A 52416-nucleotide genomic window follows, 5' to 3' on the forward strand; every position below is an offset into this window, starting at 1 on the left:
CACCGCTCACCGTGCGCGACCGGCGACCCCTCCGCCACCGCCGCCGACACCGTCTATCGTTCGTCGCGTATTACTCATACGTGTACACATAATATACATAGTTTTATTGTATAAATGTATATACAATATGCGTGCTTACGTTCCGCCGCGGCCGCTGCCGTCGTCCCGGTGCAACAGCAAAGCGGCCGCCGCCTGGTACACGCACACGCACACGCACAAGCTAGCGCGCGCACACTGTCGCACCACCGCCGATTGCCGAGTAGTCACTACTCAGTACTCACTACTTGCTAGTCGGCAGTCGCTTAGTCGCAGTCAGTCGCGGACGCGGTCGCGTATAACCGTCGTCTTACGTTCTATCGTTCTGTCGTCGTCGTTGCCGCGCCGTTATTATTTTTACTATTTTATTTTCCTAAATCTTCGACATAACACGAGTATTATTAGTATTATTAGTATTATTCGCCCGAAGAGCGAACGTTCTTTGCCGACACGAGATTTATAAAATTGTTATATGGTTAAAAGATAATCCGATAAATCGCACCTTGTGTTCTTGTCGTCGTGTACCAACGTCTTCCGGTCAACCAACACGTTCCACCGGATAATATTGGGATAACACTTAGAACGCCAGGTAATAATGGACATAATACTCGACATAATATTATATTTCATTGAATTAATGTTAGAATTTCTTATAATACACGAATTATGTGAATCAATTCAAAATTTGTAATCAAGTAAATGACTCTTCGGAATGTCCTGTCCCGTCAAAGACAGCCTGCACGTTATTTACAAAACAATAAAATGTGTTGTGCGTTCCGGGATAATAACAACAATATTTTGCTGTCTGGGCGTCCGCTTTGTGCCTGTGTCCGTCGGAAAAAAAAATGGTATCTGCGACGATACCGCGCAATGGGTCCGGTTTCATGTGCAATAATAACAACAACAATAATAATAATAGTAATAATGCAATAGCTCAGTCGTTTATTGTTATTAAAATACTATTATTATTGTTGTTAATATTTTTCGCCCGTTTTCAGCCATTGTACACGATGGAACTTAGCGGCGTACCTATGCTAGGTGTCGGCTTGTCCTGACCAAGGGGGTGGTGGGAAGGGGGAAGCACAGGAATCGACGGTCGTGGGGTGGTCGGGGAGACGGAGAGGGGGGCCGTAACGGACGTGGCTAACAGAGATGCCGGTTGACGGCCTCTAGCTGCGGATGTTTTGTAACGGTACCGTGCCATTCTTTGTGAACTCTCGTCGTGCCCCGCCACCTCCACCACTGCCGCCGTCACCACCGTTCTTTCCCGTCACCGCAGCCGCAGCCGCTACCACATTACCGCCACCCTTTTCCACGATTTTTCAGACCGTTGACCTTGAACGCGCACTCCGCGCCGCACGGACGCTCGCGCGCGCAACGTCGTTGCCGTCGTCGTCCTTATAAGGGCCACGATAACGTTATTTATTTTCAGTAGTACTCAAAATCGTAATCTCATTGTATACTGCCGATTTCGGAATTCGTCGAACGCGTGTTCTGTTCCCGTTGCCGTCTTATTGTTTGGATTTTTCTTCTCAGAGAAAATGCTTTTCCACCGTCGTGATCCACTAGTATAACTTATTTCACGTCAACCTAGCATGCGGCAAGTTGCGAACACGACACAACACGATTTTATTATGTACGATAAGTCGATGAGTATAATAGATACATAACACGGTACATTTAAGCAATGTATACACACACGGTAGAATAGATACTCCTGAATAGTCGTAAAGTCAACGGCCGATACGCGCCGCCCCACGGTCTCGGTCATCTTTCCTAGGCCACGTAAAACTGCGGTCAAGGTCACTATTGAGCGTCCGACAACGACGACGACAACGACAACAATGATAATGATGATATTATTATTATTATTATTTTAAAAAGAAACCGATTGTTTTTGTTTATTCTTGTTATTATCCGTCAAAAACTACCTACTTATTTCTAAACTATTATAATATACGCCGCATGCATTCGAAGTCATCGCTTCCAATGTTATAATGTAACACCAGTAGTACTGCTACTGCACCCAGCCAGGCCAGGATTAACTAAATGAATCCAAAAAGGCTAGTATTAATGACTCAGTAAAGCGATCGTCAAAACGAGGGACAAGGGTAGTAATTACTACATAATATATACGTTTTGTTTGGGCATATTATTAAAAAAAAAAAAAAATGTATTATATAAAATTGTAGGAACCGACAAATATACACCGTATGCGAAATAATGCATTTAAGGTCACCCAATAATGCCGACTAAATTTCTATTCAAATTAAGATTAGTATTGGATATTAATGTATTATGTATAGGGGCCCAAAACTCTTATTCCGGTCCTGACTTCCTGAGTACACCTTAACGTGATAGCGTATAGCAGCGGTTCTCAACCTTTTTATAGTCACGTACCACCTACACAATTTGAACATTTTTACGTACCACCTGACCATTTTTTGTTTATTAATAATGTATACCTACGTTTATGTTATATGTATAGAATTTTGTTAATAAATTAATTTTTTATAAAGGTAGATTTTCTTCACTTACCACCTATGAGCTTTCCGTGTACCATATTATTAGTGGTACGCGTACCACAGGTTGAGAACCGCTGGCGTATAGCATGATGGACGACGGTCGGTGGATAGCCGTTTTATGTAAACTTTTAAGTTATGACTTGTCTTACAACTTACAAAATGTATGATGTTATGTAGCGTATCTACATTTGGAACTATAATTTCGTATCGGTGCATTTCCAGGGGCATTTCCACATTACCATAAGTGCATAAAAATTATCCGTATTGACCGTATTTGTGGCATAGTTCTCGCGTCGAATAATCAATATGCCTTGTCCTAATGGGTATAATCTCGAAATATAAAATTGTTATAAGTTACAGTTTACCTCTACAATGTCTACATAATAGACGATTCGTAAAAAGGCCTTCTAATAAACCGCGTATACTGCAGTAGTTCTACGGGAGTTCGACACATCTACTGACAACGACGTGTCGTAACCAAAATTCATCTAATGCGATAGTATGATACGTCATGTTTTATATTTAATTATTATCCCTTGGCCCTAACTAGACCATAGACGACATCCACTGAGTGCATGATTATTACTATAATTGCAGTAAAATTGTAGAACATGTATATGACAAAAATATTACTCTGAAAATGTCAGAACTCTGCAGTAATAAAAATGTGTTAAGTACGCGGAATACAGATGTGTCCCCTCCAAATAGTTTTAGTGTATAACAATGTATAACTGTTTAAGGTACTTGTCAATTGGTCACGTGTAACTATCATTTAACCTCAAGACAAGAAGACAACCGTTGCGCATTAGTACAATAACCGGTACCTATATCATTATATTTGATACACATTATTTGTGCATATTTTTCATAGGAATATTTTTATAAATATTACACTTATCATCTATATCCTATACCAAAGTCGATACGGTGGATCAAATGAGTAGTATAATAATTGGCTTTTGTCTGTAAAAAAGATTCACTTGATGTGTGAACATCACTAGCTCGATATGATACTTAATTCCTCAGCGTGACAGTTTTCTGTGTACCACATACGTAAATAAATTTTAATTAACAGTAGCATTGTATAAATATTTATAACAAAAAATAAATGCCTAATTTATTTGTATACTGATGGTCAGGTATAGTGTTTTTTTAGTACCTATATTTAACGTTTTTAAATACTTTTTAGAATAGGTTGGTATTTTGTGAATTTTAATATTAAATATTTTTGTTAATATTTACAAAAAACTACATTAACCATAATAAATACTTGAGTCCCTCGCAATAACCCCATGACCTTTTTGAAACAGTTGTAGTATCTTTTATACCCTCGGAATAATTGCATCATTGAAATCGTATGAATTATATAAATAACTGTATATACCTATATACTTAAAGAATAGAGAGAGAACAGATGGTGCGCGTTAGAGCGTTACGTTCAGTCATGATTTTTATTGTTTTTCATAAATTCAAAATATTTCTATGTATGTATATTATTGCCTATTGTGCCGGACAAGAAAAAAAGGACGCGTCAAAAGCTCGGTCAAAGGCATAAAAATCAAGAGCCATTATAATAATAATAAAATGCGGAATTGTGAGCACAATCGAATCATTTAAAATAATAATAGCAATAATATTATATTTTCTGCCACCATAAGAAGGCCGCTACCTCCACCAGTCAGAGAATAAACCGTAAAAGTAAAATTCTGTTTGACGAAATTACACGCTGTGCGTAAAATAAAAATATACGTTTAAAGCTTATATTGACCTAAAGCTATTATATTATACTCGCCGTCGTTTATTCACTATGTACAATAAGATAAAATATAAAATTATTACGTGCAATGGACGGACAACCGGACAAGCGCATAAGCAAAAAATGTTATAATAAATATTATTATAGGTACAAAAAGACCTTAGAACAAAGACGGATCGATAATACTGTGCTCAACTTTCTCTTTAGGTATCGAACAAAAACACCCGACTATATTATAATTTATAACATTATATGTACCAGTACCAGCTATTCCGTCTTATAATAATACGAGTATCAGCCATTTGTTAAACATTCCTCGATCTCGTTTTGTTTACCTCGAAACACGGTATAAAATTGTACACAATGGCACACGTTTCAACAGGTGTTCAACTTTTGTGTAATTCAACTTTTCATTTATATTATAGATTCGCTACGACAAAATAATGTAATAATACAACATACACACCACATACGCGCTGTATAGAAGGTACTTGTAGGTACTAATGTACTATTATAATATTATGTCTATGTAATATGTATAATATGCACCTCGATAGCTCTATAATATGCAATATTATGCTAGTTTATAATTCTTAACGTTTCTGTAACTATAGTAACGACATCATAATATTTATGTACCTATACCTAAACTAGTTTAAATTAATTCAGTTATTTATCCAAACAGGTTATGCCGTTTATTACTCATTATTGCAATATATGACTCGTCGGTATTGGTTAATGTTTATCTCTTTTTATTTAATACGATTGGATTTCTTGCGTTTTTAAAATGTATATTATTGCCGTGACCCAAAATGTCAATTTAATTAATCTCTATTTTTTTTTCAAATTGTCTCATAGTGGTGCTTTTATTGTATAACTTATTTTAATAGATAACAATAACAGTGATTACTTCAAATTGTTTTGTTAAAACGTATAACTTATATTACATTATAACATTATAAATCAAAATCATAATATTCAAGATAATATTAAGGTATTAATCTTACCTTGAATACCCTTACGTTTGAGGTTTCGTTTCTTCATCGATTTCGGTTTATTTTATCTGTATTCGACATTTTTAAATATGAATCGCATACTGTTAGATAATATACATAAATTTGTTATAGTAATTATTATTTTGTCTCGTAATGTTTTACTTAACCCAATATACCTACCTAAATGATGTTTGCATACTCTTATCTCTTATAGCTATAACCTATACCTAGTGATTACTATTTTTTGTCTGTTATACATATACTTTTCATTCTTTAGAAAATTTATAGTTATCGAATAACTTTTAACATTAAGTAAAGAATATAACTTATAAGTAACAGGGTTTTAAAAACAAATTCATATCATATACAATTAAAATATAGGTAAATGAAAACAAACATTGTATCTTTGAATATTTTCGATGCATATTATAATGTTCTACAATTTATGTTTGTGACTTGTTATATTAGGTCATACACTTTAAAAATTATAATAATCAATATGATATGAATAATCAATAATGTAAATATTTTATTTTAATAATTGGAATTTTAACTAAAGGGCACATATTGCATCGTATGTGTACAGTGTACATATAATATACTGAATACGTTGGTAACAAAATGTTTGTAATATTATATAATAGGTATTATAACGCAGTAAATATTATACATAGAGTGAAGGCATCTTCTTTTTTCAATCAAGTACCAAATACAGTCTGTAAGATACATGAAATAAATATTGATAGTTAAACATTTTTTCGAAATTGTTAATTTACTTTTGATGGCTATATAAAATTATTGTAAATTATACAAAAACAAAAAACTTAATTTCATATTTTATACCAATGATGAAATTATTTTATTTTTTTTATTAAACCATTAAATAATAAATTGCTTAAGTAGATAGATAACTAGGTAAGTATTATTAATAAAAAATTGACAATGATAAATGTAAATTTTTTTTATAATTCTGTGCTGTCATTTTTTCCTAATCTAGCTTTGTATAATATAAGAATTAAAGAATAATAATAATATAATATGTGTTAATAATAGTTTTGATCATTAGCATCTAGAATCAAAATGTTGAACTTAATGTCATTATTAAATTTACTTTGGATAAAAGAATGTTAACGTGTGGAAAACATCTAATCCGTTTCTATATTTCGTTGTACTATATAGGAATGTGAAGCCATACCTGCTTGTTAAGGGATCCATTTTAGAACATGATACGTCAGTTTGGCGGCATGCATTTGTGTTTTACCGATGCTGTTTGTATTTTTACCAACTTAACCAAGTATTATTATTTATTATTTATAAATAATTTATGTGTAATATTTAAGTTCTTATATGATGCTCGTGATCTTGGATCCTAAATACGAACTTTTTTCCCGCCACAGTGGTACCGTAATGTCATGAATGTGTTTTCAGTATTGTTTCGATAAATGTATAATATTATATATATTATGTTAACGAGTTGTTAATTTTATTTTGTACATTTTAAATGATAAGTGCAAAAACAGTTCAAACGTATGTTATGAAATGTTTTGGACTATTTCTTATGGTAAAATAAGATTTTGTATATATCATATGTATATATATATGTTACTCAGTATATATACCGACGGTACACGGTATGAAGCATATAAAGTATAGACTAAAGGCATCAGTTTAAAAAAAAAAAGATTTATACATTTCTATACTATAAGATATAAAAACGAGATATCTAAGATCTTGCATTAGAATAAAAATGACATATGCAAATTCCTTCAATAGTATATATTACCATTAAACACGCGCCAATTATTCTAGTGTTTGGCACCGGTCACTGTGCTCCTCGGTACGTTACTTCATTCTAAAAATCAAAAATAACCCTTGAATTGCCATTAAAACCCATGCCCAGTAAACGACACGATAAACCCGCCATAGTGTGGAAGTAGAAACTTACATTAAATCTAATTTATATGAATTATACTTTTATACGAACTATTAGGTACACGTCTAACTTTTATAATAATTGTGACTCGAAAATCTATATTTATTTTTCATTAATGGTCATGGTAGAATCTTACTAAGTAACTAAGTCTCTAATCGTTTTTTCTTCAAATACTTTCTAAAATTAAAATCACTATAAACTTCAAATGGATTAAGTAGGAAATAATTGCTTGTGGGATTAGAAGCGAATACTTGTTTAATACACCCTTTATCAGATATAAGTATATAACCAGTGGTGGATCCAGGGGGGGGGCGATAGCCCCCCCCCCCCGTTCACTAAAAAACTTCATATCCATATAAAATTTATTGTGTATATTAATTATTAATTTTTGGAAACAGCCTCTATATTTACGTCTATGAAATACTACTGCTCCCCCGTTATTTTTGGCTGGGTCCGCCCCTGGATATAACTATGACACTTTTTTACGCGAGAATTCATAATCGTTGATCAAAAATTTCTACTTAATGTTGAATTCAATAACGGACATACTCGCATTTATAAGTATGATATATTATATATGCATAATATTTCTATAAGAGATAATATTCATTTTAAACCTCGTTTTAAATCGTAGACAGCGAGTATTTGGTAATAATTAATATAATCGATTATATAGATCTATATTCTATACTCTATAGGATTAGTTAGTATAATAGTGAGCCTAGAACTCAAGTACTGCAGTATAGCTATCATGACCGAAATCCTCTGCAGATAAAGAGTATATATATTAATATATTTTTAATAATACGAGTATTCAAGCTACTTGATTGGGCAAGGTGAAGTTCTAATGTAGTTATATGACCAATACGCGAAATTAACACATCATGAATGATAAAATAATATTATGACACAAAAACTTATATTGGTCGCTTTCTCGCTTTAGATTTAAACTATATTGCCTGTGTCAGGTCGACGATTGGACGTTGAAGAGATGACGTTTTCGTTAGGAAACTGTTATACAGAAATATTCAAATAAGTTTACAATAGTAAACTAACATGAAATTAATTAAATTAAATTAACATGAAAAATATTGCACCAACAGTACATTACTTACCGTTTTTTTTTTTTTTTTTTTTTTTAGGGTTAAGGCTTCGACAACTGAGGTCATTAGCCTGGGGGAACTGTAGGGGAAGGTACTGTAGGTTTTAAACACGTGGGTATTTTGGCAGAATTTTGAATGGGCACCCGTAGGTTTCTGCCATGCCCGGTTGGAGGGCGGCGGCCTCTCTCTCCAGACACCGCGAAATGCCCAAAGAGCGATGCCGTCTGTGACCGAGGTTCGAACCGGCGACTGCGTGCATGGCAACAGACGCCTTAGTCCGCTCGGCCACTCCACCCCCTTACCGTCTTTTTATATGCATGCAATTTTGGTATATGTCGTAATATCACATAAAATGTAATATGTTGATAAATAATATAATAGTAATGATAATAATACAACTAATAACGTCGTTTTTGAGGTAACCTACGAGTTGCGTGGTGACAGTTCCATTGTTAACTCGCACATCGGACGTAAAGTCCTGTGGAGGTGGCAACGCACATCTGTCTGTTTAATGCTGGTCGAAATATTTTGCAGAATTGCACTCGATGGTCAAACAATCATCCAACGTGTTCAATAATTTCTGGGAAGATGAAAAAAATTTTTTTTTTTTTATAACCTCCCCGTCCGCTCATGTCGCTGCGTAGGTAAGTGGTGAATGGTGATGATCAGAGCATTTTGTATGCTCACAATTAGCCAATTAGATTTGGGAATATAATGCATTTTGGATTCTTTCTATTAGTATAGATAACTATATTACTTACTATGGAATATAGTGTGATGTTCGATTTGCTACTAATCTGATTCGTGTATTTTTAAAATTTAAATACATATTACACTAAATTAATAAACTCTATTTTTTATTTTTAGATTTTAATGACATTATTTAATTTAAAAAAAGCATTTTTTAGAAATTTTTAAAGGCTTTTAATTTAAATTTGAAAATATATATTATATTTTACCATCAACTTCTAAAATAAATAACCTTGCTGCACACAACTATAATACTTATATGATTATTGCTCCATGCGGACATAAATAAACTGAATCAAATTGAGCATTATAAAATCAATTTACCTCTTATTTTTTTAGTGCATTATTTTAAATCTTTACTATATAAATGAATTTTTTATTGATAATTTTCAAGTTTTGTAGATTTTTTAGTGTATCAAATTCTTAACCCTTAAAATAATTTACCTGTGGCTGTGTTATTAAATACGTACCGTCAAACCTCTTTGGAGCCTGCAACCGACGTCATCATCTGTGTGTTTATTATTTATGTGCATACGAAATATTATTGCTATAATAATACGTCATATTAATGCATGCTTGGTGGTGTAATGTATCTTTGAATGTCGTGACGCATAAATGTTGTTATTACGAAAATCGTGGTAAAAAAGCTGCGTATTGTCCGAGATCGCAGCGTTAAATTATTCTTAGATAATAATATTACAAACTAAATTTAAATTTAACCTACACATGTTTTTTTACTAAAATCCTTTTTTTTTAATCGAATATTTCTGTTTTCTAGTTCCTACCTAAGTATGGCTAATAAGATTTTAATTTAATTTTAAAAAGCCAATTGCTACTGTATTAGGCTTAAAAATTAATTTGTCCAATGCCTGCTTACTCGGTTACTCCTCGCTATCCTTTTTGCTAGGAATTGCTTGAACTTTCATACTAAATCATTGTCTTATTGCACGCACAAATAGACTTAATTATACCTAATTTAAATATATACTTATTTATTAGTATATGCACTACATAAATCTCAGATTCGGTTGGTACTGTACTCGAATTCTGGGTCTAACACTATATGTGGTGTCGGGTGTAATAAACCGACGGGCACGTATCACTATTTTTTTTAGTTATTTTACTAAATAGGTACTTTTTAATTAAATTTGCAATCACCGAACAACTTCCCATTGGTTCCTAGTATCCGCATGTAAAAGATTAACGTCAAATTTGAAAGTTTTTAGGGGATGAAAAAACTTTTCGTGGACTAAGCCCGCGCTGCAATTCATAAAATTATTAAAATTGTACCCTTGATCTCCAAACAAAAATTAAGTAATTAAAATCATAAGGGATAATTTTTGATCCACAGCCTAGTACCTATTTTCTTTAGCGGTCCTCGTTAGGATTTTAGAAAGTCAAATGTTATTTTTGAAAATTACTTGTGGGCCGCATGCACGGAGTACCTATATTAAAATGTGTGATTAATATTGATGTAAAAATAAAAGCTGTCTTCGTTGAGCGTATTTTCCCCTCGGATGTAAAGATTCCTAGTTACATTTTGAATGACAATAATTTATTATAAGTTACAATAGTTTAAAAAAATACGAGAAAAAATAAAATTTTAGTATAATTATTTTATTATGTTTATTATCTATGTTTAGAATTTAAAATTTAATTATGCCAGCCGCACAATATTTGTTAAAGAGAGGACCTTTGTTTTACCGTGTAACTATAAGCTAACGGAAACTGTATATAAAATTAATCTCAATCCTCCTGCATTGGAATAATTAGTCTATCGTGTCTATTAGTGTATCGGCCCTTATTCTACTTGTGCCTCCATTTTTCTACTTCAACCTATTCTCCCGAGCGTACCAAAACGGTTTTGCCAGAATTTTTTTTTATTTTCCTTGAGATAAAGTTAAGTTTAATTCGAGTTGGGTGTCTCTAAAGTGATTTTTCAGATGTACATTACGTTTGTTAGCATTGTTTGTACGGAAGATAATGGTAAATAGTTAATACTAAATAGTGTAGTGATAAAAATGCAATAATAGTAAATTGCAAAAAAAATGCAAGGAAGGGAACGGAGAACAGTCGTTCGCGCTCACATGATAATAATATTATAATGAACGAGCAGAGCGCGCGCACGCGTCCGTGCCTGACCTTGGCAAGGTTGAATTTTGAGAGTCCGACGAACTGCGCGGCAACGTCGCCCTCGTGCGCACACCGTCAACGTGAGTATAGTAATAGTTTTGTAACGTCTGCCGTCACCGCCGCCGACGACGTCCTCTCGTCGATTTATAAAAATAAACAACCTCGCGGCGCTCGCGTCCTCTAAACCAACGCTAGTGCGCGCTCGTGTTCGTGCGAAAGTGTGCGGAGGTGACGGTGCGTCTACCACTGGAAAACGAGAAAAGCGTGTAATAATTTTTCTACGTTAACCGTTGGGTGTTATAAAAATTATATAATATATCATAATAACCCTAATGCAACACATTCAAAAATACTTATCTATCTACCCTTTCAGGTCTTTCACCCGACGTTTCACGATATAATATATATTTTTACGTTAATTTTTTCCTTATGTTTATCGTTTGTTTGTGGCGGGGGGAGTATATGAGTTGATGCTTTAACCCATGATACATATTTGAAGGCTAACACTCAACAGTCATGAAGTAAATAACTAATAACTACAATAGGGTTTATCATATTATTTTGTATTGAATCATTAATCATTAGGTTCTTTTCTATCATCGTCGTTGGAAACTATACATTCGATAAAACAATATTATATACAACTATCAACCATAATCATGTAACTAATATAATAATATCCGTATTTTGGATGGACTGGGCTTTGCTAAGCTTGACTTTTGTAGTACGTCGTACAACTATGATTATGATCATTGATCACCCACGTGTGTCAAGGTAAAAAAACAGCAATAGCCAATAATATTGACTAGAGTTTCTTCAGATACCTTTTGCAAATTAAAATCCATAGCCTCTTTAATTTGGTAATAATGATATTATAATGATTATTATTATTATTGTTTTTGGTATTATTACGTACGAATCGTACGATGAGTGATGACCCATAATGTTTTCGCATATTATGTATTACGAATTTACGAATTGTATAGTAAGTAGTAACATAACATCAAATAACGTAAAATACATGCGTACTTATGTATGTATATTTGTTGTTACTGTAATAACTAATAAACGTATATGAATATTAGTTTATAAACTATACCTATGGTGTATAAGATAATATTTATGTACAAAAAGTAAAACACGTGCTATATTGCTTATAATGATAACCTTGTGTCCTTGTTATCTTAAAATTAACATGACCGTAAAACTAGATAAAAAATAAATGAATTGCCAAATTGTTAGTTGGTTTAATCGGAATTTGTACTTTTCAACACATATTATACTCGTACACGACCTCGTCTATACAAAATTACGGAAAGCCTAAATCTATAATCAGAGCTCTTTATATCATAACCCATTGTATATTATTTATTATGAATACGTGTAAGCTCGTAAGGAAGTCTATGTAATATTATAATTAAATAAAGTTCATCATCACGTATGTGTCATGGAATGCGCGTATAAATTACTACTACTACTTTTATTATTATGTGACCACGGACAAACTGTTATCTGTGTTCGAATTGCCGTTATATTTGTTATTTTGCATTCTAATATTATGTACAAACAGCGCTGCCGTCCCGCTGCAGTGGTATTATTAATACTTTAAATTCAAAAACAAAAAAAAATGCCCCATGTGAAATTGGAACTTGTTGCGCAACGAAGAGAGTTGCCAACGGTCGACGGGGACCGCAACGTACGGGTCTGATTCTGTAGCAGTATTCGCCAGTATACACACTATATTATACATAATATTATTTATGTGTTCAGTGTTAGTATAATGTATAGTATAATATACATAATATTCCTCTCACTGGATTCGATGATTACTGCCAGTGTTTGGTTCTTCGAATATCGCAATATTCGAATATTCAGATCGTTATTTACACGCGCACTCTGCACTTTTTATCAAGCGCGCGTAGTGCGTACACACACTCCACCACACCACACACGGTCATTAGTAGAATTAATTCGACAAATTACAACAACAAATCCTAGGGAAAATAACACCGAATCCTCGTTTGGAACGGTTTAACGGGTACTCTCAAGTCTCAACATAAGTTATGCGATGCGTCAGTATAATATATTACATTATATTATATTATAATTTATGAAATCTATTAAGTACATAATAACGTTATAATATTAACGTAACATTATGTATTTATGTCCAAACACCGATCGACCTAGTCAACATATTATATATTATTATTTATTATAATATATACCGTCGTATTAAGATGATTAAATAAGAATTATGTGTCATGGTTACACGGTGTGCACTGTGCACGGAGTAACGATACTTCAAACTTCCAAGTATAATTATTTTAGATTAGTTGTCACTTGTCTGTAGTCCCCCAATGTTTTTTTGTAGATTTTATGTTATCGAAAGTATTATGTTATGATATCCATTAGGATTTAGGTTGATCTAAGTAATAAACACGTATATATAGTTTCAGTAGGCGCAAATAGGGGGAGGCTTTGGTAGCTAAGCCGCCCCCAAACATTTCCTAAATGCTGTATTAAGTTTATTCAATATTATTAAATTCGGGTCTTACCCTCCCCCCAAATCTCAAACACTATTTGTGCCCAAGGAAACTACTTCCATCTACGTGACTGTGTGTCGTTGAGATGTTCAGGTGTATAGTAAAATCGGGGTGTTCTTCGAATAACTTTTTAATTGAAACCTACGTTTTTTAAATTGTTTATTTGTTTATTTATTTATTTAATAGTAATACAATATGCGAATATACAGATTACAGGTGCTTGTCCTATGCACAATAAACCAGCTATTACTCCTTACTTAATACATAACCTAACCTAACTTAACCTACATATTGACTATTATGAATAATACTAAATTTAATATGATGACTAATGAGCAAAATTATTTATCCGCGACCATTACTATTCGGTCATTCGGTGCATACAAATCTAAGATCAATAATAACAATAATAATAATATAACCGTACGTAGGTAATATACTTTTATTATTATGTGTATCGCGCATATACGTCGACGGAGCAGAGGTGCAGGAGATAAAAAAAAAAATTAGTCTTGTCAGTATAAAACAAAATACACTTTGTGCTGCTGCTGCTGCTGCGTTGCTGCCAATTATAAATAATGCAACCAAGACATCAATAACCCCTTCGCGCTGCGCGCCGACCATTTCGCTCTTCGATCGTTTGCGCATTGGCCATTTCACTCGGCCGTCAGGTCACACAACCGGTTTCGTCGCCGTGCCGTGTGTCGTTGCTTCACTCGGCGCGTTCGTTAATAATCTCTACACACACACACACACACACACACACACACTAAGTTACAACTTAGAGGTATGTATAATATTATGGTAGCCGTCCGGCGTTTACTCGGCTGAACACGTAACATTTCTGTCCGATCTACCTATACGATCGTAATAATAAAATGTTCCCCCAGTACAAGCGCGTATATTATAATAAATCAAATAATCGCTGCGCGGTTGTTGGTTATTCTTACAAAGGTAATAAATAATATGATAAGCCACACCTGATGTATAATAATATATTATAGCCTACCTACCGTGTCTACTTTACAAGCGCAAAAGTGCAATATTATACTTATTTTAATATCGCGATACTAGGTCCTTGCAGATTTAGTGAAGGGTGCGGGGTCATTTTCAAAACATTTGCCAATACTTTAATATAGGTGCACAAACGAATAATTCGAATATAAAATTTGAAACGATAAGTAAGGTTTGTATTTTAAAAAAGCTTTGAATTTAACTAATTTTAGTAGTATTTATTGACCGCGGACGATTTTCATTTTCAAATTAGATTCCTCGTATCGTTAAAAATCTATTTTTCATCTATTTGTCTAAACTCTCCTTTATCCCGTAACTTAAAGTTTAAATTGTGTTGTAAATATTTAAAAGCACGTCACACTTTTTTAAATTTTATACCTGACATTATTTTTCCTTACCATTTAGTTAAAATGTTAACATTATATATTTATAATCTTTGTTGTTGTTGTTGTTATTACAGGCGTGTATAAGTTTATATACAAGTGCTATAATATTACATTTTGTCTGTAACTATCAATATCGTTTTAGACTGTGACTTGTTGTGCTAATAGCACATGATACAATATTAAATGAATGTTATATATATATTTGCCCTATGCGTATCCTCAAAATTAATGGTCTTATCGTCACATAGTATTCAACGACAGTGGACACCGTACATACTGATTAGTGATTACTGATTAGCGATTTTATATGTTTAATACGTTTGCGTTTTTGGTTTTTCAGCACGCAAAGGACGCGCCGTCGTTGACAATAATTCAATCGAATATCGCTTTGCGTTCTCCGTGCCGATACGACAGCCACACGCAAAACGGATAGCAACATGGCGCACGCCCCCGCCGATCACCGTCGCGCCCACATCCGTCGTCACCGGGATTACGTCGAATGCCAACGGTTTTACGCGGTCACGTAGTACACAGCGGTCCGACGAGCGGTTACCGGCGCGCCCGACGACAAGACGTGTAGGCGCTACGCCGTTGACTTCTTTTCGGTGTTCGCGAGACGCCACGATGCCACTCCGTCCCGTCGCCGGCCCGTCACCGCGGCGGTTACTGTTCTGAGACCATGGCAGACAGTGACACCAGGATGTGGGGCCATAGCGTGCAGGTATCGTCCGGTCCGGTCACCGTCACGTCCATCAATCTGATCGCTCCTCGTCTGCAGCCCAACACTCAGATCACCACGATAAAAGGTGTGTACAACGATAAGTATTCCCAGGTATACGTATGTTATGGCAATTTCGATGCGATTTTGAGAAGAATTTAGATTTTAAATCTTAGATTATATTTTAGTATAGTTGTATGTAATATTAGAGTATCTTAAAAATGGCCCCATGTGTAACGTGTTCCTGCAAATTCTATCGTTAGTTGTTGCCTTAAAAATTATGATAATGAAATAATTTGATATAGAAGAATGGTATCACATGAAATTGATGCACAAACTTTGTGACTGTAATAGCTAAAATAGCTTACAGTCCACAATGGTTAGAATATATACACCATGTAAAAGGCTAGATAATGTTTGCTGTATAGTAGTTTTAATTTCAATTGGATTCAATAATCAATTTCATTGTAACCGTTAGTTTATAAAATTGTTATATAATGTTATGGTATTACTGTAGGTGTTCTGGTTATAGTTCTTAAAAAATAACTAATATATTTCTCTGTATTTATTCAATAGTTTAACTGAAAATACTCGTTATTCTATAGAATAACTATATTTAGATTAGGTACTACTTATATTAAAAGACGAAATGGCATACACTATTGCTAACATCAAACATGATACATTGTTTATTATATAATATTTACCTATATTGTATCGACTCTTGATAATTTTTTTTTTCCACCCACAGAGGAACCTCACGACAAGGACGGTACAATGACCGAAATAAAAGATGACATCATCGACGAAGTGGGTTCTGAATGCGATCGGGAAGTAAGTAAGATAGACTTCTCTGGAGTTACTATGAGAAGTAAAAAAATGAGAGCGGTAGAAGAAAACATGCCTCGGCCAATGTCCTGGGAAGGAGAACTTTCCGATTCGGAAATGAAACAGGTAATTGCGACTCACTTATTCTAATTCAATGAACTTGGATAGACATTTTTGTACGAACGTAACTGAATTTCAGGAAGAAGATAGGACAGTGGACGTGCAGACAGCGAATCAAAATTATTTACTTCCACGAAATGAAAATGTAAATAACCAACAGTCGTCTCCAGTTAAACGAATTATTTATGATGATAATAATTTGGTAAGTATTTCCTGTTTAAAAAATCGTTTATGTGTGTATTACATTTTTTTCTTTTTACAGGTCGATCGAGTGATGGAGCATGTCAAGAGCAAAGTAACTTCGTCGAACAACGACATTCCGTTACTTGTTGATAAATTGTTAGGTGGTGGTTACAGCCCTTTACTCCAACATAGAACTAATGGAGTTAAACATACATCACACATTCCACCAACTCAAAGCCCAGACTCGGCCATACACTCTTGTTGCTCACCTGCACAGTCACCAATCACTTCTAGACATAATCCACCATCATCTTCAGGATTTTCATCTCCATCCACATTCACACCGTCGTCTTTGTCGAGGAATAATAGCGATGCTTCACAATATGGTGGATCACAACATAGTTCTTGTTATAGTCAAAGGTAAAACCATAAATGTTGGCATTTTTATTACATAATTTATGACACATAATATTGGGATATTCTACAGACTATAATTTTTCAGTGTCTACTGTTTATTAATATGATAAATTTGAATATTTTATTTACAGTTATTCCTCACTGTCTGTTTCTCCTACTCATTTTTCCCCGACACAATCACCAATACAGCCAAGACACATACAAAGAAATTTTCATGAATATAATGTGGCAGAAGAAAACAATGGCTATGAAGAGAAGTTGTCAATGTCTGACATTGGTCAACAACATGGCATAACATCTGGTATTTCAAGGCAACAACTGATAAATAGGTGTGTTTATATTTTTATGTAGAATGGATAAAATATTGAGATTTAACATTAATATTAATATAGGATAATAATTTTTCTATTTTGTTTAGTCCCTGTCCAATTTGTGGTGATAAAATTTCTGGGTTTCATTATGGCATATTTTCATGTGAGAGTTGTAAAGGATTTTTCAAGCGAACTGTACAAAATCATAAGAACTATGTGTGCCTACATGGTTCAGCATGTTTGATAACAATAGCTACACGCAAGAAGTGTCCAGCTTGTCGCTTTGACAAATGCTTGAACATGGGTATGAAACTAGAAGCAATCAGAGTGGATAGAACAAGAGGTGGACGTAGTACTTATCCGTTTACTTACACAATACCACCTTCTAATATGCAGCCACAACATAGTGGACAGCACTCTGGAATGAACTCTAATTCTGTAGAAAATAAAGTCAAGCAGGAAGAACGAACGTGTAGGTCTCCCCCTCAAGAAGCAGCCAGACTGATCCCTCCATTATTGCAAGTAAGTAATGTGTAAACATCTTAAAATATAATTTCTGTTAACAAGCAATAGCACTCTCTAAACCTAAGAAATAATGTACCTGCAGGTGTTATCTTCATCATGCTGCCACATACTATATCAAAATATTATACATCCCGCAGTTAAAATTTTGTGTTGTTAGCTTAAATGTTAGAATGATTTATTATTATTATTAAATAATTTAAAATTACTATTATTATCTAGGGCAAAACAGATAACATACAATTATTACTACAGAAATGCTATACAATTTCCTCAGGGTCTTATAAAATTATATTATTAGTTTAATGACGCAAAATAATTGTAATAGTCAAAACATAATTAAATGCACTTTATGAAACAAAAGTATTTTATACTAAATTTAATTTCTATTAAATTATTTTAGGAAATAATGGAAGTGGAACATTTATGGACTTATAATGAAGGATCATTTGAATCAACATGTGCTAGTGGAAGTTCTATGAATCATTGTGGTGGTGCCAAAGAAATAGCTAAGAGTCGCTTAATGGCTGAAAATTCAGGAACCGATTTCCTTTCTAATTTATGCAACATTGCTGATCATCGGCTATATAAAATAGTCAAATGGTGCAAATCGTTACCATTATTTAAAAACATTTCGGTAATAAGATAAATATTTATTTCAAAATTTATTTGAAGACTATATTTTCTTAAAACGTTTTCTTTAGATTGATGATCAGATATCGCTATTGATAAATGCCTGGTGTGAGCTACTGTTATTCAGTTGTTGTTATCGTTCAGTTAGCAGCCCTGGAGAAATACGTGTCAGCCTGGGCAAGTCCATTTCTTTAGATCAAGCAAGAGAATTAGGCTTAGCACCTTGTATTGAGCGTATGTTGAATTTTACTCAGCACCTGAGACGTTTGAGAGTTGATCGTTATGAATATGTAGCCATGAAAGTCATTGTGCTGTTATCATCAGGTATATCTAATATATGTTTAATTTGATTTTATAAAACATATTTAAATTTATAAGTTTTAACAAATATGAATAATGTGCCTTACAATCAGATGAATTTAATTTAACTATGGTTTCAGATACAAATGATTTAAAAGAATCAGAAAAAGTTCGCGCATCCCAAGAAAAAGCATTACATGCTTTGCAACAGTACACTCTGACACATTATCCTGAGATGCCATCCAAATTTGGAGAATTGTTGTTAAGGATACCTGATCTACAACGTACTTGTCAGGTAGATATGAAATACTATTAAATGATTTTAAATCAAGAGATATTTAAACTGAGGGTCCCGGCTCTAGCGGGTGTTGAAAATATTAGTTAAAGTAGCCACAGTATAGTAGACTAAAAAAATATGATAATAATGTAATCTAGAGTATTATTAAGAGAATACCAGATCTACATGTGTTGTCTTTGTCTTTTAACAAAGTTTAATTTTAAAGCGAATTGACCTATTACCAGATTTAGAAGTGAGAATATTATCTAATGGATGAAAAAGGTTGTTTTTTAAATATTTTATTTTAAAGTGAGTTATGTTCATTTTAAAATATACAAACAATTTACAATTTTTGATTATCTCGTTTTAAAATTAAAATCTAAAAAAACCTGTCATCCATCCACTAGACAGTATTTTTACTTCTAAATTTGGAAATAGTTCTCTTTAAAATTCAACATGACAAAGTTAAATAAATTATTCAAGTGCGTAAAATTTGGTATGTTATACATTTGTAAGATGGAGACAACGCAGAGGGTATGGTGTCCTCTTAAGGGAATAGCATTATCAGCAGTAACACGTGTCACATTCGGATGATCAGTTGAATGTTAAGGTTATTTTTATTATTAATTTCATAAATCATAATTATTGTGTTATATATCACCTTTTAGAGTAAACATATTTTGTTATCATTGAAAGTTTGGGAGAAACCTAAATGTTGTGAAGTGACAAAAGAGCCGTAGGATGAAAAAGTTAAAATATCTCTGTTTTAAGTAATACTATGTGAACATGTATTTAAACTTTCAAATAAAATTTGAATCATTTTATTAGCTATCATATGAAATTGGATTAATGGTGAGAGAGATTAGCATTCAAATTTAAAATATTAAATTTGCTAGTTTAATTTTCTAATAATTTTACAACTTATCCCTACTTAATACTTACTCTGTAGTAAATTTGTATTAATTTATGTGGTTTTTTAATAGGTCGGAAAAGAAATGTTGTCAATAAAGAGTAAAGAAGGAGAAGGGCAAAGCTTCAATCTTTTAATGGAGTTATTAAGAGGCGATCATTAATAGTTATTATTATTATCATTATTATTATTAGTAGTAGTATTATTATATAAACGTCTGTGAAAGTATTTCTAAGTTTGTATCAGTAATATTTGTCTAAAAAGTTATTATAATTTCTATAAATATTAAATAATATTTAATATATAAGATTTGTGTACTAAACCTACACAATTCTAATTGTTTTTATGACATTTTTGGTAATTTTTACCTCTATTCTATTATTATTAGATTAAACTGAAATCTAAAAATCTTAGAATTATAATTTGTAGATATATTTTTCTAATTTTAATATTTTTTAAGTATAAAGAAAATTATATTTAAAACATAAATTCAGAACAGTCTGAATACTGTGATCTTAAAATAGAATAAACATTATGTGTGTAAATAATGAATATAATAATTTTAAATCTCCAATTATATTATGTAGTACAGGGTTTTATTGTTAAAAAAACACTTTTTTTGTCAAATTCTATTAGTGCTCGGTATTAGTTATTCTTTTAAAATACCTTGTACTTAATAATATTATAATACACAGTGATGGGCTGGCTGTCTTCTATTTCAATACAATGTACTTAATTATTATATATCTATTATCTTGTTATACTATATATCATATGTATTTTCTGTCTTACCATAAAATATTTACCAAAATTGAAAATTTCAATAATAATTTTTGAACCATTTTATTAATGTCTGTTTTAATCACAAGTATTTGACAATGATATATTAAATTATGTTTGTGTGCAATAAGTTACGTTACCAAAATTGAATTTACTTATTTCTTTGTTTTATTTTCTATTATTGAAATTTTATTGTGCCCATCACTTTGGAAAAATATTTCTTTGCTAATATTATAGTTTTTAGTATAAAAACATAAACGTTTAATTTATTTGAATGATAAGTTTTTAAATTTATGATTTATGTTTTACATAATTGAAAAATGAAATTACATTTTTGATTACCTTCTGTATTTTTTTTCATAATTTTTTATTATCTTTTTAATAAAGCAATGCATTAAATATAATACTGATATCATAGTTTGTTATATTTAGTAGACATTGTCATATTGGCATAATCGAAATTTAAGCAATATTTTTTTAATTAATATGTTTTTATAAAGTTGATTAATTAATATAAAACAAATAAATACATTTAATTTTTTACATTGTTTATAATCCAATCCTTAATTTAACATTAAAATATTAAATACAGTATTGTATGTTGTAGCTTTAAATTTGATAAAAGTATCAATAGGCATGGGTGCATGATACAAATTAAGAAATGTGGATGTATCAAATTGTTCATTGTGATTAGAAAAAATCAAGTTTGAAATGTAATTATGGTACATTGGTACAACTTACAAAGTTATGAGTTTACAACATAAAACGTATGATTAGGTTATATCCATTTAGGTGCATATTAAAAATGTTGGATATAATAGTTTAGGTTAGGTTTAGAAATTTGACAAATTCATACTCATAAACTGGTGTCGGCCACACGTGTGTCGACTGAAACGATTTTTATTATATAAACAACAGATTCGATATTGTGTTAGTGAGTAGTGAGTACAGATTGAGAACTTCGATCGTTAGAAGTGCGTAAGTGGATTAAAAAAGTTGCACGGATGATCGAACGTTTCCAGAATAAAAACTTAATCGACTTAGTTGACAAAAATGCGATTACAAAATCGATGCAAGAAATGGCCTAGGTGAGTTGCGTGTAAAAGACGTGCTTGCGCGAGTTCGGTAGCGAAAGAAAAAATAAAGGTGTGCGCGGTTGTTAGCGACGTTAGCGTGAACAGGTAACGTAGGTCAGTACCGAATAAAACAACAAAAAGGACGATGCGAAATTCGATTGGTACAATTGCGTTTGATGTAGGTGAAACTGCGCGAAGGAAGAGCAGGACTGCTTGACTTTACATCGACAGATTGGACTGCGTATGCGAGTTCGACAATTGGATCCTTACGTGCGATGAATACTGCAAGTTTGAGTCGATCGATGGAAATCCACATTGCACCTTGAACGTCTTTTCCCGGAATTCGAGTATGAAGAATGGGCACTCATAACATGGATGAAGCGATGGTCTGACGGCGTCGATCCGTTTAAAAACATTACTGACTCTGCTCAAGTCGATGGGCATCACGGACGTAGTGCGTTGAGTATCGTAGTATCGTGATTCGTTCCCGGAGTGTATTGGAGCAATATCATGGAGTCTCAGAACTCAGCTACCAGCTCGGGTGGTCGTGGCTTGAGATGAGCGTGCTGAAAGTACTTGCCTGGGAGTCTGGGCCGTAGTATACCAATTATAGGCTGAAGCTAGTTCTATTGACTGTGTTGCTATAGGCAGCTTGACTGACCACTGCGACGATTCGTGCAAATGCGCTGAAAACATTATACCTTCCCGTCGGCCTGAGGGTGATGCGAATAATATGCTGAATGCCAAAGGTGATCAAAAGTGATTTGAACATACGATCCTACTCGAACTGTCGGCCCCGATCGTTGGTGATGCTATTCAGCTGCGTAGGTCGACTATTCTCGATCGCCACTCCTCTGACCAGCTCGTGAATAGGTCGACGACGGTTAGTTTGTACTGTTTGTAGTGTTTGTACTGCTGTATTTGCTTGTAATAGTGGCCCAATCGAGTCAATGTGAACGTAACAAAATAGTGACTCTTATTGGTGTGATGCTGGACGTCGTGTGTTTTTGTACTTTGGCGAGTTTGCACGATTCGCAGGCTCTGGTTCATCGCATGATTTTTCGGTCCATGCTCAGCCTGCGGCAATAGCGCGATTTGATTTGTCGAAGGGCGGTGGCGCGGCGCCACGGCGGTGACCACGCGCCTTGGGCTTGACCGTTGTCTGTCGTACGTGCTGTATTTTTGTTCGGCGAAGATAACTTTTTCAAAAAAAAAAAAAACCCAGCTACTGCCACTGCGGACCGCTGACGTTCTGTTTAAAGACGGCTCCCATCACGATGGTAATATTTGACCCGTCTGTGTTGAGGCGTAGCACGGCGCTCGGGCTTAGGTGTGATAATCGTGCTGTATCGGCGAGTGCTCGTCGACGGGCGTCAAAAATGGCTTGTGCGGTCGCCGTCCACAATTATAGTGGACTGTTCCGTTTGTTGTTGGTATACGTGCCGATTTCTTAATTCGTGACCGTATAATATAGATATTTAATATTTCTTTCTATTATGATAATTGTTTCATTGAGGATGTCTGATTTCCATGTGTCTGTCTGGCCGTTATTTATAAATATTTCACATTTTATTTAGTTCATTAGATATAATGATATGTGAGCATATAATTATTATAATAACTATATTATCGAATTAAATATCAAGTCAATCATGGGATTCCATATTAAAACACACTGATGTCCATAGGTGCAAATCAATTAAAAATATTAAGGATCAAATATTTTCCGTTATTAAGTGTTTTTCGTCATAGAGAGGTAGAAATTTCATATATTATTTGCACCGGGACTATTGACATTTTCTGTTTAATAGAGGATCAGTTATAAAGAGGTTTTGATGTAAATAGAATTTAATAAAATAAAAATAAAAAACCATTTGACTCAAAAATACTTAGTTATATATTTGTTTATATAGAAAAGTTCGTTATACTATTGAAGTTTCATTGTAATTATAGTATATAGGAATATGTAATAATTACATAGAACACACTACCTTTCCATATCTCATTGCTTATGAATAATATTGTAATATCCAATAGACTATCTTGATTCTTGGGCTGTAACACGCGCGATTGCGCCCGTTTTACCTTTTTACCTATAAAAAACGCAACATGATTGCGCTCCGTGCAATATATATGTCTTGCCCTTATAAATATAAGTCTTTGCCCAATACACTTTTTAAAAATACAGTCAAAGTATTAAACTCAAAGTTGAAGTTAAAAGTTCGAGTTATCAGCTGAGTTCGACAAGTTTAACAGTTTTTCTTCCCAATTTTACAGGCTTAGGGACTGACAACAAAATTAAATTGTTGGTTTGGTTAAAAATTGTTTCTTATATTTCTTATATTTCTTTATACATTTTTTTTACAATATGTTCAAAATAACTCAATACAATTACGAAAAATACGAATAAATTTTTTTTTTCAATAGGTTATAATATTATATGATATTATATGTCCACATTAGTATACACTAATGATATATATATATTTTTAAATTATAATATGTCCAAATATTTTTAAAAAAAACCCAATAGAATTACAAATTACAATTTCATGGCACAACATTGTGGCCCCATTGCTTTCAAATATTCTATGTAGCAAAATTTTCTTGTGTATTAGTTTTATACTTACACAGACATTGGGAAAATACGTTTTTGAAAAATAATAATTTCATAATAATGTCATGTATTAATACAGTCGAACTTGGTTAACTCGAACGTTTAACTTCAACTTTGAGTTTACTACTTCTACTGTATTTTTAAAAATTATAAGGTATATCTTAGTTCGTGGTTCCAATATATTATGTTGTAAAATCATAAGATTTAGGGAGGGCTATAGCAATTCTAGAGACTAAGCCCCCCTCTACTTGCGACTATGGCAATATGTAAATTTTAACTAGTAAATTGAGTACGTAAGAATGTGGATAAGGGAATAAGATTAACGAAAATTTTTTCTCATAAATTGTAGCTTTTATTTTGTTGAGGTTGGACATCCTGGTGACCGCATCCTTCCCGTTATCAATTTTATGGCGCATTTTTTACGCCATTTACGGTAGGTAATCATTGAAAATGTGAAATGTAGAGAGGATTCGAGGAATGTCGTGTTTGGCGTTTTCTACTTTAGTCATTACCCGTAAGGCCGTAACTCGTAAAACGTTACGTATAATATAACTATGTAAGTACGTGCCACTGGTGCAACCGGTATGTTGTAGACAGAATCTGATGTGTAGACTGACCACTCGGAAGTCACATTATGACGCTGATTTAATCAAAATAATATTGAACCTATATTATGTTCAATGATGTTGATTTAACCACAGAATAGATAAAATCTATTCTGTGATTTAACTGGCGTGAGTCGTGATTACTCGTTATGATAATCAGTTTAATTGCTGTGACATTGAATTTCATAAAAAATAAACTAATATGTAAACATGTTTGTATTTAGATTGATTTAATTATCATGTTTTATGTGATGATAAACTGCGACGAAAGTTTTTCTAAACAACGTTTTATGCCTGCATATAGATAAATGTAAAATGTCTGCCTTTCCACAAGTTGAGGGTTATCAAATAATCAAAAATATTGGAAAAGGAAGCACGTCAACTGTATATCTAGCTCACGTAAAGGTAATTATACTTAATATATTTTAAGTTTCAATAGATTCTTGGTCGATTACGGATTAAGCTGGTTGAGTACATATTTGAATTATTCCATTGTCTATATGGTCTTAAAATGAGAATCAAATGGAATTTCAAGTAAGACCTACTCTCACATCTTTGGTTTGATAAGTGTACTCCAATATATTCAGTGCCTACTTGAAACATTATTTTATATTTATATGTCTGTATAGGTATCACTTTGGTGATTGATTTACTGTTGTGAAATTGATAATACTTACTATTATTATTGTTTTAAATTTCAGGAGAAACCTAAAAGTATGGTTGCTATAAAAGTTATTGAACGCAGTAAATTGTCCAAGAGTGCGGAGGACGCCGTAGTAACTGAAATAGGGGTGATGAAAAAATTTAAACATAAACATATTGTTCAAATGATTGACTTTATATGGGATCGTAAAAATATTTACATTATTTTGGAGCATTGTGATGGTGGTGATTTGTCAACATTTATTAAACAACGCAAAAAACTATCTGAAAAAATATGCCGTAAATTCATGCAACAATTAGCATTAGCTTTACAGTTCTTAAGATCTCATAATGTTTGTCATCTTGATCTCAAACCACAGAATCTACTCTTAATGAGGTCACCACAACTAACTCTGAAAGTTGGAGGTTTGTACTCACAGTAATTTATACTTATATAGTATTACAATTTTAATGTTTTATAATTTTCATTTACCTACATTTTTGGTTCTAGATTTTGGTTTAGCAAATTTTATGAGTGAAAAAACTCAAATGGAAAATATTCGTGGTTCACCTTTATATATGGCTCCTGAAATGTTACTACTCAACCGATATGATGTTAAAGCGGATCTTTGGTCAGTTGGAGTGATTGCATATGAATGTATATTTGGACGTGCTCCATATGCTTCAGATTCTATTAAAGACTTATGTGAGAAGGTTAAAAGAGTCTCACCAATAGAAATACCACCTAATCAAGTCAGTCCAGAGTGTAAAGATTTATTATTAGGTCTACTTAAACACAATCCATCTGAGCGTATGAGTTATCACCATTTTTTTAAGCACCCGTTTGTAGACTTAGATCATTTGCCTACTACTGAATCATATACTAAAGGGCTTGAAGCTATTCACCAAGCAGTAAAACTAGATTCTGAAAAGCAATATAAAGCAGCATTTAGTAAATATTGCACAGGTCTACAATATTTGATTCCTTGTTGTCAAAGTAAGAATTTAAGATGTATGATTTTATTGTTTATTATACCTACCTTATTGCTTATTTATTTATTTTTTGTTTAAATATCTCTTATAAATATTTGGGGTTAGTGATTGTTTTCATACATTCAATAGTAAGGACGAGTCACTAAAGGAGAGATGGTTAAATTTTTTTTTTAAATTTCTAACTTAAAAATTAAACAACAACAAAAATTATAGTATAATATCTAATAGCAAAACAGTTTTTACACTTAACAAAAAATGTTTTTTTTAACTAATCTACTGTTTTATTGAATTCAGATTTGAAATTACATTTTTCTTGTACTTCATTAAGGTTGAGGGTTCAAAGAGTTCGGAAACCATCTTTACAATTTAATAATAGTATATTTTTAATCTTACATAAGTAAAAAATTTAACAGAATCATTTATGTTGTGTATTTTTATAAGAAACCACTTATGTGGGTGTAAAACCTTATTATTAAATATTAATTTACTGTGATTTGTAAAAGTAAATTTTTTAAATTAAATGTTATGTACTATATTATTATATGTTGTGAATTTATCATGTTTAATTTTTGTTTAGACGAACCTGATAAAATTAAAAAAGAAGCATTTCAAATAAAACTGAATGAGTATACTAAACGTGCTGAAGAATTGAAAGCCACTTTATATGTTTCAAAGATCAAAATAAATAGTGAAGAAAAAACAGACAAATCTTCAACATCATATGATGATGACCGTTATCCAACATTAAGTAAAAATATATTTAAACTAGGAATTATTAAGAGGACGCCACACACACATGTGTTGTTTCCGCTTTACAAGTATGTAACAGCAAAGTTTATGTTTAGCGGTCCCAATTTAGTTCTGTTAGTTTAAAATTTAGAGTGAATTGACCTTTTATAAAAATTAAAGGTAACATTATCTAGGTCAGGCATGTCAAACTCAAAGTATCAAGCGGAACAAGTATATTAAAAAGTTTACTATGTGGGCACATATAAATTGTACAAAAAAAAATGTATTTCAATAAATTCTTACAGTTTATTAGGAGATAAGACAGTATAATATTATATACCGAATAAACCATTCTCCAAGAATCTAAGATAATTATGAAACAGAATTAATATTTTTTTTTTTTTATTACTATTATTATTTTATGTTGTTGTTCATTAATATAGGAATCCACTGGCTACCAAAAATTGAGCTAAGGGCCGCGTTTTTGACATGCCTGATGAAGTTTGTCACAGATGCTTTTCATTATATTTTAATTTTAAAGCAAGTTATAAGTATTTTAAAGTATACAAACTATTGAAAATTTTTAAAATACTCATAACTCGCTTTAAAGTTAAAATATCATAAAAAGCCTCTTTGATAACTTAAATATTAATGTTACCTTTAATTTTTATTAGATGTCAATTCACTCTACTTTTTAAACTAACGGAACTAAATTAGAACTTCTGAGCATTAAATTTGCTATGTTTCGCACTTGTAAGACGAAGATGACACATGTGAGTGTAGTTTCCTCTTAAATAGTTATATTATAATTTATTATTAAAGCGTAGATTTTAAGATAATTGTCATTATTAATGAAGTAATAACTACAAATCGTAGTAGTTTAATAGTAGGACAATTTTCTTTTAATTACTGCATAATTATTGGTTATATGAACACTTGTGTATATTTTATTAAAATTTAAAATGTTTTGCATATTAAATTGAAAATTTAAAAAAAAAGAAAATATTATTTTATAAAGCAGAAAATTATATAGTTAGGTAAGTAATAGGTTTAATCATAGGTTATTTAATTTGTTTTAAATTATAAACTAGTTAAATTAATTATCACATAAAAATTGTGAAATTTTTTCATCATACACAATTAAAAGTTTTTTCTTTCATATTTATTGTTTATTTTCGTTATTTTAGATGCATTTTTTTATGATATGTTTGATACTTTATAGTGTAGGCATGCCCAAGTTATCCAACTTGTCTTTGAAAATTTCATAGAAATTTGTATAGGTGGTAAAAATAAAAATTATAGTTAAAAAAAAAATGTTATTTTAATAGCTTTAAAACTTAATATTTTGTATTTTGTAAACACACAATAAGAGTTATACATTTGGTAAGTGAACAAACATAATATTATATTTATTGCATTTATCAGAATGAATAAAAATTTGTGAGTGTAGTGTATATGACTGCAATATAAATATAATTGACGGTATTTTTGTTCTTTTTTATCTAGTATTGAATTGTATTTTTTGCTTTTTACAGCATCGTTATGTCAAAACACACCTCAATTAGCTAATGCTGTAGAAATTGCACTATCTGGTCAGATGTATTTAGTTGAAGGACAATATGAAGCAGCCGTTGAAAAGTATAAAATTAGTTTGAATTTGTTGGAAAAGCTTTTGGAAAAAGAACCTCCGGGTATTCGTTATAATTTACTTATCAAACAGGCAAGTTTAAATTAGGGACACTAAAAATTATTTTTGAAGTTAAAAGTATGTATATTTACATTATAACTAAAGTATATTTATGGTTTATTGATTTTTTAGGTGACTGATTGGACAAGTCAGTGTGAAAATGCTAGGTTACTATTACAGTCTAAGGATGACAATGTTAATGATCAACTGGTTGATGTTCCTGATGGATTTTCTCCAATATCCAAAGGTAAAATAGATAGGAAGTCTCCAAAATTGTTCCGTGTAGTTAGCAGACTAGTCCTGAGAACAAATAGTAAAAATAGCTCATCTCCTGAAAAAAAATAGAACTTCACTATATATATATATTAGTTTTTATTAAACTATTAAAATATAGTTTTTTATTGAATAATGTTTGATGCTATATTTGCAGGTAATTGCCTGTTAATGAGTTGCACATGTTTGATTTTATGTGTTGGCATTGTTTGTATGTCAAACTTGAAATTATTTTAGTTAAATTTAATCAATGCTATCTGTGAATTAAGAGGGTACAACAGTAATTATTTTTAAGATTTTGGTGTATGAGTTGTTTTCAAAACATTGAGTAAAATTCAAATTGAAGAATATTGCAACATTTAATGAAAATTGTTGATAATTTTCATAATGTTATTAAACTATTAATTTGATAGCTGATTGCTGCATAGTCATAACATTTTTGCTTGGCGAATTGACTCATATAGTCATATTTATTTCAATAAACAGAGTATTAATTTATAACTTTATTGTTACCAATTATTGAATTATATGGTGATAAGTGGTTATAATTAACAGACAACTGTTGATTTAAATTACTTTTCAAGTCTAGAACACACCTTTAGTTGTTATAAAAAGTTACTGTTGCATTTTCTTAAGCTTAAGATTTGCTTAATATTTTGTTATAATATTTCTATCAAGAAGACTGAAAATCATTTTAAATTGTAAAAATGTAAATAATTGATGCAAATTTTATTTAATATTTTACAAATATGTTCAATGTCTATTAATGTTCATAATGTATAATTCATTTAAAAATTCTTTGTTATTTTTGTAATTTGTTAGGGTTGTTATATTATATTTAAAATATCAATTGCATGTATTATGTGATTGGTAAAAAAAATAAAATGCATATTTTGTTTCAGATTCCTGTGTAATTCAATGAATTGTAACGGAATCTAAATGTTATTTTTTGCCTTTTTGCTTGCCTGCACCTATTTCGAAACTTTACTAGCATATTTTAGACTGTGATATTAACGTGTTCAGATTTATAAAATGTTATTATTTTTTTTTTATATATATATATAGTTTTATCTAAAAATCTTGCAAAATATATTTGTTTTTTGTTAATATCATGATTTTCATGAATACAAATTTTATCTGAAACTTCTTTGTGTTAATCATTTAAAAGATTAACAAAAAATATAATATTATCATATGTTTACATAATTATGTATACACCCAGACTTGTTAGTGGAAAACATTTTAGGCAGTAAGTTGATGTTTTAATCTATTTTTTTATAATGGATGAATATCACTGGCGTAACTATTGGGGGGGTTAGTAGATAAAGGATGTCGAAACGGCCAAATTATTTTAAATAGTCTGTACCTAACTTATTAATATAATCTATATTATTATAATAAAATTATATAATATTTTGGTGTTCTCATGCATATTATGCTGTATTGAGTGCAATTATAGTCCATTTTGAGTTAAGGTTTTCAAAAGAGAGTTTAGAGCTTGCAAATTCAATAGATAATTTCATTAAATTAAATATGATTAAAAGCATGATGTTTATTGATCATTACCAAGTAAGTCAATTTATAAATACATATAAATTGAATGTAATAATTGTTTAATCCAATAAGACATCTATAGTTGTAAGTAATTATTAATTTATTTTATTAGGCATTGTTTTATATTGATATAGAAGCATAACGTTGTAAAATTACTTTAGCACACAACTGTGCCATACAGTTAAAACTAAATTTTGGTTAAGAAGTCTATCCTAATATTCATTCCTTACTTAAAGTAACCCTGATGGCTGATACTACCAATCAGTTCTGTTTCAGTTGCTGCGTGAACGATCTTTCTCAGCCATGCGTTGTATCAAAAACTGGACTAGAACATCTATGACACGAAATCGTTTCGGTTATCTTTCTGTATTGCACATAGAGAGAGATATTGTTAATAATCTTGACCTCAATATTATACTAGACGAATACTCAAAGAAAGAAGACCGTTGTATAGATTTAATATTATAGTAAAAAATGTGGATAAAATTTATTATATATCATGTATAAAATATAATAACATATAAATTGATATAATATATTATTATTAGTAAAAAAACAATTTTTACTGTCCTGTGTTGTGCAGACCCAGAATTATGGTTTTTGTTTTTTTTTTAGTGCTTGATATAGGCAAATAGTGGTGTTAGGTCCCATAGAGTCACAAAAAAACTTGGAGCTTAAGCAACCCTACTTTAAATGTCTGGTTGCGCCAGTGATGAATATGTACGTAAATTATATAAGTTTATACATCAATACATAATTGAAAAAAAATATTTGTCAATGGTATTACTTGTACTTATATCACTAGAACATAGTGGAACATTAGCTAAGTGTAAATAGGTATGTAATTATGATATTTGTAATATAATTCTAATATTATGTAATGACAGATTTATTCACAGCTATAAATAATGGCTATTTAATATTTAATGTTTTCGATGCTAAAAATCAGAACTTCACAGAATTTTTTTTCAAATATGCGTAAAAACGATATTAGTACTCTAGTTAAGGAATCTCTAAATTATGGCTCGTGGGCCAAATGCAGCCTGCGAACAAGTTAAGAAGAATATCATCAGTGAGTATTTAAATTAGTAGGTATTTAGTATTATTTTAGTTAATTATGTAAGTAGAGATATTGTAGGTACCTACCTATGAAGTATGAAAAGTTGGCCAATGGGTATCTATAGGTAGTTATAGTTATCGGATGTTTATACATTGAAAGTCTGTTCAATTATTCTGCTTCGAAATTCAAATTATGAAATTATGACAATACTACCTACAATCTTCTATCTACATCATTCAAAGAAAGTCAAAAATGTACTTTTGTAATGACTTATTCTCCCTGAAGTGAATGAAATTATGAAAATATAAATTTTCAAAAATGTTAATACTTTTAAAAGATTTTAAACAGTTATCTTATAGATTATTTTGCATGTACCTTTAACGGGAAAACTGTAAGAAACACTGGTATTACTGCTCTTATCATTTTATAGACTCCCTAAGTTCAAAACATTCAAGCATTGTTAACGAAACGGAATATTGAATACAGATGATTTGTTAACATATAGTGAAAACATAGTAAATTAAGATGTAATAAATGTAAAAATGTAAAATATAGCTAAATATCTTTTTAAAAGTTACTCGTAATAATACGATGTGCACGCCGAGTTTCATTATTTCATTGGTCTGACGTCGTCATGGTTATCAGGAATAGTAACGTATCACAAGCTCGAGTAACTTTTAGTTAAATGATATGCGCGTTGAGATTAATTATGTAGGCGGTCCGATGTCGTCGTCGTCACAAGAAAAGTAACTTATTACGATTAAGAGTTTTTCGTTATATGATGTGGCCGACGAGTTTAATTATTTTAGCAATCCGACGTCGGCGTCGTCTCAAGAAAAGTAACTTATAACAACTTCAAGTATCTCACAATAGAATGATGTGCGAATAGAGTTTATTTATGTTGGCAATCCGACGTCGTCATCGTCACAAGAAAAGTAACTTATAACAATTTCGAGTTACTCGCAATAGAACGGCTTTCGCGTTGAGATTAATTATGTTGGCGGTCCGACGTCGTCGTTGTCACAAAAAAGTAACTATTATAACAATTTCGAGTTACTCGTAATAATACGATGTGCACGCCGAGTTTCATTATTTCATTGGTCTGATGTCGTCATGGTTATCAGGAATAGTATCGTATCACAAGTTCGAGTACCTCTTAGTTAATTGATATCCGCGTTAAGATTAATTATGTAGGCGGTCCGACGTCGGCGTCGTCACAAGTAAAGTAATTTATAACAATTTCGAGTTACTCGCAATAGAACGACGTGCGAATTGAGTTTAATTATGTTGGCGGTCCGATGTCGTCGTCGTCACGAGAAAAGTAACTACCATAACAATTTCGAGTTACTCGCAATAGAACGACGTGCGAATTGAGTTTAATTATGTTGGCGGTCTAATGTCGGCGTCGTCACAAGAATAGAAATATATAACAATTTCGAGTTACTCGCAATAGAACAGCGTTTGCGTTGAGATTAATTATGTTGGCGGACCGACGTCGTCGTTGTCAAAAGAAAAGTAACTATTATATCAATTTCGAGTTACTCGCAATAGAACGACGTGCGAATTGAGTTTAATTATGTTGGCGGCCCTATGTCGTCGTCGTCACAAGAAAAGTAACTTATAGCGATTTAGAGTTATTCGTTATTATATGAATTACCCGCCGAGTTTAATTATTTTAGTGGTCCGATATCAGCGTCGTCACAAGAAAAGTAACTATTATAACAATTTCGAGTTACTCGTAATAATACGATGTGCGCGCCGAGATTCATTATTTCATTGGTCTGACGTCGTCATGGTTATCAGGAATAGTAACGTGTCACAAGTTCGAGTAACTTTTAGTTGATTGATATGCGCGTTGAGATTATTTATGTAGGTGGTCCGACGTCAGCGTCGTCACAAGAAAAGTAACGTATACCAATTTCGAATAACTCAGAATAGAACGACGTGCGAATTGAGTTTAATTAAGTGAGCGGTCCGATTTCGGCATCGTCACGAGAAAAGTAACTATTATAACCATTTCGAGTTAATTGTAATAATACGATGTGCACGCCGAGTTTCAATATTTCATTGGTCTAACGTCGTCATGGTTATCAGGAATAGTAACGTGTCACAAGTTCGAGTAACTCTTAGTTAATTGATATGCGCGTTGAGATTAATTATGTAGGTGGTCCGACGTCGTCGTCGTCAAAAGAAAAGTAACCATTATATCAATTTCGAGTTACTCGCAATAGAACGACGTGCGAATTGAGTTTAATTATGTTGGCGGTCCGACGTCGTCTTCGTCACATGAAATATAACATATGACAATTTCGAGTTACTCGCAATAGAGCGACGCGCGAATTGAGTTTAATTACGTAGGCGGTCCGACGTCGTCGTTGTCAAAAGAAAAGTAACTATTATATCAATTTCGAGTTACTCGCAATAGAACGACGTGCGAATTATGTTTAATTATGTTGGCGGTCTAATGTCGGCGTCGTCACAAGAAAATTAACATATAACAATTTCGAGTAACTCATAATAGAACGGCATGCGCGTTGAGATTAATTATGTGGGTGGTCTGACGTCGTCGTTGTCAAAAGAAAAGTAACTATTATATCAATTTCGAGTTACTCGCAATAGAACGACACGCGAATTGAGTTTTATTATGTTGGCGGTCCGACGTCGTCTTCGTCACAAGAAAATTAACATATAACAGTTTCGAGTAACTCATAATAGAACGGCATGCGCGTTGAGATTAATTATTTTAGCGATCCGACGTCTTCGTCGTCACAAGAAAAGTAACGTATAACAATTTCGAGTAACTCATAATAGAAGGGCGTTCGCGTTGAGATTAATTATGTTGGCGGTCTAATGTCGGCGTCGTCACAAGAAAAGTAACTATTATAAAAATTTCGAGTTACTCGTAATAATACGATGTGCACGCCGAGATTCATTATTTCATTGGTCTGACGTCGTCATGGTTATCAGGAAAAGTAATGTATCACAAGTTCGAGTTACTCTTAGTAATTGATTTGCGCGTTGATTTTAATTTTGTTGGCGGTCCGACTTCGTCTTCATCACAAGAAAAGTAACGTATAACAATTTTGAGTAACTTACAATAGAACGGCGTGCGCGTTGAGATTAATTATGTAGGCGGTCCGACGTCGTCGTTGTCACGAGAAAAGTAAATACCATAACAATTTCGAGTTACTCGCAATAGAACGACGTGCGAATTGAGTTTTATTATGTTGGCGGTCTAATGTCGGCGTCGTCACAAGAAAATTAACATATAACAATTTCGAGTAACTCATAATAGAACGACGTGCTAATTGAGTTTTATTATGTTGGCGGTCTAATGTCGGCGTCGTCACAAGAAAATTAACTACCATAACAATTTCGAGTTACTCAGAATAGAACAGCGTGCGAATTGAGATTAATTATGTTGGCAGTTCGATCTCGGCGTCGTCACAATAAAAGTAACTTATAGCGATTTAGAGTTACTCGCAATAGAACGACGTGCGAATTGATTTTAATTATGTTGGCGGTCCGATGTCGTCGTCGTCACGAGAAAAGTAACTACCATAACAATTTCGAGTTAATCAGAGTGGAACAGCGTGCGAATTGAGTTTAATTAAGTGAGCGGTCCGATTTCGGCATCGTCACGAGAAAAGAAATCTATGACAATTTTGAGTAACTTACAATAGAAAGGCGTGCGCGTTGAGATTAATTATGTAGGCGGTCCGACGTCGTCATTGTCAAAAGATAAGTAACTATTTTATTAATTTCGAGATACTCGCAATAGAACGACGTGCGAATTGAGTTTAATTATGTTGGCGGTCCAATATCAGCGTCGTCACAAGAAAAGTAATTTTTAACAATTTCGAGTTACTCGTAATAATACGATGTGCACGCCGAGTTTCATTATTTCATTGGTCTGACGTCGTCATGGTTATCAGGAAAAGTAACGTATCACAAGTTCGAGTAACTCTTAGTTAATTGATTTGCGCGTTGAGATTAATTACGTAGGCGGTCCGACGTCGTCGTTGTCAAAAGAAAAGTAACTATTATATCAATTTCGAGTTACTCGCAATAGAACGACGTGCGAATTATGTTTAATTATGTTGGCGGTCTAATGTCGGCGTCGTCACAAGAAAATTAACATATAACAATTTCGAGTAACTCATAATAGAACGGCATGCGCGTTGAGATTAATTATGTGGGTGGTCTGACGTCGTCGTTGTCAAAAGAAAAGTAACTATTATATCAATTTCGAGTTACTCGCAATAGAACGACACGCGAATTGAGTTTTATTATGTTGGCGGTCCGACGTCGTCTTCGTCACAAGAAAATTAACATATAACAGTTTCGAGTAACTCATAATAGAACGGCATGCGCGTTGAGATTAATTATTTTAGCGATCCGACGTCTTCGTCGTCACAAGAAAAGTAACGTATAACAATTTCGAGTAACTCATAATAGAAGGGCGTTCGCGTTGAGATTAATTATGTTGGCGGTCTAATGTCGGCGTCGTCACAAGAAAAGTAACTATTATAAAAATTTCGAGTTACTCGTAATAATACGATGTGCACGCCGAGATTCATTATTTCATTGGTCTGACGTCGTCATGGTTATCAGGAAAAGTAATGTATCACAAGTTCGAGTTACTCTTAGTAATTGATTTGCGCGTTGATTTTAATTTTGTTGGCGGTCCGACTTCGTCTTCATCACAAGAAAAGTAACGTATAACAATTTTGAGTAACTTACAATAGAACGGCGTGCGCGTTGAGATTAATTATGTAGGCGGTCCGACGTCGTCGTTGTCACGAGAAAAGTAAATACCATAACAATTTCGAGTTACTCGCAATAGAACGACGTGCGAATTGAGTTTTATTATGTTGGCGGTCTAATGTCGGCGTCGTCACAAGAAAATTAACATATAACAATTTCGAGTAACTCATAATAGAACGACGTGCTAATTGAGTTTTATTATGTTGGCGGTCTAATGTCGGCGTCGTCACAAGAAAATTAACTACCATAACAATTTCGAGTTACTCAGAATAGAACAGCGTGCGAATTGAGATTAATTATGTTGGCAGTTCGATCTCGGCGTCGTCACAATAAAAGTAACTTATAGCGATTTAGAGTTACTCGCAATAGAACGACGTGCGAATTGATTTTAATTATGTTGGCGGTCCGATGTCGTCGTCGTCACGAGAAAAGTAACTACCATAACAATTTCGAGTTAATCAGAGTGGAACAGCGTGCGAATTGAGTTTAATTAAGTGAGCGGTCCGATTTCGGCATCGTCACGAGAAAAGAAATCTATGACAATTTTGAGTAACTTACAATAGAAAGGCGTGCGCGTTGAGATTAATTATGTAGGCGGTCCGACGTCGTCATTGTCAAAAGATAAGTAACTATTTTATTAATTTCGAGATACTCGCAATAGAACGACGTGCGAATTGAGTTTAATTATGTTGGCGGTCCGATATCAGCGTCGTCACAAGAAAAGTAATTTTTAACAATTTCGAGTTACTCGTAATAATACGATGTGCACGCCGAGTTTCATTATTTCATTGGTCTGACGTCGTCATGGTTATCAGGAAAAGTAACGTATCACAAGTTCGAGTAACTCTTAGTTAATTGATTTGCGCGTTGAGATTAATTATGTAGGCGGTCCGACGTCGTCGTTGTCAAAAGAAAAGTAACTATTATATCAATTTCGAGTTACTCGCAATAGAACGACGCGCGAATTGAGTTTTATTATGTTGGCGGTCCGACGTCGTCTTCGTCACAAGAAAAGTAACTTTTAACGATTAAGAGTTTTTCGTTATATGATGTGGCCGCCGAGTTTAATTATTTCATTGGTCTGACGTCGTCATGGTTATCAGGAAAAGTAACGTATCACAAGTTCGAGTAACTCTTAGTTAATTGATTTGCGCGTTGAGTTTAATTATGTTGGCGGTCCGACTTCGTCTTCATCACAAGAAAAGTAACGTATAACAATATTGAGTAACTTACAATAGAACGGCGTGCGCGTTGAGATTAATTATGTAGGCGGTCCGACGTCGTCGTTGTCAAAAGAAAAGTAACTATTTCATTAATGTCGAGTTACTCGCAATAGAACGACGTGCGAATTGAGTTTAATTATGTTGGCGGCCCTATGTCGTCGTCGTCACAAGAAAAGTAACTTATAGCGATTTAGAGTTATTCGTTATTATATGAATTACCCGCCGAGTTTAATTATTTTAGTGGTCCGATATCAGCGTCGTCACAAGAAAAGTAACTATTATAACAATTTCGAGTTACTCGTAATAATACGATGTGCGCGCCGAGATTCATTATTTCATTGGTCTGACGTCGTCATGGTTATCAGGAATAGTAACGTGTCACAAGTTCGAGTAACTTTTAGTTGATTGATATGCGCGTTGAGATTATTTATGTAGGTGGTCCGACGTCAGCGTCGTCACAAGAAAAGTAACGTATACCAATTTCGAATAACTCAGAATAGAACGACGTGCGAATTGAGTTTAATTAAGTGAGCGGTCCGATTTCGGCATCGTCACGAGAAAAGTAACTATTATAACCATTTCGAGTTAATTGTAATAATACGATGTGCACGCCGAGTTTCAATATTTCATTGGTCTAACGTCGTCATGGTTATCAGGAATAGTAACGTGTCACAAGTTCGAGTAACTCTTAGTTAATTGATATGCGCGTTGAGATTAATTATGTAGGTGGTCCGACGTCGTCGTCGTCAAAAGAAAAGTAACCATTATATCAATTTCGAGTTACTCGCAATAGAACGACGTGCGAATTGAGTTTAATTATGTTGGCGGTCCGACGTCGTCTTCGTCACATGAAATATAACATATGACAATTTCGAGTTACTCGCAATAGAGCGACGCGCGAATTGAGTTTAATTACGTAGGCGGTCCGACGTCGTCGTTGTCAAAAGAAAAGTAACTATTATATCAATTTCGAGTTACTCGCAATAGAACGACGTGCGAATTATGTTTAATTATGTTGGCGGTCTAATGTCGGCGTCGTCACAAGAAAATTAACATATAACAATTTCGAGTAACTCATAATAGAACGGCATGCGCGTTGAGATTAATTATGTGGGTGGTCTGACGTCGTCGTTGTCAAAAGAAAAGTAACTATTATATCAATTTCGAGTTACTCGCAATAGAACGACACGCGAATTGAGTTTTATTATGTTGGCGGTCCGACGTCGTCTTCGTCACAAGAAAATTAACATATAACAGTTTCGAGTAACTCATAATAGAACGGCATGCGCGTTGAGATTAATTATTTTAGCGATCCGACGTCTTCGTCGTCACAAGAAAAGTAACGTATAACAATTTCGAGTAACTCATAATAGAAGGGCGTTCGCGTTGAGATTAATTATGTTGGCGGTCTAATGTCGGCGTCGTCACAAGAAAAGTAACTATTATAAAAATTTCGAGTTACTCGTAATAATACGATGTGCACGCCGAGATTCATTATTTCATTGGTCTGACGTCGTCATGGTTATCAGGAAAAGTAATGTATCACAAGTTCGAGTTACTCTTAGTAATTGATTTGCGCGTTGATTTTAATTTTGTTGGCGGTCCGACTTCGTCTTCATCACAAGAAAAGTAACGTATAACAATTTTGAGTAACTTACAATAGAACGGCGTGCGCGTTGAGATTAATTATGTAGGCGGTCCGACGTCGTCGTTGTCACGAGAAAAGTAAATACCATAACAATTTCGAGTTACTCGCAATAGAACGACGTGCGAATTGAGTTTTATTATGTTGGCGGTCTAATGTCGGCGTCGTCACAAGAAAATTAACATATAACAATTTCGAGTAACTCATAATAGAACGACGTGCTAATTGAGTTTTATTATGTTGGCGGTCTAATGTCGGCGTCGTCACAAGAAAATTAACTACCATAACAATTTCGAGTTACTCAGAATAGAACAGCGTGCGAATTGAGATTAATTATGTTGGCAGTTCGATCTCGGCGTCGTCACAATAAAAGTAACTTATAGCGATTTAGAGTTACTCGCAATAGAACGACGTGCGAATTGATTTTAATTATGTTGGCGGTCCGATGTCGTCGTCGTCACGAGAAAAGTAACTACCATAACAATTTCGAGTTAATCAGAGTGGAACAGCGTGCGAATTGAGTTTAATTAAGTGAGCGGTCCGATTTCGGCATCGTCACGAGAAAAGAAATCTATGACAATTTTGAGTAACTTACAATAGAAAGGCGTGCGCGTTGAGATTAATTATGTAGGCGGTCCGACGTCGTCATTGTCAAAAGATAAGTAACTATTTTATTAATTTCGAGATACTCGCAATAGAACGACGTGCGAATTGAGTTTAATTATGTTGGCGGTCCAATATCAGCGTCGTCACAAGAAAAGTAATTTTTAACAATTTCGAGTTACTCGTAATAATACGATGTGCACGCCGAGTTTCATTATTTCATTGGTCTGACGTCGTCATGGTTATCAGGAAAAGTAACGTATCACAAGTTCGAGTAACTCTTAGTTAATTGATTTGCGCGTTGAGATTAATTACGTAGGCGGTCCGACGTCGTCGTTGTCAAAAGAAAAGTAACTATTATATCAATTTCGAGTTACTCGCAATAGAACGACGTGCGAATTATGTTTAATTTTGTTGGCGGTCTAATGTCGGCGTCGTCACAAGAAAATTAACATATAACAATTTCGAGTAACTCATAATAGAACGGCATGCGCGTTGAGATTAATTATGTGGGTGGTCTGACGTCGTCGTTGTCAAAAGAAAAGTAACTATTATATCAATTTCGAGTTACTCGCAATAGAACGACACGCGAATTGAGTTTTATTATGTTGGCGGTCCGACGTCGTCTTCGTCACAAGAAAATTAACATATAACAGTTTCGAGTAACTCATAATAGAACGGCATGCGCGTTGAGATTAATTATTTTAGCGATCCGACGTCTTCGTCGTCACAAGAAAAGTAACGTATAACAATTTCGAGTAACTCATAATAGAAGGGCGTTCGCGTTGAGATTAATTATGTTGGCGGTCTAATGTCGGCGTCGTCACAAGAAAAGTAACTATTATAAAAATTTCGAGTTACTCGTAATAATACGATGTGCACGCCGAGATTCATTATTTCATTGGTCTGACGTCGTCATGGTTATCAGGAAAAGTAATGTATCACAAGTTCGAGTTACTCTTAGTAATTGATTTGCGCGTTGATTTTAATTTTGTTGGCGGTCCGACTTCGTCTTCATCACAAGAAAAGTAACGTATAACAATTTTGAGTAACTTACAATAGAACGGCGTGCGCGTTGAGATTAATTATGTAGGCGGTCCGACGTCGTCGTTGTCACGAGAAAAGTAAATACCATAACAATTTCGAGTTACTCGCAATAGAACGACGTGCGAATTGAGTTTTATTATGTTGGCGGTCTAATGTCGGCGTCGTCACAAGAAAATTAACATATAACAATTTCGAGTAACTCATAATAGAACGACGTGCTAATTGAGTTTTATTATGTTGGCGGTCTAATGTCGGCGTCGTCACAAGAAAATTAACTACCATAACAATTTCGAGTTACTCAGAATAGAACAGCGTGCGAATTGAGATTAATTATGTTGGCAGTTCGATCTCGGCGTCGTCACAATAAAAGTAACTTATAGCGATTTAGAGTTACTCGCAATAGAACGACGTGCGAATTGATTTTAATTATGTTGGCGGTCCGATGTCGTCGTCGTCACGAGAAAAGTAACTACCATAACAATTTCGAGTTAATCAGAGTGGAACAGCGTGCGAATTGAGTTTAATTAAGTGAGCGGTCCGATTTCGGCATCGTCACGAGAAAAGAAATCTATGACAATTTTGAGTAACTTACAATAGAAAGGCGTGCGCGTTGAGATTAATTATGTAGGCGGTCCGACGTCGTCATTGTCAAAAGATAAGTAACTATTTTATTAATGTCGAGTTACTCGCAATAGAACGACGCGCGAATAGAGTTTAATTATGTAGGCGGTCCGACGTCGTCGTTGTCAAAAGAAAAGTAACTATTATATCAATTTCGAGTTACTCGCAATAGAACGACGTGTAAATTGAGTTTAATTATGTTTGCGGTCTAATGTCGACGTCCGTCACAAGAAAAGAAATCTATAACAATTTTGAGTAACTTACAATAGAACGGCGTGCGCGTTGAGATTAATTATGTAGGTGGTCCGACGTCGTCTTCGTCACAAGAAAAGTAACATATAACAATTTCGATCAACTCATAATAGAACGGCATGCTCGTTGAGATTAATTATGTTGGCGGTCCGATGTCGTCGTCGTCACGAGAAAAGTAACTTATAACAATTTCGAGTTACTCGCAATAGAACGACGCGCGAATTGAAATTAATTATGTTGGCAATCCGACGTCGTCTTCGTCACAAGAAAAGTAACTTATAATGATTAAGAGTTTTTCGATATATGATGTGGCCGCCGAGTTTAATTATTTAAGAGGTCCGACGTCGTCGTCGTCACAAGAAAAGTAACGTATGACAACTTCAAGTATCTCACAATGGAACGACAAGCGAATTGAGTTTTATTATGTTGGCGGTCTGATGACGGCGTCGTCACAAGAAAAGTAACTTATAACAATTTCGAGTAACTCATAATAGAACGGCGTTCGCGTTGAGATAAATTATGTTGGCAGTCCGACGTCTTCGTCGTCACGAGAAAAGTAACTATCATAACAATTTCGAGTTACTCGCAATAGAATGACGTGCGAATTGAGTTTAACTAAGTGAGGGGTCTGACTTCGTTATCGTCACGAGAAAAGTAACTATTATATTAATTTCGAGTTACTCGCAATAGAACGACGTGCGAATTAAGTTGAATTATGTTGGCGGTCCGATGTCGTCTTTGTCACAAGAAATATAACATATAACAATTTCGAGTTACTCGCAATAGAGCGACGTGCGAATTGAGTTTAATTATGTAGGCAGTCCGACGTCGTCGTTGTCAAAAGAAAAGTAACTATTATATCAATTTCGAGTTACTCGCAATAGAACGACGTGCGAATTGACTTCAATTATGTTGGCGGTCTAATGTCGGCGTCGTCAGAAGAATAGAAATCTATAACAATTTCGAGTTTTTCGTTATAATATGAATTACCTGCCGAGTTTAATTATTTTAGTGGTCCGATGTCAGCGTCGTCACAAGAAAAGTAACTTATAACAATTTCGAGTTACTCGCAATAGAACGACGTGTGAATTGAGTTTAATTATGTAGGTGGTCCGACGTCGTCGTTGTCAAAAGAAAAGTAACTATTATATTAATTTCAAGTTACTCGCAATAGAACGACGTGAGAATTGAGTTTAATTATGTTGGTGGTCCGATGTCGTCGTCGTCACGAGAAAAGTAACTACCATAACAATTTCGAGTTACTCAGAATAGAACAGCGTGCGAATTGAGATTAATTATGTTGGCGGTCCGATCTCGGCGTCGTCACAAGAAAAGTAACTTATAGCGATTTAGAGTTATTCGTTATAATATGAATTGCCCATCGGGTTTAATTATTTTAGTGGTCCGATGTCAGCATCGTCACAAGAAAAGTAACTTATAACAATTTCGAGTTACTCGCAATAGAACGACGTGCGAATTGAGTTTAATTATGTTGGCGGTCCGATGTCGTCGTCGTCACGAGAAAAGTAACTACCATAACAATTTCGAGTAACTCATAATAGAACGGCGTTCGCGTTGAGATAAATTATGTTGGCAGTCCGACGTCTTCGTCGTCACGAGAAAAGTAACTATCATAACAATTTCGAGTTACTCGCAATAGAATGACGTGCGAATTGAGTTTAACTAAGTGAGGGGTCCGACTTCGGCATCGTCACGAGAAAAGTAACTATTATATTAATTTCGAGTTACTCGCAATAGAACGACGTGCGAATTAAGTTTAATTATGTTGGCGGTCCGATGTCGTCTTCGTCACAAGAAATATAACATATAACAATTTCGAGTTACTCGCAATAGAGCGACGTGCGAATTGAGTTTAATTACGTTGGAGGTCTAATGTAGGCGTCGTCACAAGAAAAGAAATCTATGACAATTTTGAATAACTTACAATAGATCGACGTGCGCGTTGAGATTAATTATGTAGGCGGTCCGACGTCGTCGATGTCAAAAGAAAAGTAACTATTTTATTAATGTCGAGTTACTCGCAATAGAACGACGCGCGAATAGAGTTTAATAATGTAGGCGGTCCGACGTCGTCGTTGTCAAAAGAAAAGTAACTATTATATCAATTTCGAGTTACTCGCAATAGAACGACGTGCGAATTGAGTTCAATTATGTTGGCGGTCTAATGTCGGCGTCGTCAGAAGAATAGAAATCTATAACAATTTCGAGTTATTCGTTATAATATGAATTACCTGCCGAGTTTAATTATTTTAGTGGTCCGATGTCAGCGTCGTCACAAGAAAAGTAACTTATAACAATTTCGAGTTACTCGCAATAGAACGACGTGTGAATTGAGTTTAATTATGTTTGCGGTCTAATGTCGACGTCCGTCACAAGAAAAGAAATCTATAACAATTTTGAGTAACTTACAATAGAACGGCGTGCGCGTTGAGATTAATTATGTAGGTGGTCCGACGTCGTCTTCGTCACAAGAAAAGTAACATATAACAATTTCGATCAACTCATAATAGAACGGCATGCTCGTTGAGATTAATTATGGTGGCGGTCCGATGTCGTCGTCGTCACGAGAAAAGTAACTTATAACAATTTCGAGTTACTCGCAATAGAACGACGCGCGAATTGAGTTTAATTATGTTGGCAATCCGACGTCGTCTTCGTCACAAGAAAAGTAACTTATAACGATTAAGAGTTTTTCGATATATGATGTGGCCGCCGAGTTTAATTATTTTAGCGGTCCGACGTCGTCGTCGTCACAAGAAAAGTAACGTATGACAACTTCAAGTATCTCACAATGGAACGACAAGCGATTTGAGTTTTATTATGTTGGCGGTCTGATGACGGCGTCGTCACAAGAAAAGTATCTTATAACAATTTCGAGTAACTCATAATAGAACGGCGTTCGCGTTGAGATAAATTATGTTGGCAGTCCGACGTCTTCGTCGTCACGAGAAAAGTAACTATCATAACAATTTCGAGTTACTCGCAATAGAATGACGTGCGAATTGAGTTTAACTAAGTGAGGGGTCCGACTTCGGCATCGTCACGAGAAAAGTAACTATTATATTAATTTCGAGTTACTCGCAATAGAACGACGTGCGAATTAAGTTTAATTATGTTGGCGGTCCGATGTCGTCTTCGTCACAAGAAATATAACATATAACAATTTCGAGTTACTCGCAATAGAGCGACGTGCGAATTGAGTTTAATTACGTTGGCGGTCTAATGTAGGCGTCGTCACAAGAAAAGAAATCTATGACAATTTTGAATAACTTACAATAGATCGACGTGCGCGTTGAGATTAATTATGTAGGCGGTCCGACGTCGTCGATGTCAAAAGAAAAGTAACTATTTTATTAATGTCGAGTTACTCGCAATAGAACGACGCGCGAATAGAGTTTAATTATGTAGGCGGTCCGACGTCGTCGTTGTCAAAAGAAAAGTAACTATTATATCAATTTCGAGTTACTCGCAATAGAACGACGTGCGAAATGAGTTCAATTATGTTGGCGGTCTAATGTCGGCGTCGTCAGAAGAATAGAAATCTATAACAATTTCGAGTTATTCGTTATAATATGAATTACCTGCCGAGTTTAATTATTTTAGTGGTCCGATGTCAGCGTCGTCACAAGAAAAGTAACTTATAACAATTTCGAGTTACTCGCAATAGAACGACGTGTGAATTGAGTTTAATTATGTTTGCGGTCTAATGTCGACGTCCGTCACAAGAAAAGAAATCTATAACAATTTTGAGTAACTTACAATAGAACGGCGTGCGCGTTGAGATTAATTATGGTGGCGGTCCGATGTCGTCGTCGTCACGAGAAAAGTAACTTATAACAATTTCGAGTTACTCGCAATAGAACGACGCGCGAATTGAGTTTAATTATGTTGGCAATCCGACGTCGTCTTCGTCACAAGAAAAGTAACTTATAACGATTAAGAGTTTTTCGATATATGATGTGGCCGCCGAGTTTAATTATTTTAGCGGTCCGACGTCGTCGTCGTCACAAGAAAAGTAACGTATGACAACTTCAAGTATCTCACAATGGAACGACAAGCGATTTGAGTTTTATTATGTTGGCGGTCTGATGACGGCGTCGTCACAAGAAAAGTATCTTATAACAATTTCGAGTAACTCATAATAGAACGGCGTTCGCGTTGAGATAAATTATGTTGGCAGTCCGACGTCTTCGTCGTCACGAGAAAAGTAACTATCATAACAATTTCGAGTTACTCGCAATAGAATGACGTGCGAATTGAGTTTAACTAAGTGAGGGGTCCGACTTCGGCATCGTCACGAGAAAAGTAACTATTATATTAATTTCGAGTTACTCGCAATAGAACGACGTGCGAATTAAGTTTAATTATGTTGGCGGTCCGATGTCGTCTTCGTCACAAGAAATATAACATATAACAATTTCGAGTTACTCGCAATAGAGCGACGTGCGAATTGAGTTTAATTATGTAGGCAGTCCGACGTCGTCGTTGTCAAAAGAAAAGTAACTATTATATCAATTTCGAGTTACTCGCAATAGAACGACGTGCGAATTGAGTTCAATTATGTTGGCGGTCTAATGTCGGCGTCGTCAGAAGAATAGAAATCTATAACAATTTCGAGTTATTCGTTATAATATGAATTACCTGCCGAGTTTAATTATTTTAGTGGTCCGATGTCAGCGTCGTCACAAGAAAAGTAACTTATAACAATTTCGAGTTACTCGCAATAGAACGACGTGTGAATTGAGTTTAATTATGTTTGCGGTCTAATGTCGACGTCCGTCACAAGAAAAGAAATCTATAACAATTTTGAGTAACTTACAATAGAACGGCGTGCGCGTTGAGATTAATTATATAGGTGGTCCGACGTCGTCGTTGTCAAAAGAAAAGTAACTATTATATCAATTTCAAGTTACTCGCAATAGAACGACGCGAGAATTGAGTTTAATTATGTTGGTGGTCCGATGTTGTCGTCGTCACGAGAAAAGTAACTACCATAACAATTTCGAGTTACTCAGAATAGAACAGCGTGCGAATTGAGATTAATTATGTTGGCGGTCCGATCTCGGCGTCGTCACAAGAAAAGTAACTTATAGCGATTTAGAGTTATTCGTTATAATATGAATTGCCCAGCGGGTTTAATTATTTTAGTGGTCCGATGTCAGCATCGTCACAAGAAAAGTAACTTATAACAATTTCGAGTTACTCGCAATAGAACGACGTGCGAATTGAGTTTAATTATGTTGGCGGTCCGATGTCGTCGTCGTCACGAGAAAAGTAACTACCATAACAATTTCGAGTTACTCAGAATAGAACAGCGTGCGAATTGAGTTTAATAATGTTGGCGGTCCGACGTCTTCGTCGTCACAAGAAAAGTAACTACTATAACAATTTTGATTTAATTGTAATAATAGGATCTGCACGCCGAATTTCATTATTTCATCGGTCTGATGTAGTCATGGTTATCAGGAATAGTATCGTATCACAAGTTAGAGTACCTCTTAGATGATTGATATGCGCGTTGAGTTTAATTATGTTGGCGGTCCGACGTCGTCTTCGTCACAAGAAATATAACATATAACAATTTCGAGTTACTCGCAATATAGCGACGTGCGAATTTTGTTAATTATGTTGGCGGTCTAATGTCGGCGTCGTCACATGAAAAGAAATCTATGACAATTTTGAGTAACTTACAATATAACGACTTGCGCGTTGAGATTAATTATGTAGGCGGTCCGACGTCGTCGTTGTCAAAAGAAAAGTAATTATTTTATTAATGTCGAGTTACTTGCAATAGAACGACGCGCGAATTGAGTTTAATTATGTAGGCGGACCGACGTCGTCGTTGTCAAAAGAAAAGTAACTATTATATCAAATTCGAGTTACTCGCAATAGAATGACGTGCGAATTGAGTTGAATTATGTTGGCGGTCCGATATCAGCGTCGTCACAAGAAAAGTAACTATTATAACAATTTCGAGTTACTCGTAATAATACGATGTGCACGCCGAGTTTCATTATTTCATCGGTCTGATGTCGTCATGGTTATTAGGAATAGTAACGAATCACAAGTTTGAGTAACTCTTAGTTAATTGATTTGCGCGTAGAGATTAATTATGTAGGTGGTCCGACGTCGTCGTCGTCAAGAGAAAAGTAAATATTATATCAATTTCGAGTTACTCGCAATAGAACGACGCGCGAATTGAGTTTAATTATGTTGGCGGTCCGATGTCGTCTTCGTCACAAGAAAATTAACATATAACAATTTCGAGTTACTCGCAATAGAACGACGCGCGAATTGAGTTTAATTATGTTGGCGGTCTAATGTAGGCGTCGTCACAAGAAAAGAAATCTATGACAATTTTGAATAACTTACAATAGATCGGCGTGCGCGTTGAGATTAATTATGTAGGCGGTCCGACGTCGTCGTTGTCAAAAGAAAAGTAACTATTTTATTAATGTCGAGTTACTCGCAATAGAACGACGCGCGAATTGAGTTTAATTATGTAGGCGGTCCGACGTCGTCGTTGTCAAAAGAAAAGTTACTATTATATCAATTTGTAGTTACTCGCAATAGAACGACGTGCGAATTGAGTTCAATTATGTTGGCGGTCTAACTTCGGCGTCGTCAGAAGAATAGAAATCTATAACAATTTCGAGTTATTCGTTATAATATGAATTACCTGCCGAGTTTAATTATTTTAGTGGTCCGATGTCAGCGTCGTCACAAGAAAAGTAACTTATAACAATTTTGAGTAACTTACAATAGAACGACGCGCGAATTGAGTTTAATTATGTTGGCAATCCGAGGTCGTCATCGTCACAAGAAAAGTAACTTATAACGATTAAGAGTTTATCGATAAATGATGTGGCCGCCGAGTTTAACTATTTTAGCGGTCCGACGTCGTCGTCGTCACAAGAAAAGTAACATTTAACGATTAAGAGTTTTTTGATATATGATGTGGCCGCCGAGTTTAATTATTTTAGCGATCCGACGTCGGCTTCGTCTCAAGAAAAGTAACGTATGACAACTTCAAGTATCTCACAATGGAACGACAAGCGAATTGAGTTTTATTATGTTGGCGGTCTGATGACGGCGTCGTCACAAGAAAAGTAACGTATAACAATTTCGAGTAACTCATAATAGAACGGCGTTCGCGTTGAGATAAATTATGTTGGCAGTCAACGTCTTCGTCGTCACAAGAAAAGTAACGTATAACAATTTCGAGTAACTCATAATAGAACGGCGTTCGCGTTGAGATAAATTATGTTGGCAGTCCGACGTCTTCGTCGTCACAAGAAAAGTAACTATCATAACAATTTCGAGTTACTCGCAATAGAATGACGTGCGAATTGAGTTTAATTATGTTGGAGGTCTAATGTCGGCGTCGTCAGAAGAATAGAAGTCTATAACAATTTCGAGTTATTCGTTATAATATGAATTACCCGCCGAGTTTAATTATTTTAGTGGTCCGACGTCGTCTTCGTCACAAGAAAATTAACATATAACAATTTCGAGTAACTCATAATAGAACGGCATGCGCGTTGAGATTAATTATGTTGGCGGGCCGATCTCGGCGTCGTCACAAGAAAAGTAACTTATAGCGATTTAGAGTTATTCGTTATAATATGAATTGCACAGCGAGTTTAATTATTTTAGTGGTCCGATTTCAGCATCGTCACAAGAAAAGTAACTTATAACAATTTCGAGTTACTCGCAATAGAACGACGTGAAAATTGAGTTTAATTATGTTGGCGGTCTGATGTCGTAGCCGTCACGAGAAATGTAACTACCATAACAATTTCGAGTTACTCGTAATAATACGATGTGCACGCCGAGATTCATTATTTCATTGGTCTGACGTCGTCATGGTTATCAGGAATAGTAACGTATCACTAGTTCGAGTAACTTTTAGTTAATTGATATGCGCGTTGAGATTAATTATGTAGGAGGCCCGATGTCGGCGTCGTCAAAAGAAATGTAATTTATAACAATTTCGAGTAACTCAGAATAGAACGACGCGCGAATTGAGTTTAATTATGTTGGCGGTCCGACGTCGTCTTCGTCACGAGAAAAGTAACTACCATAACAATTTCGAGTTACTCAGAATAGAACAGCGTGCGAATTGAGATTAATTATGTTGGCGGTCCGATCTCGGCGTCGTCACAAATAAAGTAACTTATAACGATTTCGAGTTACTCGCAATAGAACGACGTGCGAATTGAGTTTAATTATGTAGGCGGTCCGACGTCGTCGTTGTCAAAAGAAAAGTAACTATTATAACAATTTCGAGTTACTCGTAATAATACGATGTGCACACCGAGACTCATTATTTCATTGGTCTGACGTCGTCATGGTTATCAGGAATAGTAACGTATCACTAGTTCGAGTAACTTTTAGTTAATTGATATGCGCGTTGAGATTAATGATGTAGGAGGGCCGATGTCGGCGTCGTCAAAAGAAATGTAATTTATAACAATTTCGAGTAACTCAGAATAGACCAGCGTGTGAATTGAGTTTAATTATGTTGGCGGTCCGACGTCGTCGTCGTCACAAGAAATGTAACATTTAACGATTTTGAGTTATTCACTATAATATGATGTAGATTACGAGTTTAATTATTTTAGCGATCCGTCGTCGGCGTCGTGTCAAGAAAAGTAACGTATGACAACTTCAAGTATCTCACAATGGAACGACAAGCGAATTGAGTTTAATTATGTTTGCGGTCTTATGTCGTCGTCGTCACAAGAAAAGTAATTTATAATAATTTCGAGTTACTCGCAATAGAACGACGTGCGAATTGAGTTTAATTATGTAGGCGGTCCGACGTCGTCGTCGTCAAAAGAAAAGTAACTATTATATCAATTTTGAGTTACTTGTAATAATACGATGTTCACGCCGACTTTTATTATTTCATCGGTCTGACATCGTCATGGTTATCATGAATAGTATCGTATCAAAAGTTCGAGTAACTCTTAGTTAATTGATATGCGCGTTGAGATTAATTTTGTAGGCGGTCTGACGTCGGCGTCGACACAAGAAAAGAAACTTATAACAATTTCGAGTAACTTACAATAGAATGACGTGCGAATTGAGTTTAATTATGTTGATGGTCTGATGTCTGCGTAATCACAAGAAAAGTAACGTATAACATTTTCAAGTAACTCACAATAGAATGACGTGCGAATTGAGTTAAATTATGTTGGCGGTCCGATGTCTGAGTCGTCACAAGAAAAGTAACGTATAACATTTTCAAGTAACTCACAATAGAATGACGTGCGAATTGAGTTTAATTATGTCGTCAAAAGAAAAGTAACGTATAACATTTTCAAGTAACTCACAATAGAATGACGTGCGAATTGAGATTAATTATGTTGGCGGTCCGATGTCGTCGTCGTCACAAGAAAAGTAACTTATAACAATTTAGAATTATTCGTTATAATATAATGTGCATGCCGAGTTTAACTATTTGAGCGGTCCGACGTCGGCGTCGTCAAAAGAAAAGAAACTATTATAACAATTTCGAGTTACTTGTAATAATACGATGTGCACGCTGGCTTTTCTTATTTCATCGGTCTGACGTTGTCATGGTTATCATGATTAGTATCATATCACAAGTTCGAGTAACTCTCACTTAATTGATATGCGTGTTGAGATTAATTAAGTATGCAGTCCGACGTCGTCGTAGTCACAAGAAAAGTAACGTATAACAATTTCGATTTACTCGCAATATAACGACGTGCGAATTGAGTTTAATTATGTTGGCGGTCCAATGGCGTTGTCGTCAGAGGAAAAATAACTATTATAATAATTTCGAGTTACTTGTAA

General features: G+C 34.2%; 2 protein-coding genes across 9 annotated transcripts; both read left to right on the forward strand.

Annotated features, from left to right (window-relative positions):
* The first annotated feature begins 256 nt into the window (after nt 1-256).
* Hr39 (Nuclear hormone receptor FTZ-F1 beta) lies at nt 257-20745 on the forward strand. Of its 2 annotated transcripts, XM_089228773.1 has the most exons (12): nt 257-625; nt 15518-15983; nt 16647-16849; nt 16923-17045; nt 17106-17446; nt 17575-17772; nt 17862-18276; nt 18680-18913; nt 18981-19233; nt 19350-19504; nt 20315-20338; nt 20470-20745. In XM_089228773.1, exons 2-12 carry the CDS (start codon nt 15857-15859, stop codon nt 20557-20559), a joined length of 2163 nt encoding a protein of 720 aa, XP_089084899.1. In that variant the 5' UTR covers nt 257-625; nt 15518-15856; the 3' UTR covers nt 20560-20745. The 2 variants fall into 2 exon arrangements, with proteins under 2 accessions (XP_089084899.1, XP_015365917.1); XM_015510431.2 differs by lacking the exon at nt 20315-20338 and having other exon boundaries at nt 258-625.
* Nucleotides 20746-25292: 4547 nt separating this feature from the next.
* Nucleotides 25293-31835, forward strand: LOC107163167 (serine/threonine-protein kinase ULK3-like). Of its 7 annotated transcripts, none has more exons than XM_089229133.1 (8): nt 25293-25425; nt 25699-25879; nt 26176-26542; nt 26628-27113; nt 27687-27857; nt 29374-29558; nt 29658-29772; nt 31618-31835. In XM_089229133.1, exons 2-8 carry the CDS (start codon nt 25790-25792, stop codon nt 31818-31820), a joined length of 1617 nt encoding a protein of 538 aa, XP_089085259.1. In that variant the 5' UTR covers nt 25293-25425; nt 25699-25789; the 3' UTR covers nt 31821-31835. The 7 variants fall into 7 exon arrangements, 6 of the variants coding, with proteins under 6 accessions (XP_089085259.1, XP_089085258.1, XP_015365926.1 ...); XM_089229132.1 differs by having other exon boundaries at nt 25298-25603; XM_015510440.2 differs by having other exon boundaries at nt 25300-25603; nt 31629-31738.
* The last annotated feature ends 20581 nt before the right edge of the window (nt 31836-52416 follow it).

This window comes from Diuraphis noxia, unplaced genomic scaffold, assembly GCF_037042655.1.
Source record: "Diuraphis noxia isolate RWA-SAM2 unplaced genomic scaffold, SU_Dnox_SAM2 contig0005, whole genome shotgun sequence".
Classification (NCBI taxonomy): domain Eukaryota; kingdom Metazoa; phylum Arthropoda; class Insecta; order Hemiptera; family Aphididae; genus Diuraphis; species Diuraphis noxia.

What these genes read in the sequence shown, in the direction of transcription:
- Hr39 (XM_089228773.1), top strand. Translation starts at nt 15,857, where the DNA reads ATGGCAGACAGTGACACCAGGATGTGGGGCCATAGCGTGCAGGTATCG. An exon ending in TTTATGATGATAATAATTTG is followed by an intron (nt 17,046 to 17,105) that starts GTAAGTATTTCC and finishes TTCTTTTTACAG; the next exon opens with GTCGATCGAGTGATGGAGCA. An exon ending in TGATCCCTCCATTATTGCAA is followed by an intron (nt 18,277 to 18,679) that starts GTAAGTAATGTG and finishes AAATTATTTTAG; the next exon opens with GAAATAATGGAAGTGGAACA.
- LOC107163167 (XM_089229133.1), top strand. Translation starts at nt 25,790, where the DNA reads ATGTCTGCCTTTCCACAAGTTGAGGGTTATCAAATAATCAAAAATATT. An exon ending in ATAATTTACTTATCAAACAG is followed by an intron (nt 29,559 to 29,657) that starts GCAAGTTTAAAT and finishes TTGATTTTTTAG; the next exon opens with GTGACTGATTGGACAAGTCA. An exon ending in ATTTTCTCCAATATCCAAAG is followed by an intron (nt 29,773 to 31,617) that starts GTAAAATAGATA and finishes ACTACCAATCAG; the next exon opens with TTCTGTTTCAGTTGCTGCGT.